General features: G+C 35.0%; 1 pseudogene; it reads right to left on the bottom strand.

Annotated features, from left to right (window-relative positions):
* Window positions 1-42,573: 42,573 nt before the first annotated feature.
* LOC101671708 lies at window positions 42,574-43,974 on the bottom strand (annotated as a pseudogene).
* Between the last annotated feature and the right edge of the window lie 28,115 nt (window positions 43,975-72,089).

The following is a 72,089-nucleotide window of genomic DNA, read 5'->3' as shown; positions in this document are numbered from 1 at the left end:
TGTGTCCACTACCACAGTTAAGGTACTGAATAGGTCAGTCATCACAAGGATCCTTGATATTGCCCCTTTAAAATCATAATTGTTTCTCCCTTCTTTCCCTATCTGGACCCTAACACCTGACAATCACTTATCTCTTATGCATTTCTAAAATTTGGTCATTTCAAAATGTTCTGTAAATGGAATCATACAGTATGACCTTTGATATGGCTTTTTTTTTTTTTTTTGGTAACTCAAAATTCCCTAAACATTTACTCAAATGGTTATATGTATGAATAGCTCATTCCTTTTTATTGCTTTGTAGTATTCCATGCTTTGTATGTGTCTATTGAAGACAATCTGGGTGCTTTTCAGTTTTGGTTTATTAAAAATAAAGCTGCTATGAACATTTGGGAACATAAGTTTTACTTATCTAGGGAAAATGGCCAAGAGTCTCATTGCTAAGTCATATGAGAGGCTCATGTTTATTTTTGTGAGAAACTGCCCAGCTGTTCTCCATAGTGGCTCTATAATTTTACATTCTCATCAGCAACGTATAAGTGATCCATTTTTTTTGGCATTCTGCCAGATGTGGTGTTGTCACTATTTTTTTTAATATTAAACATTCTGTTAGGTGTATGGTGATATCTCATTCTAGTATTAATTTGCATTTCCCTGATGGTGTTTATATTTTTCATGTGAGTCTGTGATCCATTCTGAGTTTAATTTTATGTAATTTTGTGGGGTTTAGGTCAAGATTCTTCTTTTTCCTGTCCATATTCAGTTGCCCCAGTACCAGTTCTTGAACACATTGTACTCTCTTCATCAAGCCGCTTTTGTATCCTTGTCAAAAATCATTGTGTGGATCTATTTCTGGGTTCCTTATTCCACAGATATTTTTTTTTTTTTAAAGATTTTATTCATTCACTCGACAGAGATCACGAGTAGGCAGAGAGGCAGGCAGAGAGAGAGAGAGAGAGGAGGAAGCAGGCTCCCGCCGAGCAGACAGCCCGATGCGGGACTCGATCCCAGGACCCCGAGACCATGACCTGAGCCAAAGGCAGCGGCCCAACCCACTGAGCCACCCAGGCGCCCCACAGATATTTTTTAATGGTATTCAAGATTATATAAGGTGTGCAGAGGCTACTGAGGTGAGTCAGTCATAATCTTTTCTTCAAAGTGCTGAAGGTGTTAGAAGAGTGGGGAATTTAATCAGATGTGCTACAATGTAAAAGAGACTGAGCTTGAAATGTGTATCAGTATATTTTTGGGTACAATGGAGGAAGGCCAAGTGTAAGTGGGAATTACCAGGAGGATACTAAAGATGAGGTTAAAAAGAATAATAAGTCAGAGGATAAAAAGAGAAATCATTTCAGGTACAAGAAGAAGCTAATGTGTATAGATACTTTAAGTATGCAAATTTTTAGAGGTTTGAAGTGGTCAGGACATTTGGAGAATGGCAGTTTGGTATGGCCTAAGCATAGGGTCCAGAAGGACCTGCTGAAAGATGAGTCTGGAACCATTAAGAAGACAGATTATGGAAGACATGTTTAACATTATAAAGGCTTTGGCCCAAATGAGATATTAAAAAAAAATTTAAGGTGGAGAGTGATGTGATCAGTAGAAAAGCAACTATTATGTGCTTCATATTCCTTTCTTAAAAATCAGTTATACCATATATTTGTGTGAGACCCTGCACTCTCTTTCAGTTTTTATAAATGGATTACTGAGGCCTTGTACTTTTTGATTCCCTTTATAGAAATGGAATTCTGTCCATAGCCATGAAAATAAAGGCATTGTAACTCCTAGGTAAGGGAAGAAAGGGATATTGATTCAGATGCAAAAGAACAAGAAATTTTAGAATTATAGTCATTTAAAAGAATATTTTACATAAAATCAGAATCTAAAAGCATTTACAAAAATGAAATCCTATTCTGTAATTAGCAACCATGAACCAATCCTTGTAAAGTTACTGAATGGTTCTATTTTGTGGTATATGGATTAAAGTGTCTCCTTTGTAATTTTGTTCTTTTTCTTGCCTAGTGTATTAATGGGTCTTATTGAATATAACTAATATTGATGCATGTAATTTTAGAAAATTTCTTTGTAAGGCTCTATTTTCATCCTTATTGTGCATGAAGTTACATTTACTTATTTGTGTTAGATCATTTACTATAAAATGCTCACAAAGGAGCTTTTTCTCAGGTTTCAATGAAATATTCAATTTGTCTAATTTAAAGTTATATTTTGGCTTTGTGGGGCATAAAAACAGGTAAATATAATAGGCGTACTGATCATGGCCAGAGCCTATTTAACAGAAACTACAACAACACATGCAAAAAGTTACAAGTATTATAAAAATATCATGCTATTCCTTAGACCTGAGTAAAATTAAAAGACTCTTAGAAAATTCCCACGATTAATAAGAGATAAATTAGCTTAGAGTAATTGTATGGTAGATGTGTGGATAACTACCCAGCACATGTTAGTTACTCTGAGGATGATATTTTGGTACAGTCGTCCATAAAACTATCTACAATATTGGGTAAAATTCATGCTGATAACATGACTGAAATATTTAGCATTTACTGACTACTGAATAAGTCATAACTTTGATTAGAATGAATTTTATATACCTGGTTTTTGGATTTCCATTCTCACATGTATTTTTAACTTTGTTATTACTGCCTCCTTTCTTTTAGATTTTAGACCTGCTCAAGAACAGCAGCTTTAAATATTGACTCTACATTTGCCTCATTTTAGGTGTTTGGTCTTTCCTCTGTTTTGATCCATCACCACTGGATTCTGACGACACATCGCTATACTTTACCTACACAGGTAGCTGGTCGTCCTCAATATTTTCTACTGGATCATCTTCCCCTCTCAGACCTTTTCAATCTTAATACTTCTCACAATTGTTGTATTCCTGGTCAATTTTTTGTCTCATTCTGGTTTCTCTCTCTTGGTTTCATCCATTTTCATTGTATTAACTATAATAAATATTTTGTTGTTATATTCCAGACCCTGAGCTTTAAGGCCATGTATATAATTGTTAATGAACAAATAAGAGATGATACTTTAAAACGTCGCCATTGGCAGCTTAAATAGAATTTTTCATTCACTAACTGCTGTGATGTTTTATGAATAAAATGGATCACAACAATTTCACAAGAATCAGTTTCTTCAAACAAAGATATAAACCTTAGGAGTACTTTTATTATCTCATTCTACACACCCAAATGAATTAGGCTGTGTTTGTTATTGTTTAATCAAGAGAAGATTGAGATGTAGGCATGATGGTAGCAGCTAAGAAATCCTCTGACAATTGGTTTCAACTTTATGAAACCATCATACAGACTGTCAAGTTTAAAAATTCTAGTATAGTTAATGTAGCATGTTATGTCAGTTTCATATTTGCAAAATAGTGATTCAACAACTCTATTCATTACTCAGTGTTCATGATAAGTGTAGTCTTAATGCCCATCACCTGTTTCACCCCCCACCCCCACTCCCCTTCACTTCCACCTTCCATTCTGGTATCCAGCAGTTTGTTCTCTATAGTTAAGAATCTATTTTGGGTTTTTTTTTCTTCCTTTCTTCATTTTTTTTTCTTAAATTCTACATGAGTGAAATCATGTGGTATTTGTCTTTCTCTGATTGGCTTTTTTAACTTAACATTATACCTTCTAGACCCATCCATGTTGTTGCAAATGGTAAGATTTCATGCTTTCTTATGCCTGAGTAATATTCCAATATACCACTTCTTTCTCCATTCATCTGTTGATGGACAACTTGGGTTGCTTCCATATCTTGGCTGCTATAAACAATTCTGCACTAAACATAGGTGTGCAAATATATTTTTCAATTAGTGTTTTCATTTTCTTTTTCAGATCCCACCAAAGTGGGATTACTGGATCATATGGTAATTTTTGATTTTTTGGCAAACCTCCATACTGATTTCACAGTGGCTACACCAATTTACTCTCCCACCAACATGCATGAGGGTTCCTTTTTTCTCCACATCTTAACCAACACTTATTTCTTGTGTTGTTGATTTTAGCCATTCTGACGCATATGAGTTGATATCTCATCGTGGTTTTGATTTACATTTCCCTGGTGATGACTGACCTTGAGCATCTTTTCCTGTATCTACTGACCATCTGTTTGTCTTCTTTGAAGAAATGACTGTTCATGTTTTCTGCCCACTTTAAAAATTAGATTACTTGCTTGTGCGTGTGTGAGAGAGAGACAGAACACAGAGATAGAGATAGAGATATGTATAAATTCTTTATATATTTTGGATAACCCTTTATCAGATGTATCATTTGCAAATATCTTCTCCCATTCTGTAGATTGGCTTTTACTTATGTTATTGATTCCTTCACTATGCAGGGAAGCCTTTTATTTTGATGTAGTCCCAATAGTTTATTTTATATTGTATTTCCCTTGCCTAAGGAGACATATCTAGAAAAATGTTGCTATGACCAACGTCAGAGAAATTGCTACCTGTGTTCCTTTTTAGGATTTTTGTGCTTTCAGGCCTCACATTTGGATCTTTATTCCATTTTGAGTTTACTTTTGAGTACGGTATAAGAAAGTATACCAGTTTAATTTGTTTGTGTGTAGCTGTCCAGTTTTTCCAACATCACTTGAAGAGACTATCCTTTTCCTACTGGATATTCTTGCCTCCTTTGTTGACGATAAGTTGACCATACAATCATGGTTTTTTTCTGGACTCTCTATCCTGTCCTATTGATCTATGTACATATTTTTTGTGCCACTAGCATACTGCTTTGATTACTATGACTTTGTAGTAATCTTGAAATATGGGATTATGATACTTCTAGCTTTGTACTTCTTTTTCAAGATTGCTTTCATTATTTGGGGTCTTTTTTCATTACATACAAATTTTAGGATTATTTGGTCTAGTTCTGTGAAAAATGCTTTTGGTATTTTGATAGGGATTGCATTACTTCTGTAGATTACTTTCAGTAGTGTAGACATTTTAACAATACTGGTTCTAATCCATGAGCATGGAATATCTTTCCATTTGTTTGTATCATCTTCAATTTCTTTCACCAGTGTTTTATAGTTTTCAGAGTATAGGTGTTTTACTTCCTTAATTAAGGTTATTTCTAGGTTTTTTATTGTTTTTGGTGCAATTATAAATGATATTGCTTTCTTAATTTCTCTTTCTACTACTTCATTAATTGTATATAGAAATGCAATGGATTTTTGTATATGATTTTGTATTCTGTGACCGTACTGAATTCATTGAAGAGTTCTAATAGTTTTTTGATGGAGTCTCTACAGTTTTCTCTATATAGCATCATGTCATTTGCAAATAGTAGAAGTTTTACATCTTATCAATATAGATGCCTTTTATGTCTTTTTGTTGTTTGACTGCTGTGGCTAGTACTGCCAGTTGTTGAATAAAAGTGGTTAGAATAGACATCCTTGTCTTGTTCCGGATCTTAGGGGGAAAGCTGTAAGTTTTTCCCTATCAAATATGAAGTTAGCTGTGGGTTTTTCATAATGGGCTTTATAATGTTGATGGATGTTCCTCTAAACCTCCTTAGTTGAGTGGGTTTTTTTTTTTAATCATGAATAGATGCTGCACTTCATCAGATGTTTTTTTCTTCATATGGAAATGATCATATGGTTTTTATCCTTTTTCTGTTGATTTGAGGTATGTTGATTTGCAAATATTGAACCATTCTTGCATCCCAGAAATAAATTTCACTTGGTTGTGGTGAATGATTTTTTAGATGTGTATTTTTGGATTTTTTTTTTTTTTGGCTGGTTTTTGTTTAGAATTTTTACATCCAAGTTAATCAGAGTTATTGGCCTATAGTTTGTTTTTTTTTTTTTTTGTCTCTTCCTTTATCATTTTGATATCAGCATAATGCTAGCCTTACAGAATGAATTTGGAAATAAGGAATAGTTTGAAAAGAATAGGTGTTAACTCTTTTTAAATGTTTGGTGGAATTCATCTGTAAATGATCTTTTCCTGGACTTTGTTGGGAGTTTTTTGATTACTAATTCAGTTCCATTGCTGGTAATCTGTTTGTTCAAATTTTTAATTTCTTCCTGATTTGGTTTTGGGAGGTTTTATATTTCTAGGAATTTACCCATTTCTTCTACGTTGTCCAATTTGTTGGTATATACTTTTTCACAATATTCTCTTATAATTCTTTGTATCTCTGTGGTGTCAGTTGTCATTTCTCTTTCATTTCTGATTTTATTTACTTGAGTCCTTTCTCTTTTATTTATTTTTATTGAATCTGGCTAAAGATTTATCAATTTTATCAATCTTTTCAAAGAATCTGGTTTTATTAGTCTATTGCTTTTTTAACTTTCTGTTTCTTTTATTTTTTCTCTAGTCTTTATTAATTCTTTCCATCTGCAGGCTGAGAATTTGCTTTCTTTTTCAACCTCTTTTAGATGTCAGTTTAGGTTGTTTATTTGAGATTTTTCTTGTTTCTTAGGATAGATCTGTGTTGTTATAAATTTTCCTCTTAGAATAGCATTTGTTGTATCCCAAAGATTTTATACAATTATGTTTTCATTTTCATTTGTCTCCATGTATTTTTTTTTATTTCCTCTTTATTACCTGGTTAACCCATTCATTGTTTAGTAGAATGTTATTTCACCTCCATGTATTTATGTTCTTCCCAGATCTTTTCTTGTGGTTGATTTCTGGTTTCATAGCATTGTGGTTGGAAAGATGCATGGTATGACTTCTTTCTTTGTGAATTTATTGAGACTTGTTTTGCAGTCTGTTATGTGATCTACTATGGAGAGTGTTCTGTGTGCACTGGAAAAGAATGTGTATTCTGCTCTTTGGGGTGGAATGTTCTGAATGTAACTATTAGATTCATCTGGTCCAATGTGCCTTTCAAAACCACTGTCTGTCTCCTTGTTGGGTTTCTGTTTGGTTGATCTATCCATTGATGTAAAGTCTGCTGCTGTTATTGTGTTACTATAGATTACTTTCTTTAAGTTTGTTAATAGGTGCTTTATGTATTAGTGTGTTCCCATTTGGGGTGCATATATATTTACAATTGTTGCATTTTCCTGTTCAATCGGTCCCTTTATAATTATATAGTATTCATCTTTGTTTCTGTTACAGTCTTTGTTTTAAAGTCAGGTTTTTTTCTGATAACTTTTGCTACCCTGGCTTTCTTTTCACTTCCATTTGTGTAATAAATTCCCTTCTATCCCTTCACTTTCAATCTGCACATATTTTTAGATCTGAAATAAGTCTCTCCTAGGTAATATATAGATGGGTCTTACTTTTTTTTATCCGTCCTGTCACCCTGTCTTTTGATTGAAATGTTTAGTCCATTTACATTCAAAGTAATACTGTTAAGTATGTACTTACACCATTTTGTTACTTTATGATTGTTTTTATAATTCTCTGTTCCTCTTTTCTCTTATGGTTACTGGCTTCCTTTGTAATATACTTGGCTTCCCTTTTCTTTTTCTTTTTTTTTTTTTTTGTATATGCCTTACAGTTTTGGTTTGTGGTTACCATTAGATTTATATATAACATCTCTTGCATATAATAGTTATATTCAGTTGATGGTTGCTTAAATCTGAAACTATTTTTTACTCCTCTTTCCTCCATGTTTCAGGTAAATGGTGTCATACTTAACATCTTTTTATTTTGTAAATTCCTTGGCTGGTTTTTATAGATATGCTTAATTTTATTGATTTTGTGCTTCCTACTTTTCTTACTCCTACTTGGGGGCAGTGCACTTTTAGTGAGTTAGGTATTTAATGTTGGCACTGCAGTGGTTCCAGCAGGTGTCCGGTGTCTAGGCTGGGCTGCTCTGGACTAAAATCTTTCCCACTAGCTCCTTTGCTCCTGGAGAAGTCTCCCAATGATCCCTGACCGTCCTGCACAGGCTTTGAGATTAGTAAATGGATTTCCCATATATCCCAAGCATTTTTTAAACTGCTGCATCTATGCTGTATCTCCGTGGGGCTGTTTGTTGTGCTGCCTATTTAAGTGTGAGAACTATGTTTCCTATCACCCTCCCAGTTCTTCTAGAGCCAAGCTTTCTGACTTAAATTTCCAGGTGTTAAGCCCTGCTGATTGTATGAACTCATGAAATTATGCCTTTCTGGTTTTCAAGGTGCAGTGTTATAGGGATTCATCATCTCTATGCATTTTCCTTGTGCCTGGAGCATTTAGTGCGAGGGTCCCACCTCCCCCAACTATGCCCTTGGCATCCATCCTTCCTGCAAATAGTCCCGTGGGTCTCTTTACCTTCTTCTCTCATCTCTGCCCTTCCTGCCCTCTTTGATGTGGCTTCTTCTCTACATTTAGCTGTGGAGAGTCTGTTCTGACAGTCATTGGGTCAATTTCTGGGTTATTTATATTGATGTTGGTATTGCCTGGTTGTCTACAGGGGACGAAATGAAGTTAGGATCCTCCTGCTTTGCCATCTTCCCAGATGATCATTTCTTTAAAAAACATTTTTTTTTTTTAAATTGGTGGTATCATACGTACAAAAAATTGCACAGCTCCTAAGCCACAATATGGACATGTATCTGTAACTTTATCTCATATAAGGAAATAAAATATTATCAGTCTCCCATTAACTCCCTTTTTGCCCCCTTACAATTACTAGACTTTCTTCCTGTTACTGTTTTTTAAAGTAGAAAAGAAATATGTAAACTTAAGGCAGCAGTTAGAAAATCCTCAGACAGCTGGCTTCAACTTTTTGTGCCCTGCACATAGGTCATCATTAATTTTGACGTGCTGATTGCACATCATTGTTGAAGGTTCAAGCTCATTGGAGACAAAAGTAACTTCAGAAACAGAGTTATAATTTGTCTTCATCAAAATATATGCGTGTTTTTCCTTGAGAAAGTATATGTAGAGCAAGGAAGTCTGAAATATATTACTAGGTCTCCATTAGATTTCTGTGTCAGCTAAGGAGTGTGAAGAAGTAGTTGTGGTTTTGGACATGCTGTTTCTAAGGAGAATGCTTAGGTTGTCTCATGAATTCTTATGCTGAAGTACACAGTTTAGTCTGCAAAGACCTCAAATAGGCAACTCATTAGAAAACTTAAGGTAAAATTTTGTTCTGGGGAATGATGCATTTTAAAACCAGAGTTTGTAGGTTGCAGTTAATTTTGAAATGGTTCTGTTGCTAAGAGTATATGCTCAAAATAAAAGGACAATATATGTGGTCTGGTTACCTGATTGTTCCATGTGATGCTTGTTTTGTCAAGATAATAAAATATATTTTAATATTTTCTAATGGGGGAAAAATAAACATTATGCTTACCCATGTAGGCCACTCCTTCCTACTATATATACTTAGTAACACATCATGTTTGTCAAGCAGAAGACAAAATCTGATCATGAAGTTCTGAAGGTGACAAATCTAACACTGGATCTCAAGTGGTATTTGAAGGTCTAGAGATCTGAGAGGTTTTACATGTTCCCAAATGCAATCAGAAAAGTCTGGGTTGAGTCTGCATAGAGAATACAGACAACGACATTGTAAGTAAGGGAAAGGTATAGGAGTGCAGGGCACATTTCAGTTTTATAACAGTCCAGACTCCTCAGTGTCTAAATAACACAAATCTTCATCATAGTAACAAAAGACTTTTCAAATTTTGAATGAAAATTTCTCTTCCTATCATAACTGCCACTGCACTCCCATGTTTAGGAAACACACTAAGCATAAGAAGCTGTACTTCCTGTACTCTCTACATTATGAATACGCTAGAGTAGTCCTTGGATGATTCTGAATAGATAGCTGTAGTGGCTAAACTTTATTCTTTAAGCATTAGAAAGTATTAACAGATTTCACATTTATAAACTATGCATTCATTTGTGTGTTTAAGGGAGTTTCATATGACCAACATTTGAAAATTAACCATATATTATTATCTATCTGACCTACTTTACAGAGAAACTTTCTTTAATGAGAAAATTGGGGGATTATTGTATATGCTTTGGTGATACATATATAATTTCTACAAGAGAGGCACATAATGTGTGAACCTGATAAAAGAAAATCTCCCTTATAATACTATAAGTACTTATGATTCTACAAGTATTACGAATCCTTATGTTTCTAGAAGTACTGTAAGTAGTTAAGTTTCTCTACAGGTACTCTGTTTCTGGAGAATATAATTCTGGCTTGGAGGGGGCAGAATAATGCTTCTATCACATGGCATCGTCAAACTGTGCAACATATCTATAACAGTCTATTTACTCCTTACAGACTTGTAAGACACATTTTCAAAAATATACAGCCATGAGTGGAGCCTCAAAACATGTTTTTAAAAAACTTTGTCTTCGGGAATAGTTGTGAACACTTCCAAAATCATTTATTTCATTATTTAAAATACTAAATACTATCATAGGAATTCATATTGTACATTTTACTTGCACATTTTTCCTATATGTTCATCAGAGAAGAGAAGTTAATGGTGAGTTCAACTATGAAAATATGTAGTTAGCTCTTTTATCTTGATGTAAATAGTTTGGAAAATACTAATTTGATAGCTAAGAGTGGGAAAGGATTAGGAGAGGTAAAGGATATAAACTTTCTTTATTAAAATGAACACTATGCAAATATTCTATTTGTCTTTTATTTTAGCCAGATTAGCTGATGGTTGATTGCTTTTTTTCCCAGCATCTTAATGAACAATTTTTAATATAATTCTCTATCATCCTCAGTATTTAAGGAAGAATTACTTTTTCAAAATCTTCTTATAGACCTAAATTATAGCTCTATAATAAACTGAAAGTAGAGTATAATTTATAGAAAAATAATTGTTTTTAATCTTTATTGTTTTTAATCTTCATTTTCCCATCTTTTATGTCTCATAAAGCAGTTGCCTAGTGCATGACTTTTAGTTATCCATTCAATCAGTTATTAATTATCAAACATTGCTCAGTTGCTCTTTAGCAGACTTTGCGCTGTTGTCTGCATTTAGTCTATGACATTTTGTTGGAACTATTCCTTGGGTACCACCTCACCTGTGATTGGTACTGGGTTGTCTATGTGCTGTTTTTCTGTCATACAGCATTCGGACCTACAAGTGATACCTCTGAGGAAACCAGGCTTTCCCCCTTGCTGTCTGGCCAAACAGCTACATAGTCAATTAAAGCTTTTCCCTCCCACATTTTCTGGATTTAGATGAAAGAGCACACCACAGAATGTGAGAGCAGACATTCTGAGGATCTCTAAATGGGCTGCATAGCAGAATTCAGAATAGAAAGGGAATCATCTCCTGTGGGTTAAAGTTTGACCAGTAGGAATGGGGAGATAAATTTCCCCTTCTCTAACTCTCATAGTCTACACCAAAGACTAGTTCATCCTCCTAGTCCAATCAGACAAATCCTCTTTGTAAAGTGTGTAAGTCATATGAGCAACCATATCTCTCATTGCTTATAGTTACCAAGTGATAGCAAGACTGATAATGCATCACTTTGTAATGTTTCCTATCTTTTTTTGCTTACATCCTATGCCTGTTTTTTTTTAACCACTAAAGTTTGAGTATTTAATGCATTGCCTAGTATACACTAAATACCCGTAACTGACAACTTTCTTAATACTGCCATGTTGTATTAATTATTTTGTATTTATATAGGGCCTTTCTTAATATTAAAATTCCATTGTTTCTATCTGTGTAGAGATCAGTGCTGCCAGAAAAAAATAAAAATAAAGTTAGCTCACACTGAATCATAATGAATATCGCTTACCATAAAACAGTGTTAGTCAAAATAATTTTGGAAAAAAGAAAAAAAAACAACAATCTGCAACTTGAAACTCTTGGGGGACATTTATTGATTTGATTTACAAAGGATGTACTAAAGCAAACCTAAGGGCTTAAGGAAGTTTTTTTTTTTTTTTCTCTCTCTTTTTTTTTCTTTTTTACTCTCCCACATCATAGGGCCCTGTTCCACAAGGCAAAACTCACAGTGGTAGCTGACCCATAGAGAGGTCAACGAATTTCATCTTCTGAATTATCAGCATCCCTCATTCTTTTAATGAACTGTAACAACTGTGCAATGAATCAATTGGCTGTGGGAAGAGGATGCCCTGGGGGTGAGCAGCAGAGCCCGTGAGACTGAAATCTCTTAAATGAAATGAAGTCTGTCTTCAAAGCCTATTAATAATTTGAAGAAATAGCAGTGCAAAAGAATCAGAAAATACCTTCGTGACTAAGGAAAGCTTTTTACAAGTAGTTCAGAAGCCATATATGAGATTTAAGTAAAGGGTAGGTTTTTATTATTTGTATGCTTATATATATTTAGCAATACAACACTTAAAAAGTATGAGTTGGAAAAATAAGTTCTTTATAAAATATTATGGAAGGAAAGAAGACTAACATTTTTTGAGTTCTATGCAAGGTACTTTGCCTGAGTGACTCTACCAAATCTACAGAATAATCGCATGAGATTAGTATATTTGGTCACTTAGGATAATTTCTACTTTCCTTACTTTAGAAGGGCTGAACCCTGGGTTCAGTACTGTATTTGTGTGAATCCAATATCTCATTGTTTTTCCATCATATTCCATAGCTTTAGCTTCCGGTTTTCTTCTTCCTTATTATACTATGTGTATTTGCTAAGATTAGACTGAATTTTAAATGAGATTTAATATTTTAAAAATTTCCTTAATGATCTTCTTTCATTATTGCTAAATAATTAAATTTTCATTGAAATAGTTATTTCCTCTAATAGAAGTTTTTTTTTTAAGGTTTTATTTATTTATTTGACAGACAGAGATCACAAATAGGCAGAGAGGCAGGCAGAGAGAGAGGGGGGAAGTCGGCTCCCTGCTGAGCAGAGAGCCCAACACGGGCTTGATCCCAGGACCCTGGGATCATGACCTGAGCTGAAGGCAGAGACTTTAACCCACTGAGCCACCCAGGCGCCCCTCCTCTAAGTAGAAGTTTAACAAAATTAAAGAAAAATAGAAATATTTAGAAATATATTTAGAAAACACTTAAAAACCTATTTAGAAAAGAAAAATATTTAGAAAAAATTTTTAGATCTAGAAATTTGCTGGATAGCTAATATTTCTGCAGTCAGAAAATACAGTCCTAGGGCACCGGAGTGGCTCAGTGGTTAAGTGCCTGCATTCAGCTCAGGGTCCTGGGATCAGCCCAGCATCTAGCTCCCTGCTCAGCTCGGAGCACCCTTCCCTCACTCTCTCTGCCTGACTCTCTGACTACTTGTGATATCTCTCTCTGTCAAAAATAAATAAATAAATAAATAAATAAAATCTTAAAAAAGAAAAGAAAATACAGTCCTAAATTACATCATTCGTTTCTATTTAATCCTTTTCTGAGATATACATATGGGTCTTCAGAACCACTGAGGTAAGAGCAGCATGCCTTCAAATATATCTTGGCTTCCAGTTTGTATCTCCATTCCTCACTCTTCCCGTTCAAATGGCTAGAAACTTGTGAGGCCACATACTTTTCCTAGTCATTCTTGGGTACCGGAAGTTGTGTAATTATTGTAAATTGCTAACATGATCTCAATTTAGTAATAAAAATGTTTTACTTATGTCATAAAAACGCTGAACTTGTCTGAACTTCTCAGCAAAGTTTTGCTGCAGGCTAGACTTCTTATTAATTGACAATATATGTTGTCAATTAGTAAGGGTATAATTAGTACCCTTCCTTACCAGTATATAATTCTCTCCTTCTTTACTATTTATGGGGAAAGGGGGAGGAAGTAGAGGTTAGAAGGGCAGGGGATTTCTTTATTAATATTGTCAAAAAATGCTTTCCTATCTCTGGGTTTAGAAGTTGTTTAAATTTCACCATTTCCTAAATGGGTAATCTTATTGGTACTTTTGAGAAGCTCCACCCTTTCCAACACACCGAGTATTCATGTTGGCAAATCCTGTCCAGTCTGGCAGTTGCTTGCTACTTTCTCAAAGCTATACACTGAATAGGTATCTTTTCCTTCTAATTACCATATCAGCCTTTAGGTAGTTCGCAGGGCATGAGTAGGAAGCTTTGGTCCTACATGCCCCACAGCTGTTCCACAAGATCCACTCAAGCATTCTTCTCCTGAAATATTGCTGCAAGTGGAGGTAGATTCCAAAGCACCAGCCACTCCCTTTTGTTCTGCCACCATAGCAGAGAGCCCATCTCTCATCCTGGAGATTTCCCAAGAAGACTTAAAATACCTGTTCAGAGTATATTTCCTAAAGGCGAGGCAAGATACCAAGCTCTCCAAATAATCCCATTAAATCTCTTTTAAAGAAGGGTGGAACTCACTGTACAACAGCACTTTTTTCACCAAATAGATCTCCTTCAACGACTTTCTCACTTTATAGCCATATAACAACGTAAATGCTCATGAAAATAAATAATCTAAATAAATCCTCCAATACTTTCTTGTGGTAGCCCCCATGAAAATCTGTCATTGAGTTGCTTTGCAGTTTGATATTGGCTAAATATTTGTATCTTATTCAAGTTTCAAATTTTAACATTCTATTATGATAACATAGATTTATCTAATGTCTGCATTTGGATGATGTTAGACATAGCCAAATTAATATGAAAACAGGTAATTTGCACTTCCTCTTTCTTCTGAGTATCAGTAAATGTTTACATGCCCATTTATCTAATTGTGAAGTAATGACTTCAGACACACTGTATTTTTCCTTCCTATAACCCACCCCATATGTAACCTATCAGCAATTCTTTTTTCTTTTAAGATTTTATTTATTTATTTGAGAGACAGAGAGAATGAGAGAGAGCATGAGAGGGAAGAAGGTCAGAGGGAGAAGCAGACTCCCATCGAGCAGGGAGCCAGATGTGGGACTCAATATTGGGACTCTGGGATCATGACCAAGCCAAACGCAGTCGCCCAACCAACTGAGCCACCCAGGTGCCCTATCACCAATTCTTATTCAGACTACCTTAAAAAGATGTAATGAAATCTGTCCATTTCTCCATCTCCAGTGCTTCTACCCTAACCCTCTTTCATTGCTTCATTAGATGACTATAATAAAATAAATATTTTAGAAAAATATTTATTTGAGAGAAGGAGAGAGAGAGAGCATGAGTGGGAGGGGCAGAGGAAGAGAGAGAAAGAATTTCAAGCAGGCTCTTCTCTGAGACCAGGGCCCCATGTGGGGCTTGATCTTATGACTGAGATCATGACCTGAACCAAAACCAAGAATTCAGTGCTTATTAACCAACTGTGCCCCTGAGGCACCATTGTATTAATCTCTATGCCTCCACTTTTGTCACAATCTTCCCGTCCTCTTAGAATTAACTTACATCATCCAGAATGACTTCTTTTTTCTTACCATAGCACATACCCTCCCCAATGTCCATCACACAGCCACTCCATCCCGCCCACCCTTCTCCCCTCCAACAACCCTCAGTTTGTTTCCTGAAATTAAGCGTCTCTTATTTTGTCTCCCTCTCTGGTTTCATTTTATTTCATTTTTCCCTCCTTTCCCCTATGACCCTCTGTCTGATATGCTAAGTGAAATAAGTCAATCAGAGAAAGACATTTTTCATATGACCCTACTGATATGAGGTATCTGAGAAACCAGAATGACTTTGAAAAGTAGCTCAGATTATATAATTTCTGTGTTTAAAAACTTTTGAGGTTTGCTCATCATCTTTGTGTGATAGCATAATAAAATCAAAGTTAAGAATACCTTCTATGACTAAACACATGAGCATCTACTCAGCTTCATTTTCTACTTCCAATCATACTACCTCATTTTCACTTCCGTAAAAATGCCAAATATTTCCTTTCTCAGGGCCTTTCACCTGCCATTCTATCATCCTGTGCATTTTCTTTCTGGATTGCTATTAATGCTGACTCCCATTTATTAAGTCTCAGTTAAAATGACATCACTTTTAAAAGACCTCTGATTATCTGAAACAAAACACCTTCTCAAAAAGCAATTACTCCCTACTATATCACTTTAAGTTTTCTTTCAAAAAAAAGCCTAATACACTTATAAGGAATTTTGTATATTTTTAGTTTACATTTGTTTTCTTTCCCTGTAAGTCAACATTAGGTCTTCAAAGAAAAGAACCAGTGCTCTCTTACCTACAATTGCCTTTCTAGTTATAAACATTTCCAGTTGCAAACATATAATTCATTCATATTATAAAGCCTTTCTTACTTTCCACGAATATTTCCTATGGATAGTTTTAAATACTTGTTTTTAAAAATGTTATTCAGTAAATTGTTTGTGCATTGACAGATCTGTAACGATCATGTACTGTTCAATATTATACTAGGCACTTTATGTACAAAGGTAAGTGCAATGAGAAAGACACACAGATGATCTGACAATAATAAGTACATATATGAATGGTAGCTGTGTGGCAGAAAGGATATAGCTAGGAGGTAGTTAACTAAAGCTGATTTCTTTAGAATAGGCGTCAAAACAAGTTTTGGTTAAGAGCTTTCAAGGCAAAAGAAACTCAATAAATCAAAGGCTTGGGGCTAAATAAAGGCATGTGGGTATATATATATATATAAAAGGAGTTAATATGATGGACAGTTATGGGAGAAAATGTATGTTAAGATATTGAACTTAAAATGACAAGGTAATAAATTATGGAATAATTAAATGCTAATTACATCTGATCACAGTTACCTTCTGAAAAAATTTAATTTTTTAAGAAGATTTTATTTATTTATTTGTCAGAGAGAGAGAGAGAGAGGGAGAGCACTCAAGCAGGGGGAATGGCAGACAGTGGGAGAAGCAGAATGACACTTAGTCGCAGGGCACTGGGGTCCATGACCTGAGCTGAAGGTAGATGGTTAACCAATTGAGCCACCCAGGCATCCCTGAAAAGATTTAATTTGAGGCTTACAGATCATCAATAATGATCCACATCTGAAGAGTATTTGAATAACCCAAGTAAGAAATGGTGAAGACACCAACTAAGGTATGAACATGGATATGGATAGATTCAGGATGGAATTCTAACAATAAAAAATTTCAAGTGAGGTGATTATTAGGCTACAGGAATGAGGGAGAAGTGAAGGGTGACTCATTAGTTTCTGATTAAAGGGTAAAAAGATCCATAATGAGAGGGGGAATGTGTTTAAATTTGATCAGGTTATTTTTTTACTGATTTTAGTATGGTTGACACATAAATTAATTTTGAAGTGTCTGAAAGACATCAAGATTGAGATGTGTAGCAGGTGAGGGGTAGCTATTGAAGGTAGAGATTTGAGAGTCATTGCTATTATTTTGAAGCCTTAGGTGAGTTGGATTGGGTAATCAAAGGAAGTGTGTTTGACTTCTATGTGGTAAATAACCAGTTTGAAATTTTGATGTTGAACTTTTAAGTCACCAAAAATGGTGATAGAATCTGAACTGAATGGAAAAACTATGAGCAATTTGACAAACTCTTTGATTAATGAGGAGTACCTACAAGTCCTAAATCAATAGATGACGCAGATGAGAACATTACAGTACAGGATAATTTCCAAAGAAAAAGCAGTATTGTTAGAAACATTTTGAAGATTAATAGTCTGAAATAAACTATGTTTTAAGCATTTTATCTCTAATTTAAAAACCTGCAATCTGCAGGGTTGAATTAGTGAGAAGTTTATTTTTTAGAGGATTGTCAAGAGGTTTCAGGAGAGGACTACTAGCTTTTTTGTGGCAATTTAGTATTTTCTAGGAACAGTTTGCGGTAGTAAGCATGCTGTTTATAATAAAAAGAGCCATGTAACATAGGGTCAAGAATATAACTTGATTAAGTAACTGACTCCAGGTTTTCAAATGCACCTGTTTTCATCATTTTGCATTCAGGTTAACTTAGGGTGAAGCCTGTGGTGGAGTGATGGTAAAGCTAGCAACTCTACCCATGTTTTAAAGCCAAATCTATAATCCTAATCTATAGATTTAGAAGTTTAGGAAACCCTCCCTCATAGATTTATTCTGTATTCTTTGCACAGAAATATATTTGGTGTAATGGCATATAAAAAGAATTATTTATTAATAAGAATCATAGAATTATAATACCAATAAAATTATCACTATCATAACACTTTTATTACAATGAAAAAAGTTTAGTAATTTCTGCATAATTTTGTCTCTCACATGACAATTAAAGTCCCTAATAAAAAGGCTTATTGTCCAAGTATTGTCATGTGACTACCCCCTTGGGCACAGGAGAAGAGGACATATTTTGTGTAATCTTATTTTTTTTAATTTGGGGTTAAATTTGCATCATTTAAAATTAACCAAACAATTCAGTGATATTTAGTACATTCACAATGTTGTACAATCACCATTTCTATTTCTAAAACATTTTCATTGCCCCAAAATAAAACCCCATACTTAGTAAGCTGTTACTCCTCATACTTCCTTTCCCATGGACCCTTATAACCATGCATTTGCTTTTTGTCGGTAAATCTTTAGAGACATCTCTGTTATAACATGTATCAGTAATTCATTCCTTTTTATGGAATTATATTTCTTTTTTTTTAAGGGGAGAGATGGGGTAGAGGGAGGGAGAGAATCTTAAGGAAGCTCCATGCCCAACACAGAGCCTGATATGGGGGCTCAATCTCACAGTCCTAACATCAGACCTGACCCCAAATCAAGAGTCAGATACTTAACTGATTGAGCTACCCAGACTCCCTGGAATAATATTTCAATATGGAATAAATTTATGGAATATTTTTCCATTGGATGTATATATTATAATTTCTTTATCCTCTCATCCATTGATGTACATGGGTTTTTTTTCTCCCCACCACTGGCTATTGTGAATAGTGCTGCTATTAATATCCATGTACAATTATCTGAGTTTGTATTTTCAAATCTTAGGATAATATATCTAGGAATGGAATAGCTGTGTCATGTGCTAATTCTGTGCTTAACTTTCTGAAGAATTACCAAACTGATTTCCACAGTGGTTGTGCCATTTTACATTTCCATCTGCAGTATGCAATGATTTCAATTTATCCACATACTTGCCAAGACCCATTGTTTTCTGTTTTTTTTGTTTTTGTTTTTCTTTTTTTAGCTGTGAACTAGTATCTAGTCATTTTAATTTGCATGTCCCTAAGGTCTAGTGAAGTTAAGAATCTTACCATGTGCTTATTGACCATTTTTTTCTGTATCTTCTTCAGAGAAATGTCTTCAGTGTTTGCCAGTATTTTGTTTTGTTGTTCTCGTTGTTGAGAACAGGACATCTTGCATGCTGCCAACAAAGGGGTACACGCAAAGGAAAATAAAATGTTCTTATCTAAATGAGAACATTGGATTTTGAACAACCAAATAAATGTGTGCCATAATATTTTTAGCTTTCCTGCCTCATTCAAGAGAGGATCTATTTTGGTATTTATTGCACTGAATTTTTTTCTTTGAATTTAAGGGGTGTTAAATGTGAGGGCCAGGTATGCTTCTTTGTTGTACTACATATAGTGTAATATTTATTGATTTGTTGATTTAACAATGACTTGTTAACTCAATTTGTTGGTCACTGAGTATACCTTTCATAAAATTATATTATCAAGTTGCTGAAGCTCAGAATGTATGTGTCCTCTTCTATAATATCTCTTTCTGTGTTGAAGTAGTGATTATGTAATAAATCAGAAGTAAGCTTCCAGAAGATCAGTGGTTACACTTTAACAACTAGTTATTGGCTATTCGTAGGATACACTTATTTGGAAGAATCTTGTTGGGAAAAAAATGAGGGGTCAAATCACGATATTTCATATAGTCCACATAATACAATTCAGGTAGACAGAGCATTGAGTTAGAAGGACTCCAACCACATCACTTACTGAGTTGTTCTTGAGCACTTAAAAGTGAATTATGAAGGCCTGTTTGGAATGAAGAATGTCTTAATAGTGTGCATTTATATTTGATCAGTAGGAAAGACTTTGAAATGTGCATATGTGGCAAGCACAGAAAATATAACACTTAAATGGACTTAAACATTTCTTCTCTTTTTTTTTTTTAAAGATTTTATTTATTTGTTTGACAGATAGAGAGTACAAGTAGGCAGAGCAGCAGGCAGAGGGAGAGGGAGAAGCAGACTCCCTGCTCACCAGGGATCCCAATATGAGGCTCAATCCCAGGACCCTGGGATCATGACCCAAGCTGAAGGCAGCTGCTTAACCAACTGAGTCACCCAGGTGCCCCGGACTTAAACATTTCTTACAGTGAATTTTGCAGCTTGTGAAACTACATTTTAGTCCCCCAGGAAGAGAATACTTAATCCATTAGTTGTTGTTTTTTTTTTTTTTTTTTTTTTTACACTATGTATGTATGTTCTCTCAGTGTACATGAGTGAATGAAATAGACTTGCGTGTTCCTTCTGTGGCTGTCATTATTAGCCTAAATAGAGCCAGGCTAATGAAAGCAATTTCATGTTTACTGTCAAGGTAAAATGCAACTGATGATGTAGTTTTAATATGCTTGTGGCTATTTAAAAATGAAGTATCTCTCAGTGAATCTTAGGATTACAGCCTCTGGTTGAGATAGAAACCATTTTTTTATTCCCAACTCCATGTCTGACCTTAAATATGTTACAAATAATTCCAGCAATTGGATAATGCCTATGAACAAGTGGCTAATGTCCCTTATCAGTTGGTAAATTAGCATAGTGTGCTTGTGTGAAAATTTTTGTTTTCCACCTACACATTTGTTTGTTCAAATAATTATTGAGAAATCTCTTACTCCCTAAATGGAGAAGCAGCAATGAAAGCATGGTTTTTTGAGTGTGAGAGGTCCACATTTTCTTTTTTTAAATTTTTTATTTTTTATAAACATATATTTTTATCCCCAGGGGTACAGGTCTTTGAATCACCAGGCTTACACACTTCACAGCACTCACCAAAGCACATACCCTCTCCAATGTCTGTAATCCAGCCACCCTATCCCTACCCCTCTACCCCAGCAACCCTCAGTTTGTTTCCCGAGATTAAGAGTCTCTTACAGGGGCGCCTGGATGGCTCAGTGGGTTAAGCCGCTGCCTTCAGTTCAGGTCATGATCTCAGGGTCCTGGGATCGAGTCCCGCATCGGGCTCTCTGCTCAGCAGGGAGCCTGCTTCCCTCTCTCTCTCTCTCTCTCTCTGCCTGCCTCTCCATCTACTGTCAAATAAATAAATAAAATCTTTAAAAAAAAATTAAAAAAAAAAGAGTCTCTTACAGTTTGTCAGTTTTGCATTTTCCAGCTTTTTACTATTGCAGAATCAAACTCTTGCTGGCTATTTCAGGTGATACGATTCTATCAATATCTACTTAAAAATTTTATAATATTTGGAAGTTTGCTTCTTGCCCATCTAGTCTGAATACAAGTATTGTTTAACCTAGAATATTCTTTTATGCAGTTTTTAAATATTTTTATTAAATTAATATAACATTGTAAAAATCAAGACTTTCCCAGTAAAGATCTGATCTTCTTCATTTCTTGGGAAAGTGATCAGAAGATTTGGAAACATTGGACCAGCATTCAGCTGGAGCTGAACTGTAATTACACAGTTTAGACAAAATAAACACTTTCTTGTACAACAAATTACCTATCAAATTTTTGCTTCCTTGATAGAGAAATTGAATATCAATTATAATTCATCATTAAATTTGTTATTTTTCTTGGATTAAGTAAATATTTCCCTATTTCTTTTTTTTAAAGATTTTATTTATTTATTTGACAGACAGAGATCACAAGTAGGCAGAGGCAGGCAGAGAGAGAGAGAGGAGGAAGCAGGCTCCCTGTGGAGCAGAGAGCCTGAAGCAGGGCTCGATCCCAAAACCCTGGGATCATGACCTGAGCTGAAGCAGAAGCTTTAACCCACTGAACCACCACCACCCTCCCTATTTCCCTATTTATATGTCCAACAAAGAAGTTTAAGTGAAAAATAAATTTAGAAGAGCTAATGATTTCAAAAAGTGGGAGAGTATTTATTTGGGAAATATGTATTTTTCTTATAATTTACTATGAAAACAAACTATTTAGCATTAAATATGTATCTTTTACCTTATACCCACTTTTACGTCTATAGGTAGTGGAATTTGTGACCTCTGGTTTGAGATATCCAACAATAGACATACTTCTGAATCTCAATTTCTATTATTTCAATTAGTTTTATTTCCATTTAACAGCAGAAATCGGGTTTATCAGTTTAACCCAGTTTTCAAGTTCGGAATGTCAGAGGAATGCATCAGCCATAGAAAATTAAGAAGTGGTCATTCAGTACTTAATGGCCTAAGAAACTTAATCTGTTTACCCAGTCACTTGACTTACTGTCTAGGCTTTTTCTTTTGTACTCTTTCTCTTTCTCTTTTCTTTCTCTTTCCCTTTTCCTTTTCCTTCTTTTCTTTTTCTTTTTCCCACTGAGGAATATCAAGTTGAATATCTTATCCCTGCAGACTTCAAATGAAATCAGGCTGTCTTTTCTTTCAAACATAAATCCAATAATTAATATCTAGTCATCAGTCTCTTATATGGCTTGTTTCTTGAAAACTGAAAACAATAATTGAGTTTAAAATGCTGTACCTAACATTTCAGGGTAATACATGGCAAATACAGTGGAGAATCTTTTCCCATCACTGTGAATTTTGTAATGAAAATTCACTTAAGTGAGGGTCTATCAATTTGTAGTATATTCTCTCACTCTAGTTAAGACCAAGCTTCATTGAGGACATGCCTACCCCCCTACTCAGAATAAATTGCATCTCGGCAGTGCAATTCTTTTAAATAAATATTTTCTCTCTTTTAATTTTAAATAAGCCTTTACCATCTCTTTTGTCCATTAGTTATAAATGCCAAAGTACATAACTTAATATTTTTTAAATCTTATTTTACTTTTTCAGTGATCCAAAATTCATTGTTTATGCACCATAACCAGTGCTCCATGCAATTCATGCCTTCCTTAATACCCACCACTGGCCTCACCCAACCTCCTACTCCTCTCCCCTCCAAAACACTCAGTTTGTACATAACTTACTATGATGCCATTTATAAACTGTAGACAGAGAAGTGGCTTAGTACTTGGTATGCTTTTGTTCTTAATTCTACAAAAAACTTGTTTTCTTTTTCTCATGTCTCAAATATAATGGAAGATATTATTCTGTACTGACATCTAGAAGTCTTTCCCAGCAAAAACAGAATGCAGGAAAGAAAGAATGATTAATCTGAAAGACTTAACCAAAGCATATCTGCAGAAATGTGATGTACCTAGAGGATTATAATCATATAGAGGACATGTTAAGCCTAACCGTATTAGGCAGATGCAATACAGATTGTGTTGTAGCTCAATTTGTCTTCTTTTTTTTTTAATTAATTTTTTATTTTTTATAAACATATATTTTTATCCCCAGGGGTACAGGTCTGTGAATCACCAGGTTTACACACTTCACAGCACTCACCAAAGCACATACCCTCCCCAATGTCCATAATCCCACCCCCTTCTCCCAAACCCCCCTCCCCCCAGCAACCCTCAGTTTGTTTTGTGAGATTAAGAGTCACTTATGGTTTGTCTCCCTCCCAATCCCATCTTGTTTCGTTTATTCTTCTCCTACCCACTTAAGCCCCCATGTTGCATCACCACTTCCTCGAATGTTCAATTTGTCTTCTAAGAGGGACAAGAGATTTTTCCAAAGAAACCAAGAATTAAAGATTGCGTTCATCCTGTCTACATCTTTGATAAGCTGTATATTCCAGGAGCTTAGCAAAAATTACCTATTCTTTTTCATTTCAAATTGAAGATCCTAGGAAAAGTCACGAAAGCATTCCTTTTACTTTCATCAAAATGTATCACCTGCCATATTTCTGATAGATTATCCATTGTTATAATAAGTTCTTTAGAAGGACCAACTCCGTATCCAGAACCACTTTTAATCTGTTATTTTTAAGAAGTATAGAAATATATGTAGTGACATAGTCATTTAAAGTCATGAAGTATGTGGATAACATATATTCCTCGTGGAAATCAAGCTTGATTTTTACCAACTGCCTACTTCATTCTGACTTATGAAATGAAAGTACTGGAGTAATATTTTTAATAATTCTTAAAGAAGAAAAGAAGGTAGGAAGGAAGGGATGAAAAATATTGCTATTTACTTAACCTCAACCCCATACTTTTCAATAAATACTAAACTTTTAGATAGGTGTTACTATTTATTGTCTATGTTTCTGTGTCATTATTATTTAAATTAGCATTGGAAGAGGAATCTAAGCAAGAAGACCTACTACAAGAAGATATGTAAAGAGAGTGAACGCAGAAATTCTGAAGGAGAATTAAAAGAAACACTATATTGACCTCCAATAAGCAAAATGAAGTTTCCTCTCTGTTAGAATCAGAAAATGATGATCCACAATCATGTAGGGAACATGACAAACAACCAGGCATGATAACAAGGTTTTATTATTTACCCCAAAATGGCAAGGAGATAATAATTATGTTAAATAAGTTCAAAAATGTTTTTAACTAAACTTAAATCATGTTCTGTGTTTATCCAGTAAAATGGATACTTCTCTTTATTAATAGGGTTGTAGATTAGCACAATCAAATGAAATTTTAGGCATCTTTGGGTTGAAAAAAAGTCACAAAATATATTCTAGATAGTCTAGTCTATTCTAGTCTACTAGACAACTAGTCTAGTCTAGTGTAGTAGACTAGCATAGTCTAGTCTATTCTAGATAACAAATGTTTACCTACGAGCAAATGAATTCTGAATACAGAAACATTGCAGGAATTTCTAGTTATGTTTGTTCATCCTACATATTTTCTATAGACTTTATGTATAACATGTGATGTTGATTAAATTCAGCATGACTCTGTAATGACCATGTATTTCATATATTCTCAGGAGCTCTGATAAATGGGAATATGACTTCCAGAAATATATCACATTACTGGTTACTTTTAAAATCATGCAATAAATTCTATGTTAGCATAAAATGAAAACATTTATAATTATTAATTTAATATTAAGAATATATTTTTCTTATATGAATTTTACTAATGATGTGAAATTAATGGTCATTATTACTTACAAACGTTTATTATCAGTTCTTCATTGTAAATATTCTTCCTTTTGTTTTCTATGTTAGCTTTTTCAGAAAATCCCGAATTTACCCTGCTGCTCTAAAACATTTTTTTCTCTCTGAGAATGTAAAGAAGTCTCTATTATAAGATCCTGCCATTTTGTTTCTAAGTGCTTGTCTCAGAGATTTAACCCTAAGTTCCGCTAAGAATACTGCTCCTTCCCTCTATCCATACTCACTTGCTTCTATGTGGTCCTTAGACCAACCAGGTCTTTTAGAATCCTTTCCCAAGATTTTAAACCAGGAACTAGGAAAAATAATCTTCTCTCAGATAGGTAGCCGCATTTGTGAAACTAAAGAGCCCATAGTAACCGTGTAGAAAAGTGTACAATGACTAAAGAGAAAGCCAAGCCACTTCATAGAAAGAGCAAGCTGTGAGACTGAGAAAGAGCATTCTTAGAGTTTAAGTACTTTACCATGTTTCCTTATATTTAATCAATATTTGCATCATGAAAGTTCCAATTCAAATTTATCTTTTCTAATCCTAAACACAAAACATTTCTCTCCTCTGTCCTCTAAAAGAGAATATTACATGGTGTTTAAGACCTTGAATGGAGACATTAGACAAATATTGTCTTTGGGAATACCAATGATAATCCTGCTTACACAAATGACATTATATGTCATGGATTGAGGGTATCATCAGTATATTTACTTGCTCAAAAATATTTCTTCAATGCTGTCTTTGGAACATTGGGTCCTGGTTTCTGAGATGGCTTAATAGATTTGTCTAAAAGTTACTTTTCTATCTGTTAATCCTGCTAACTTCATACTGCCATTGCCAAGGCAAAGAATATTTACTTAACCAGATTAGATCCTCTCTGATGCAAAAGCCTACAGAGAAATATGTAGCACTAACTATGAAAGATGAAACTGTAAAAAAAAAAGCATATTACTTAAATAAATCGAAGACATGTAGTGTAAAAAACTTTTCCACTTATTTTTTTCCTTAAAATTTGTTTTTGTTATATAAAAAAAAGAAATTATGGAAATAAGAAGGACGAGTGAAAGGTTCTGAATTGAAGGATGAGACATGTGGTTTTTTTTTTCGTATTAACACAGTAATTTAATATCTGAGTGTCAGGTAAATGGAAACAGTAATTTGCTCTACCAAAAAACATGGTTTTGTTTGTAAAATCTAATGAGAACAAATTTGGTGAAAGAATTTGGTAAGCTATAAAAGATCATAATGGAATCTAATTTTCCTTGTTTTGTTATATTATGGAATATATTATGACATAAAACCGTATCTCCCTTAGCACTTTTAATTCATATTGAAATGTTATGTAGCCCTGCCTGAAAATCATGAATAAAAATAACTGACTAGTACAGTTGCTGTTATTACAGTTTTCAACAGAAAGATTATGCATATTCAGAATTTATTTTTTATTCCAATTAAAAAAATGATTTCTAATGTCCATATTTTTTTATTTGCTTTGCTATGAAAATTTCAAACCCAGCTGTTTAGGCTATTAAAGGAACTAATTGCTCTTTCAGTCCTTCATCTCTCATTTCTGCTCCTTTGTAGCAATTCTTAGGTTTTTATTATTACATTTATGGTCTCTTCTTAGCAACTGGGAAGGTTCCCAAAGATTACTGAACCATGGCATGTAAGAGTATTTTAAGAATCTACGTATCTTAGGACTTTTTGAAATTGTTCATTTTATGGATTGTGAAAGGTAATTCAACAAAACATTATGAATCCATTTAATTTTACGTTTCTCAGAAGTTCTTGGATTATGAGTCATGCAGGAAATCAAAACAACTCAAAAGCTTGCCTTAAGTGTTAATTATTTCCCACATTTATCCTTTGAATGTGCAAAGCACTGCAGAATATCTGAAGCCAACCTGGGAGCAAAGAATTATCATTTTTGCTTTGTTATATTTTGTTTTTCCTGATAGCAGAAGTTCAGTTCCTTAGTTCCTGTGATTTGTCATGCTGGTTCTTGAACGTGCTGTCTAGAAACTATTCACTTTCACCACTACTTCATGGTACCTCAGGCTTTATTCATCTTCTTTCACTGGTTAGGTGACTTATATTGTGTGAATCCAGATTCCAATTCTTTGTATATTGCTGACCAGTGTGACCTCTAGCACTTATCACAATCTATAGTTCAAAGAAGGTCCTCAAATAATATTTGTCAGAAAGATAAATTTGAACATAATTCTGATTAAAAAGGAAAAAAATGTAATCTAGGAAAAAATTGTCAAAGGTGACCTAAGGAAAAGATAGTGTCTAGAAAACCATAAATAATATTTTTCAAAAGTATACAATAACTAAAAGAGTAAATGAATACATAGTAGGCTTAAAATAAAGCAACCATTTTAGGTTTGGGGTTTTTTTTTTTTTTTGATTTTATTTATTTATTTAGCAGAGATCACAAGTAGGCAGAGAGGCAGGCAGAGAGAGAGAGCAGGGGAAGCAGGCTCCCTGCTGAGCAGAGAGCCCAACTCGGGGCTCAATCCCAGGACTCCGGGATCATGACCTGAGCTGAAGGCAGAGGCCTTAACCCACTGAGCCACCCAGGCGCCCCCACCACTTTAGGTTTTAAAGTGGAAACTGACAAACTGGATTACAAGTAAATTTGGTAACATGGGTATCAGGAAAATTGGAAGTTTTCTCACAGTTTATTTTCTGTTTCCTGCAGAAGAAATAAATATTTTACCAGTAGTGTAAGGCTAACCCAGAGCAGTAACTTTTAAGCAGATGTCTTGATATATTACTGTGCTGGTAATCAAAGGAAAGAAAGTGGTGGGAAAACAGTACCTTTCTAGAAATATCACATAAGCTTGAAGTCTGACTGATTTGTGCAGCAGTATGTAAGGAGCAGCTGTTACAGATTGGAGTATATTATACAACTCAGTGTAATATCCAGGAATTGCAAGGTGGTACAAATAATTTTTTGAAAAGAAGACTAAAAACTTCATACCCAAACTGCTTAAAATCCAGCTTAATTCTCAAGTAATATACCCTATTGAGCATCAGAATTTGGGAATATTATTTTTATTCTGCAGCAAGCTGAGAATGTTATGCAAATGCAGCAAGTATGGTCTCAGAGAAAGCTCTTTAGAGACTCACTAAGAATGATTCAATGGTAAAGACCACAGAGTGGTCTTTACAATGTAGTCTATAAGTAAGAAAATAAACATTTGAAAAAGAATACCTAATTGTTCATATTTCTATCAAAAATACTGACCAAAACCCAGCTATCGTACATCCAAAAGTCTTTTCATTTGTATTCTTAGATAAAGAAAGGTCATTGTCTTGTTCATTAATCCCATTAGTGTGGGAAATCATAGTCAGGAACTCACAGGATATTAGAGAGGCAGGGAAAACATGCAATATTGCATGCATAGCCTTTAGAACTGAATATGGCATACTAAGCCTGAGGGCATATCAACTAGTAGTAGATGTAGTAGTGATACAAATGTTAGGCATAGCTAAAAAATGTAATCAATTTGTATCATAAACCTGCTTTCCAATGAAAACAGAAAGAAATTTTATCTATCTATCTATCTATCTATCTATATATGAAAATTGTTAGAGAATAAAGCCTAATTAATAGAAATCCTTTTCTCACAGAAAAGAAGTATTGGTGAGGACACCATCATTGAATGTATGCCTTATGGACTATTTCTGATAATATATTTTTCTGATTTTAATAGCTTGCTGCAGTTCTTTATATTTGTATCACTTTCCATTTTTTATTCAAAGAAGTCCCCTCAAATAATCTGTGTGCCATGGGAAGTATTTTGTCGTTAAGCTAAAACCAATAATGCAAATCTGATGCACTTTTACACTATATTAACTAAGTATAGATATTTTAATACCCTTTAATATTCTGTTTCTAAAGTGTGATACAACTTAAAACCATAGGAAGTTAGTTATTTAAGTTACTAGGGTTGAAAGAAGTACAGCTTATAAACTGCAAGTAGGAATAGAATTCACATGATGGGCAGTATGTTTTGGGACTCCATCACAGTATGAGTCTCTCCCAGTGCAGGGATCTTCTACAGCCTAGAACACTCTATTGCCAAAGCTAAAAAGGCCAGATACAACATGCATGTGGTCAGGTAACCTAAGCTTGATCAATTTGATTCCGCCTCCCAAATTTGATAAATCAGTGCAACAATAGACAAATACCTTAAAATTCATTCTTCTGCTGGTAATAGTGATGTTTCAATAAGTATGCCATTCTTACTCTCCAGTGGTGGAGTCATAGAATCAAGTTGTTCCTGAGTTATGTTCTTGGAATTCATGAAATTCATGAATTCATTTGTCTGCATATTCTTGATTTTTGCTAGTTTTCTTAGATGAATTTTCTAGCACTTTCTTGTTTCTGTGAGCCATTTCATAGCTTTCTAAAAAATTCCATTTCAGGCAGTTATTACGGACATCCAGAAGTTTGCAATAGATAATGACACCCAGAATGAAGGAATTTGAGTGCTTTGGTTATCTCGCATATTTGAAGCTACAGGTAGCACAAATTTAATAATCAGAGTAAATAAAAGGATACATAATACATGATAGAGGAATATCCAAATAATCATCTATGTATTTATTTGGAAATAATTTCCCAGTAAAAATAAGTGGTTAGGGCACATTGGTGGCTCAGTGGGTTAAAGCCTCTGCCTTCGGCTTAGGTCATGATCCCAGGGTCTGGGATCCAGCCCTGCATTGGACTCTCTGCTCAGCAGGGAGCCTGCTTTCCTCTTTCTATCTCTCTCTGCCTGCCTCTCTGTCTTCTTGTGATCTCTGTCAAATAAATAAAATCTTAAGAAAAAAAAGTGGTTAGAGAGAGAATTGCCAATTCCATACAATATTACGATAAGCAAAAGGAGTATCAGAGTGAGATAGCCACAAAAATTGGAGTTGGATAGCTTAAAAAGCAAAAACAGACAGACAGACACACATACACACTAAAAAAACCAAAACAAAACAAAGAAGTTCAGACAATTAATAAACTGAGGCACCAAATGAATGCTTCAAGCTTTCTATTTCTATCCAAAATTCATCTCTTGTACTCTGATGTTGCAAGTGGAAGTAAGTTATGAGACTGATTTTTCTCTCTATTAAAAAGATGTAATGTCCTGAATGTAGGGAATAATAAGATAGATAAGTTAAATTCTCCTCTTGTTGTGGCATTATATTTATTCTTCTTTATCTCTGCAACTGTATCTAGAATTAAATTCAGACATGTTGTTGGGAGTGGAGGAGCAATTCTAAAATATAAAAGAATACATAAAAAGTATCTGGAAGATTTTAAAATTTATGTATATAAAATATATTTAGAACATGTGTGGAGATAGATTTTGATGGTGCTTGACTAAGAGGAGAAGAATAACATTTTGAATCAAGCTGGTTTTGTTAATGGAAGTACATTTATCAGAATTTCTGAATTAGTTTTGCCTACTCAAGCAATGAGTTATTGTAATTTTTGTGCACTTACTGGTTGAATATTGGATGAAGTGGCAAGTAAGGTTGAGGTACCAGAATTTTCTTTATTTTATATTGGGAAGTGACTCCAGTGAGTTAGGGAAATAGAAATGATGTATGGACTTTAAATATGTAACTCACCTATTTGCCTCTCTCATCCTAGAGAACTCCATAAACAATTCCTCTAACAAAGTCTGAAGAAATGTATTGGTGTGTAGGGAATGCCCAATATCATTCCCAGATTCAGTGATTCACTGTGAGGACTCTCAGGATTCATGATGTTTAGTTGTCATGGCTATGATTTATTAGAGAGAAGGGATTAAAAAAAAAAATCAGCATAGGGAAAATGTGCATGGGAGGAAAGTCCAGAGGAAACCAACCTCAAGTTTCCAAGAATCTTATCTTGGTGGAGGCCCATAGGGCATGTTTAATTCCTTTAGCAAGGTGTTATGACAGCATGGAGAAAGGTTGTCCATCAGGGAAGCTCATTAGAAAGTCACTACTCAATGTTTTTATTGGGACCTGGTCATATAGGCACCCTCTTCTTAGCAAGTCCCAACATTCAGAATTCAGAAGTAAAGCAGGTGTTCAGCATAAACCATATCATTTATACAAACCATTTATGCAGAGTGAGGCATTTTTATCAGTACTAGGATTGCCCTTCTAAAATCCAAGTCCTGGAATCTAACCAAATTCCAACCGTACATGTAGGTCTTTCTAAGGAAGGCAGTCTCAGGCCTGCTATGTTAACTTTTTGCAGCCCAGTTAATGAGAGAACAGCATTCAAAAAATGTTTGAATGTCTCTGTTCTGTAGTTTTGCCTTCTGATGTAAGATTCTATAGTTGAGAAAGGACCTCTGATTTCAGTGAGGGTGAGAGAATAGCAGGGTGCCAGATGGAAAGTAGAGGCACTTAATTTCTACTTGTTCAGAGGCCATATGAATATGGGTTTGGTTACACCAAATGATAAACATGGTAAACAAAACAGTCTAACCCTAGCAGATCTTTCTTCATTACAATTGTTTACAGTGTCCTTAGGAATAAAGGAGATAAACAGATAAGGTGCTACTTGGAATTCATAATCAAAAAAGGCCAAGAAATATTTTCAGTTGCAGTGAATCTGATTATTGAATCATCAAAATAGCAAGTTTCAAATTTTCAGTAGTTACTAATTCTAGGCATTTGTAAATAAAGGGAGACTGGGTTCACCTAAGGAACCATAATATAATCAAATCATAGATGCTCTGATTCTCCCTCTTATCATGCCCTAAAGTGATCTGTATCTCTTTATCCAGGTAACAATGTACACCATATAGGAACATATAAAATTTGGGGAATTTTGGACAGTTGCTATGGTAGATTGCAACCTGCACATCCCCACTTACTCTCTTATTCATATATATTTTTAAATTCCTTATTAAAGTCTGTAATCTTGTAATCCTTGTAGTAGTGTGTGTGTGTGTGCGTGCATGCGCACACGCATGCTATTTTAATTGAACTCTGAGTAATAAACTTGTTCCAAGATAATAATGGTTTTGGTACAAGTTTGTCACTGAAACACACCAGGAAATGTGGAAGGGGCTTATGATAGGTAAAGGAATATAGTTTTTAAACTTGTCAATCATGCATTAGGCCCAGTGGATTCTGTCCATTAAAATGCCTTCCATTTATGAGTAAATAGTAAGGATACATCTTAACTAACAACATCCTCATATTTCTTGTTGTTATGGAAACTAATGACTTTAAGAAAGACCAAATGGAAGTTTCTGGAATAATTCTGTGTGTCGGTATTGAGTAAGAAACAACACTACATTGTTGTGGGAATCACACATCATAAAACTAGCAAATTTCAGAAGTGATAATCCCTATTATATTACCATTTAACTCTTCAGTTTGGCTGAGACAAAAGATAAATTTGTCCTTAAGAATTACTCAGCTTTATCATGAACTTAATTAGGTGGTTTTCCAATTGCTACTACTATCCCAAATGTGCTTTCCTTACTAAAGCAAATCAATACAGCCCCTGGCATCTGTTATGCTGTTATTGATCCAGAGATAACTTTTTCCCCCCAACCAGTAAACAGCAAACATAAAAAGCTTTCTGCCTTCACCTGGCAGGGACGGCAGCTCAGTAAGTTACTTCTGAATCTTAAGCCACCAACTAGTTTTAAAAAAATCTTGGAAGACAGGAAAAAGAAGTTCTCTTTATTAAAGAAAAGTTCTATCCAAGAATATGTGACAAAGTCAATGAAAATACAGATTTTCTTCCTTGCTAAACTTTCTACAAGTCCAGTGATTTGCAGTATACCGGGGTATCCCCTTCAAAGGTATAGATAAATGCATCATAGAACCAGTCTTACTAAGAATGAGTTAAAATACCTAGTGAGTTTAATAAAAATTTGGGTGTAATGGGGATGCAATGTACAGCATGACAACTATAGTTGAATTTTGGAACTCTGAAAACAAATTCTATAAAATACAATTAAAAAAATACTGTATCACATATTTGAAACTTGTTAGGAGTAAATCTTAAAAGTTCTCATCACAGAAAAAAATGTGCAACTATGTATGGTAAGGTATGTTAACTAGACTTACTGCTTGGATCATTTACAGCATATGCAAATATCAATTTGTGTTATATACACAAAGCTAATATAACACTGCATTGTCTGGGATACCTCTGTAAAACAAATTAAAAATGAAAAAAAAATTGATGAATTCAAATTACTTTTGAGTATGCTACCCCAGTTCATTTAGTTGTTACTGAAAGGTTTTTCCATTTAAATCCTTTACCTAGCAGTTAGGTTTCAGTTTGAGCAATCTGATATTCAGCTTTATGACTCAGCAGATCCACTGACGCACACAATTTCGTAGCAGAAAGGAGTGGTTTATTTAGACTATGGCAAAACCTAATAAGAGAATCACTGTAAAGGCCTCAGTTCTTTCCCTTTGTTCTTCCTTCTTCCCTCCCATCCTCCGTCTTTCCCTCCCTTCCTCCTTCCTCCCTTCCTCTCTTTCTTCCCTCCCTTGCTCTTGCCCACTCCATTCCCCTTCCTCCCTCCCTCCCTCCCTTCCTTCCTTCCTTCCTTGCTTCCATTAAAGTCATTCCCTCTTTAATAAGTAGTGATTCTCCTTTTAAGAAAGGCCATTTATGGACACCCATGTGACTCAGTTGATTAAGCATCTGTCTTAGTCTCAGGTCATGATCCCAGGGTCCTGGGAGGGAGTCTCACAGCAGGCCCTCTGCTCACAAGAGCCTGCCTCTCCCTCTTCCTCTGCTGTGCCCTCTGCTTGTGTTTGCTTTCTCTCCCTCTCTCTTTCTCAAATAAATGAATAAAATCTTAAAAAAAAAAAAAAGGCTTTTTTTCTGTTGCTAAGCCCTCATGAAGTTTGAACGTCTGACCATGGGACAAGTGAACATGCCTTTGTACCTAACAAGCTGTGCATTACCAGCTAGGTGGTATCTGTCCATTTAGCCTTCAGGCAGCTGTGCCTTACAGCACTCTTTTTGTCGAGTTAATATACTTTTTATGACACTAGACCCAAGGATGTTCTGAAAGCTTAAATTATTTGTGGGTAAAAATCTTACTATCCCCAGCACTTTGGTTTCACTTCTCCTCTGTCCTCAACTCACACTTACGGATTCATGTGGATGACTTATAAATAATTGAACAAGTTGGAAAATGAGAGGCTGATTTACAAATGACTTTATTGGTTGTAACAGCCAAAAGTTCACTGCTATGCCATTAGATCCTCATTCAGAATTATCCTAAACATATACAGAGAAGTTCTTTTATTGTGAAAAAATCTTTAATCAGGAAATAGCATTGCCTCTGCTTGGAAGATGAGATGGCTTGAAATAAGAATCTTCAGGGATTCAAGGACAGTCAGCAGTTTTTTGGGCTGATGATCAGAGATTTGGGAGGAAGAAAGTTGAAGAATTAGTGATAAAGATGTTTCAAAAAGAAGTAAATGGCTGGATCTCACAAAAGTGGTAAAACAAGTATTTTATATACATATTCATTAGATGTCCCACTCTGAAGTTGGTTCTTGTTAGATGATAAGAACATCTATTTGTATAAATATCAGTGATCTCTGAGTAGGTTAAAACAGACATTGCTACATATAAGAGGAAAAAATAAAAGACAGTAATATAAAAAATTAGAATTATATTTCTCTAATGAAGACACCTTGAGCTATGTAGACCATGACTCTTATGGGAGCTTCATTTTCATGAATAAGCTATTTCCCTTTTATTTTTCTGTGTCACTGTCTTATTAAAGTTCCTTCCACTTTCACGTTCAGCTCATGGCAAGGCATTGTTACTAGAGCTCTAGGCATCAATTTTGCATGCCAAGGGACAGGAGTGAGGGAAAGCTGTAGTACAAAAGGACCCAAATATCAGCTAAGCCATGTTTTGGAAATCTTTCACAGTACTTTTATTTTTGTTGCCCTGATCAGAGCTTAGCCATGTGCTTTCACCTGTATGAGGGGCAAAGAAAGTTTTTAGCTTTTAGATAAAATTTGGATTCTCTTATTTTTTTTTTAAAGATTTTATTTTTATTTATTTGACAGAGAGAAATCACAAGTAAGATGGAGAGGCAGGCAGAGAGAGAGAGAGAGGGAAGCAGGCTCTCTGCTGAGCAGAAAGCCCGATGCGGGACTCGATCCCAGGACCCTGAGATCATGACCTGAGCCGAAGGCAGCGGCCCAACCCACTGAGCCACCCAGGCGCCCTGGATTCTCTTATTAAGGATGAAAAAGCAAAGGTATAGTCAGTGGAGAACAACAGCCCTGTGACAGGCTGTTTTATTTGCCATCCCTTGGCAAATCAGTGTCTTGATTTGAAAAGAAAAGCTATTTTGGCCGAGACAGATATATGTATAGAATCAACAACATGGATATACCCACTGCAAAGACTTGCTTATCCTATAACTTATCTATGCCTTACAGAAGTTTACAAGAATAAAGTGATTAGGGTAGTATCGGTATTAAGGTATATGCTCTTATTCATCTTTTCATATATGGTTAATTTCTTCCTTAGCCAAAGCACTCAGGTCTGGGAACCATGAGGTTAGAAGTCTTGGATGACTTCTGTTAACATCATATCCAATCACTTATACATAAGTTTCTAATCTTTACTTTCTGGAGTCTATTGATTTAACTTACCAGGAGAAATAATTCTACCAAAGGATACAGAAAACGTTTCTAATAAATTAGAGATGTTACCTCTATATATCAAATTGTGTGACTGGGCTTCATAGTGGGCCAAGGGAGGAGTATAGATGGAACTAAGAAAACCATTTCATGGTTTTCTTCTAGTACTACCAAAACCAGTGTAAATGTTAACAGAAACCATTAAAACTATTTTAAAATACAGGGACAAAAGATTCCTAGGTCTGTATAGAGGAATGAAAATTTGGTTTAATCATATGGTAGGTAGAATAATGGTCCCCAAAAGGTGTCACATCATAATTCTCAGACTTCTGTAACATAATTGAAACATAATTTTTAAATTGTAACATAATTATGTTACCTCCAAAAAGTACATTGCAGATGCTGTTAAGTTAAGGAATGCCTACGTGGTCCCAAGATAATCAAATGTTTTTGATTTAAGAGGGAGATAGGAGAGTAAGAGAGATCTGAAGATTTTATACACCTAGCTTCAATGTTGGAGAAATGAAACATAAGCCATGGAATCAAGAGTCCTCTAGAAGACAGAAAACCAGAAATAGTTTTTTTCCTAAAGCTTACAGAAGAAATGCAGCCCTGCTAATACCTTGATTTTATTACCATAAGATGTGTTTCAAAACTATAAAATAATATTAACTTATGTTGTTTTAAGCAAATAGTTATATCACCAATAGGAAAGTAAAGCATACTGTTTGGTCAAAAACTTTAAAACTAATGTTGGTTGAATGGAAAGGAAACTTGGAATGCTAACAAAGAAAGAAACTTTTGGAGGTGATAGGTGTGTTTATGGCATAGATTGTGGTTATGGTTTCATGGATGTATATGTACCTCCAAAGTCAGCAACCTGTATACATTAAATATGAACAGCTTTTTATATTTCAAAAAGAGACCATTCACAGAGTTGGGTTTAAAAAAAAAAGAAATTTAAAATACAAATTATAACCATGTAGCTAGTTGTAGAAATGAATACTGTGGCCTCTATTTACCTTTTTTTCTTTGGGGAATCATACATGTATTTATTTTAACTGATTTTGTATTGTTTCCTATTCTTTTGCTTCTTTTTTAAATAGAGGACTTTGGTGGTGGTGAAATGTGTGTGTGTGTGTGTGTGTGTGTGTGTGTGTGTGTGTGTCTATATATGTTATGAGATATAGAAGCAAAAGGATGCCTGAACTATTTATTTTACCTGGAGGTCTTGGTTTGGAACTGATTGGTGTAGTTGCCTAAGGAGATTTTGGGTGAGGTCTTTGGGAATGTGGAGGATTCCAACATCTGTTGTTTGAGGAAGGGTTGCATTATGTTGATTGAGAACAGATTAAATCAATAGAGCCAAATATCCAAAGGGGACATGTATATATAAATTAAACTTGATCAGTCTGAAACTTCCACTTGGAATTTCTGTTTGGAGTGAAGGACACAAAAGAGCAGGGGTATCTTAGGAATTACTCATGCAGGAGAAGAAAGTTAACATTATCAGAGGCCGAATACATTCTTCTGTGACAATAGTAACTTAACCCTATGGTTGAGCTCATGATACCGACTGTATTTTTGGCAACATAACTTCCCTTTTGGATTTTATATTTATGTGAGTATTTTTTCCCCAGGCTTTCCATAGATGCTGTAAATTATTTGGTATTCTTTCTAGTCCATCGCCTTAACCACTCGGCCACGACTACTGCTATTTGGTATTCTTTCAATAAAATGTGGGGTTCTTTTTTGTTTTGTTGTTGTTTTGTTTGTTGTTGTTTTTGTCTTTTTTGTTGTTGCTTGCTTATACTATGCAGTGTCAACTTTTATATTGAGAGAGATAAGTTTAATTTAGATAAGGTGACTATTATTAGGTCATGTCATATATCTTTCCCTGGGTCAATGATATTTCCAAAAGTTTTACCATGTGTTAATTGAAATACAACATAATATATCTCAGATCCTTTGCTCTTAACCCTATGGATTTTGAATGAATAGAATGGCTAAGATCATCTTTCAGGTTCTGAAAGTAGAGAAAGAAACTCTTTAGATATATGGCATAGTTCATTGACAAGGGTGGACATCATAGTTTACATAAGAATTGACATTTTGATTTATTTTGTTTTATCAACATTTCTGCATAGGTACATTTGTCTGATAAACACTGTTAAGCTCTGTATCTACTGAAAACAGTCACTTTCTATAAAAGTAAGACTGAGGTCCAGATTTAGGCTGTGCTGGTTCAACATAATAATGCTTTCTAGGAAACTTTTGAAGTAGCCAGGCTTGGTCTTTTCAAAATACTTGTTTTCCTTTTTCTTTTTCTTTTTTCCTTTTCTCTTTCTTTTTCTTTTTTTTTTTTTTTTAAGATTTTAGTTATTTATTTGAGAGAGAGTGATAGCATGAGCAGGGAGAGGGCCAGAGCAGGAAGGGAAGCCAGAAGGAGAAAATCTCAAGCAGATTCTGTGCTGAACATGGAGCCTGTGGTGGCTGGCTCTTAGGATTCTGAGATCATGACCTGAGCTGAAACCAAGAGTCAGGTACTTAACTGACTGATCCACCTTGAAATGTTTGTTTTCAAACTTTGAGGGTAGGGATATTAAAATATTCTGGCATTTTCTTTTTCTGAGATAATTATGGTCTAAAATACTGTGGAACTAAGAGGTACCTGGGTGGCTCAGTCATTAAGTGTCTGCCTTCAGACAGATATGACTTAGGTCATGATCCCAGGGTCTTGGGATCAAGCCCTGCATTGGGCTCCCTGCTCAGTGGGAAGCCTGCTTTTCCTCTCCCACTCCCTCTGCTTGTGTTCCCTCTCTTGCTGTGCCTCTGTCAAATAAATAAAATCTTTAAAAAGTACTCTGGCACTTAGTATCTCCAGGCCAGCATTTCTCAAATTTTGATTCAGGACACTTACAAATTATTGAGGAATACATGATTTATTGTATGTCTGGGTAATCTATCTATCTGTATATATCTATATCTCTATCTATCTATATAAAAATATATATGTTTATCATATTAGTTAAATCTGATAAATATTTAAAATATAATAATATACAAATAAACATTCCATTAGTTTCCATAGTGATAATGCTACATATCATGTAACCTTTGGAAGTCTCTTTAGTACATGTATGAGAGAAAAAGAGTAGAAAAGGAAAACCATGCCTTAGTATTATTATGAAGATAGTTAAATTTCATGAACTCCCTTGTCTCAGAGACTCATTAAGAGTCTACAGACCACATCCTGAGAAACATTACTGTAGGCATTTGTAAATACAAGTCTGCATGTTTCCAGGATTTTACAGAAGCTCAGATATTTTATTTAGGCATTAACACACATCTGAGTGCATTTGCTATGCCTCGATCTTGTAATAAATGCTTTTTGTATAAAATTTACCCTTATTTTATGGATAAAGAAATTGGAGCTCAGAAAGGCAAGCAGTTTGTCTAGAGTGATAGTATTGGTGTATTTCAAACTTAGTCTCTCTAATTCCTTCTAACAGAGGTGTTGCTATTTTCACTGTATCATCGTTTAGCATTCCAAAAGGAATAAAGTTCAATAATGTGTATTGGATTATAGTTTACAAGGAATTAATATTAAATTTGAAAATATATATTAACTTAGAATGTAGATTATTTTTGTTACAATTCACTATACCCTCATGGGGTTACAATCTACAATGTAGATTATTTTTGTACAATTCACTGTACCCACAAGGGCATTTTTTCTATTCGTGTTTGAGAATTTTGACTAATGTCCTAAAAATTCCAGTGGCAAATTTTTGTATTTGTATTGGTAGAATGGTATTTCCATGAATGATAGAATGAAATAAGCTTTCCAGTTTTGATTTTCATTTTCTTATTTTATAATGAAATGTGAGGTTTATCTTTTTTATTTATTTATTTATTTATTTGTTTGTTTTTTAAGATTATTTATTTATTTATTTGACAGATAGAGTACACAAGTAGGCAGAGAGGCAGGCAGAGAGAGAAGGGGAAGCAGGCTTCCGGCTGAGCAGAGAGCCCAATGCGGGGCTCGATCCCAGGACTCTGGGATCATGACCTGAGCTGAAGGCAGAGGCTTTAACCCAGGGAGCCACCCAGGCGCCTCAAGGTTTATCTTTTTTAAAAGGACCATCTTTGGTAAAAAGAAGAGAAAAGCTATTTTGTCCTTTATGTTTTTTGTAGACTTAGAGTTATGTAATCACCAAGGGTTTCTGTCAGGAAAGAAAGTTTCAAGCAATTGGCCATTTTGATAAGTTTCTACTTTCTCTGGAATTTTGAGATGGCTGTGACCCTCCAAGAAAATGGAAATATTATTGTCACCTGATATTTCCACCGTTAGGGATCAAATCACTAAAACATTGATCACACTGTATGCTCACAGTGTGGGCAGCTTCTTGCTAAAAAAAGTCACTTTAGTTGCCTTTCTTTTTTGTTAGACCAATAAATAAATTCACATTGGAAATATCTTGAACTCAGTCAGCCACCTGGGTGGCTCAGTAAGTTACAAATCTGCCTTCAGCTCAGGTCATCATCTCAGTGTCCTGGGATGGAACCCTGCTTCAGGTTCCCAACTCAGCAGGTAGTCTGCTTCTCCATCTTCTTATGCTCCTCCCCACCCCCACCCCTGCTTGTACTTTCTCTTTTGCTCCCACTCTCTCTCTCAAAAAATAGAAATGGAGTTAGAATTCCAGTTCTAATGCTTGATGGCTAGGTTATCTCGGTTGCATTAGTCCTTGTAAAATTCAGGTCAGTTCAGAAAACACCATCTGGAGTGTTATGTACATTATCATGACATTATTATAAGCACTGGAGATAGAGACATGAGATGAGACAGTTTCTTTCTTTGTTATTATTTTGGTTTCAGTATTACTGTAGTGGATTCAAAGAAAGGACATACATAGGAAGCTTTGCACCATAATTGTCTCATTTTTTAAAATTAACATGTAATGTTTTATTTACTTCAGAGGTACAGGTCTGTGAATCATTAGTCTTACACAATTCACAGCACTCACCATAACACATACCCTCCCCAATGTCCATAACCCAGCCACCCTACCCTACCTCCCCAGCCCTCAGCAATTCTCAGTTTCCTGAGATTGAGTCTCTTATGATTTATTTCCCTCCCCAGTCATATCTTGTTTCATTTTTTCCTCTCTACCCCCCATAATTGTTTTACCATTTTTAATTAATCATATATAATAGTTAATTACATTTTCCTTTAGTGGCTAATATTTTTTAGTGGTTAATACATTGTTTTTCAGAATGTTAAGAAACCTCTAAGTTTCACTTTAATTTTACTATTTACTATTTAAAATTATCAAATGAAAATTCAAGATAAAAATCGGCACTATGTGCATATACCAGGGTGATTCTGTACATCTATTAGCAAACTTTTAAAATGCGCAGAAAACATGAGTGACTCATTCCAGGTAAACCAGTTAGAAACATTTGTCTTTTTGTATTTTGCTTTGTGATAATTGTAAACAACCCTTACAAGTTATCTCTAATTTCTGTTTTATAACTTCTGTCGTAAGATGTGTTTAACTCCTATGCCACAGTCATTTTAGAAAAAAAAAATGCTTTATTGTTTTATATGGTGTTCATAGAATGATAATAATAATTCTAATATAGGAAATCCAATAATTCAGACCCTAGGTAAAAAATTATATATCCTAGTTATATATCTATAAACATTTATATCTATCCATTATCTATCTGTTAATTTATATATTTAGAAAAAAAACATACACTCATATTTACATGTTCTTCTGTTACTGTGTTTTCAACCTGGGAACCATGTCTGCTTGTTTACCAATGTATATCTTATCCTTAGAACTAACACATAGTAAGCATTCAATATATATTCATTGAAAAAAATGGATAGATGGATTAATAAATGAATGTAGTTAAGAGAAAAAGAGTGTTATGGAGAGGACAGAAAAGAAAATTTTTACTGGGGAGTTTTTTTTTTTTTTTTTTTGAATAGGTGTTATTTGAACTGATTCTTAAAGAAAGAATGGGAATGCATACATTAGGAAAAGATGAAAGAGAAATTGTTCTGGGTAGAGAAAATAGAGCAATCAGACTATAAAATAGAACACATAGATTTGGGGGCATAGCCTGGAGCCAGTTGGGAAAGAAATCACAAAAGGGAAGAATGACAGATATGTTCATAAAACTATGATTGGGGCATATATTAGCTTATTTTTTAATGTTTTCACAGAATGAGATTTTTTTCCATAAGTGATAAAATATTAGTCATTAGCTGAAGACAAATATGAAGTTCAATATTCTTTTTTTCTCATTAAACTTGTTTTAATGGGTCTCAAAATCCTGTGACAGATTTTTGGTCAAGTTATTTCCATTAAAAAGTACTAAAATCAGTATTTCTGGAAACAATTTGACCAAAATGATTTCACTGTATGTGAAATTGAAGAAATGAAACAGATGAACATAGTGGGGAAAAAAAGAGAGAGGGAGGCAAACCATAAAACAAACTCTTAACTCTAGAGAACAAACTGAGGGTTGCTGGGGGTGGTGTTGGGTGGGCGGAAGGGTTAAATGGGTGATGGGTATTAAGAAGGATACTTGTGATGAGCTCTGCATGTTGTATAGAGGAAATGTATCAGTAAATTCTATTTCTGAAACTAATATTATAATATATGTTAAGTAACTGGAATTTAAATAAAAACTTGAAACTACACAAAAAAGTACTGATTATAGAACTGCTAACTTAAAATTGCCACATATGCACAAAAAAAGCCCAAATGGTCCACGGAATATTTTCCTTTCCTTCTGAATGTTTTACAATGCGTTTTTATCATTAACCAGTCATTTACTCTTAAAATTAAATGGCCAATTGACACAAACAGTTCTGACACTGTTCTTCCACTACTGATTAAGACTGGGGTGGCAGGTATTGGAGATAAAATTCATTTAGGCTTCTGAGCTTTCTGGGCAGACCTGATGATCTTGCCAGCTCCAGCTGCATTCTTATCTACTGCTTTGGTGACACGCAGAGCAACTGTCTGTCTCATGTCACTAACAGCAAAACATTCTGGAACAAGATAGTCAGAGATGCTCTCAACATACATAGGCTTGCCAGGAATCATATTAGTGATGGCAACATCACCAGATTTCAAGAATTTGGAGCCATTCCAGCTTTTTTCCAAAATAACAGTCACCTCCTTGAGCTCAGCAAGCTTGCAGGCAGAGTGAGCTGTGACAGTACAGTACAGGTGTGTATCTAGCACTGATTTGGCTTCAATGGTTCAGGGTAATCACTTGAGCTGTGAAGCCAGCTGCTTTCACTGGTGGGTCATTTATGCTGTCACCAGTCATATTACCATGATGAACATCTTTGACCGATACATTCTTGAAATTGAAGAGCACATTGTCCCCAGGGAGGGCCTCACTCAAAGCTTCATGGTACATTTCAATAGACTTTACTTCAGTTGTAACACTGGAGCAAAGGTGATCAAAATGCTAGATTTAGGAACACTTGTCTTCACTCAGTCCACAGGGGCAGTATCTGTGCCACCAATTTTTGTAGATGTGCTTAGCAGGCAGAATCAATGGCTTGTCAATTGGATGAGTTGGTGGCAGAAATGCAATCAAGAGTTTCAAGCAGCATGATTGCTTCAAGTAGCACTGGCATTGCCATCCTTATGGGTGACTTCCCATTCCTTGAACCAAGGCATATTAGCATTTGGTTCCAGTACATTGTCACCATTCTCACCAAGAAATTGGCATAATTGCTACTGTGTCAGGAAGATAGCCAATTTTCTTAATGTAGGTACTAACTTCCTTAACGAGGTCCTTGTATCTCTTCTGGCTGTCGTACAACTCAATGGAATCCATGTTGTTAACACCAACAGTTAATTGTTTCACACCCAGTGTGTTACTCAGAAGAGCATGCTTAGGGGTCTGACCATTCCTGGAGATACCTGCTTTTAATTCACCAACACCAGCAGCAGCAATCAGGACAAAGCACTCAGCCTGAGCCCAAGGTGTGCCTGTATTCAATTTTTGATAAAGCCTCTGTGTCCTGGGACATCAATAATGGTCACATAATACTTAATGGTTTCAGATTTCCACAGGAAGAAATCAACAGTGATATCATGTTCATTTTCATGTTTAGATTTCAGTTTATTCAAGACCCAGGCATACCTGAAGGAGCTCTGACCTGTCTCAGCAGCCTCCTTCTCAAATTTTTCAGTAGTTCTTTTGTCAGTCCCACAACATTTGTAGATCAGATGACCAGTATTGATAGACTTGCCAGAATCTACATGTCCAATGATAACAATGTGAATATGAGTCTTTTCCTTTCCCATTTTGGTTTAGGTTTAGTGGTGGTTTTCACAAACCTATGTTCTTGTGGCAAATCAGTTGTGAAAAAATGAAGTTCAGTAGTTTAAGAGAGAACCCCCTAACTAGCTTTTGTTTCTTCACTTAAAGAGTAAAAGGACTGGTCTGGCTATGGCCATTTCAGCTTTAAAATAGTATTAATATATCATTATTATTGGACCCAAAACCATATGATCTAAAATGATAAATTCATTCTTTAAATGGCTACTTGTATCTACTAAGTGGTTTTCTACAATATTTTTTATAATCATTAGTATATGACCCAAGTTAGCTTGTTAGTCAGTTATTAAGTAATATTTCTATAAATAATTCAATTTTATCTTTCCTTTATCTAAGAAGTTTCCTCAGATCTATGGGAAGATTATGAAAAATAATTTTTCTGGTCATTATTACTAATAGGTATATTAGGGTATATTTATTTTAAATCCTTTTTAGAAAAAGGCAGATCATAAATAAAAGCATAACAGGGCACCTGGGTGGCTCAGTCAGTTAAGCCCGACTCATGGTTTTGGCTCAGGTCATGACTTCAGGGTCCTATGATCAAGCCCCATGTTGGGCTTGATGCTCAGTGTGGAGTCTACTAGTCCCTCTCCTTCTGTTCTTCCCCCTACCCTCTCTCTCTCAAATAAATAAATAAAATCTTTTGAAAAATAATGAAAACATAAGATTAGATACATAACTTATATTTTAGCACATAATATTTATGCACTATTCATAAATTAATGGTTTCCAAAACCATATGTAACTTATCTAATTAAATAGCTTTAGACTGCTTTAATATTTGAAAAAACATTTATATTTTAATAGTATTAACTTCTTCCTAACTGAAACGTTTATATCTTCATTGATAGTTGCATGACTAAGTACAGCACAGAGTTTGTATCAGATTCCACAAAATTTTAGGAGCAATTTTGTTATTCGGATTTCTTATCAAGATTGAAGACAGTTTCAAAATTTAATACCTAATTTTACCAAATATCAGTGACAAGTTGGGGTCTTTTCTTAGCCTCATATCAATTTTTCCCTAAAGTAAAACCAAGCTCTTAGATACATCTTATCCAGCCTCAGAGTTAATATCATATGTAGTCATGATACTATTCTCAAAATTAAGATAATTGAGATAATATTATTAACATTGATAAAATACTATTAACCAAATACAAAATTTATTTTGCCTTCACTATTTTTCTTTTTTTCTTTTTTTTTTTAAATTTGGTCTTCCATGATCTAATCCAAAAGCTTGCATTGCATTTTGTTGTCCTGTCTTCTTAGTTGCCTCTGGTTTGTGACAGTTTCTCAGTCTTTAATCATCTCTCATGACATTGACATTTCTGAAGAGCATTTGACACTTTGGGAAGTATTTTGTAGATTGCCATCCAGTTTGGGTTGGATGTCTGTCTGATGTTTTCTCATGACTATGTTGAATTTCTGAATTTTGGGAACAAATAGAAGAGATGGACTCTGCTGATATGAATGGATCACATCAGCAGTTACATGACTTTCTGGCTTATTATGCTGATATTAACCTTGTTTAAGGTCGTGTCTTCCTGGTTTCTTCACTGAATAGTTATAATTTTCCCTCAGGTAATTAGCAATACCTGAAGGAAAATAATTTGAGGTTATACAAAGTTCTACCTCTCTTTATAATTTTACGTACTAATTTTGACCTACAACAATTATCACTGTGAGGTTCTAATCTTCCTTATTCCATTTATTAAAAGAATTCTTCTGTAATTATATATCTTTTCTTTATATTCCTATGAACTCAGGCTTATTTGTTTTAATCTCAGGGTTACTATGCAAAACTATCATTGTTTCTCAAACTGTGTTAGCTTTAGCCACTTGGAGCTCTTTCACATTGCTTCTGTGCCCCTTTGACATGGCATCATCATTGTCATTGTTTTCTTCCTTTATTAGTTCTTTATCTCTTGGCATGTAAAGACCTTTCTGGTTTATGTTGTATTTTTCTTTATCTCTTCCTTGGAATCAGCTACTTATCCAAGGGTACCTGGTCTTTTTTACTGGGGCTGGTATTTAGAAACAAGATCTAACAAGATCTAGTGCACTAGTTCGCTAGTTTAACTAGCTGCTATCTGGGTATCACTGCTCTAGGTCCTCTCATTGGATAGAGTCAGGAAATGTTTCTCCCTATTGTATTTCTTTTATATACACACATATTTTTAAAACCTGTGAAATCATACCAAATTCAAAATAACTAATAAGTCCAAATACCTAATAACTCCAAATTGAATGCAAAATTTCAAGATTTATTATATCATTCTCTCTTTGTTCATTTATAACTTCTTCCATTAGCAAGAAACCTGGCTTTGGTTTTCTACAATATATGTATTTTTTTAAATTTTATTTATTTTTTTCAGTGTTTCAGGATTCATTGTTTATGCACCACACCCAATGCTATGTGCAATACACACCCTCCTTAATACCCACCACCATGTTTGCCATCCCCCCACCTCCCTCCCTTCCAAAACCCTCAGGTTGTTTCTCAGAGTCCACAGTCTCTCATGCTTCATCTCCCCCATCGATCTCCCTCAATTCAATTTTCCTTTCCTTTTCCTAATGTCCTCCATGTTACTCCTTATGTTCCACAAGTAAGTAAAACCATATGGTAATTGACTTACTCTGCTTGACTTATTTCACTCTGTGTAATCTCCTCCACTTCCATCCATGTTGATACAAAAGTTGGGTATTCATCCTTTCTGATGGCTGTGTAATATTCCATTGCATATATGGGCTACATCTTTATCCATTCATCTGTTGAACGACATCTTGGCTTTTTCCACAGTTTGTCAGTTGTGGACATTGCTTCTATGAGCATTAGGGAACATACGACATTTCTTTTCACTACATCTTTATCTTTGGTGTAAATACCCACTAGTGCAATTGAGGGTCATAAGGTAGCTCTATTTTTAATGTCTTAAGGAATCTTCACTCTGTTTTCCAAAGTAGCTGCACCAACTTGCATTCCCACCAACAGTGTAAGAGAGTTCCCCTTTCTCCACATCCTCTTCAACACTTATTTCCTGTTTTGTTAATTTTGGCCATCCTAACTGGTATTAGGTGATATCTCAGTGTGATTTTGATTTGAATTTCCCTGATGGCTGTTGATGATGAACACTTTTTCATGTCACTGTTAGCCATTTGTATGTCTTCTTTGGAGAAGTGTCTTTTCATATCTTCTGCACCTTTTTTGACATGATTATCTGTTCTGTGTGTATTGAGTTTGAGGTATTCTTTACAGATCTTGGATATCAACCCTTTGTGGTGTCATTTGCAAATATCTTCTCCCATTCCATGGGTTGCCTCTTTGTTTTGTTGACTGTTTCCTTTGCTGTGTGGAAGCTTTTGATTTTGATGAAGTCCCAAAAGTTCATTTTCGTTTTTGTTTCCTTTGCCTTTGGAGACATGTCTTGAAAGAAGTTGCTGTGGCCGATGTCGAAGAGGTTACTGCCTATGTTCTCCTCTAGGATTCTGATAGATTCCTGTCTCATGTTGAGGTCTTTTATCCATTTCAAGTTTATCTTTGTGTACAGTATAAGAGAATGGTCGAGTTTCATTCTTCTACACATAGCTGCCCAATTTTCACAGGACCATTTATTGAAGAGAATTTTTTCCACTGTGTATATTTTCCTGTTTTGTCAAAAATTATTTGAACATAGAGCTGAGGGTCCATATCTGGGCTCTCTACTCTGTTCCCCTGATATATGTATCTGTTTTTGTGCCAGTACCATGCTGCCTTGGTGATCACAGCTTTGTAGTAAAGCTTGATATCAGGCAACATGATGCCCCCAGTTTTGTTTTTGTTTTTCAACATTTTCTTAGCAATTCAGGGTCTCTTCTGGTTCCATACAAATTTTAGGATTGATTGTTCCAGCTCTTTGAAAAATGCTAGTGGAATTTTGATCATGATGGCATTGAAAGTGTAGATTGCTCTGGGCAGTATAGACATTTTAATAATGTTTATTCTTTTGATCCATGAGCATGAATGTCTTCCATCTTTTTGTGTCTTCTTCAATTTCTTTCATAAGTGTTCTGTAGTTCCTCAAGTACAGATCCTTTACCTCTTTGGTTAGGTATATTCCCAGGTATTTTATTATTCTTGGTGTTATAGTAAATGGAATCGATTCTCTAATTTCCCTTTCTATATTTTCATTGTTAGTGTATAAGAAAGCAACTGAGGGGGCGCCTGGGTGGCTCAGTCAGTTAAGAAAGCAACTGATTTCTGTACATTAATTTTGTATCCTGCCACATTACTGAATTGCTGTATGAGTTCTAGTAGTTTGGGGAGTGGAGTCTGGATTTCCATATAAAGTATCATGTCATCTGTGAAGAGAGGTAGTTTGACTTCTTCTTTGACAATTCGAATACCTTTTTATTTCTTTTCATTGTCTGATTATTGTTTCTAGGACTTCTAGTACTCTGTTGAACAACAAAGGCATGAGTGGGCATCCTTGTCGTGTTCCTGATCTCAAAGGAAAGGCTGTCAGCTTTTCCCCATTGAGATTGACATTCACTGTGGGTTTTTCATAGATTGAATTTATGAAGTTGTGAAATGTTCCCTCTGTCCCTATACTGTGAACAGATGCTGTGTCTTGTCAAATGCTTTTTTCTGCATCAGTTGAGAGAACCATGTGGTTCTTTTGTCTTCTCTTACTGATTTGTTCTGTCACATTGATTGACTTGTGAATGTTGAAGCACCCTTGCATCCCATGGATAAATCCCACCTGATCATGGTGGATAATCTTTGTAAAGTACTGTTAGATTGTATTAGCTAGGGTCTGGTTGAGAATCTTGGCATCCATATTCTTCAGGGATATTGGTCAGAAGTTCTCCTTTTTGGTGGGGTCTTTGCCTGGTTTGGGGATCAGGGTAATGCTGGCTTCATAAAAAGATTCTATAAGGGGCACCTGGGTGGCTCAGTGGGTTAAGCCTCTGCCTTCGGCTCAGATCATGATCCCAGGGTCCTGGGATCGAGCCCCGCATTGGGCTCTCTGCTAAGCAGGGAGCCTGCTTCCTCCTCTCTCTGCCTGCTTCTCTGCCTACTTGTGATCTCTGTCTGTCCAATGAATAAATAAAATATTTTAAAAAATTATAAAAAAAAGATGTTTTCCTTTTGTCTCTCTCTCTCTCTCTCTCTTTTTTTTAAACAGCTTCAGAAGAGTAGGTATTACTTCTTCTTTGAGTATTTCATAGAATTCCTCAGGGAATCTGTTAGGTTCTGGGCTCTTGTTTTTGGGAGGTTTTTGATCAGTACTTCAACCTCATTACTAGCTATTGGTTTATTCATGTTGTCAATTTCTTCCTGTTTCAGTCTTGAACCTTATAGGCTTCCAGGAATGCATCCATTTCTTCTAAGTTGCTTAACTTATTGGTATATAGCTGTTGATAATAGTTTCGGATGATTATTTCTATTTCCTTGATGTTAGTTGTGATCTCTTCTCTTTCATTCATAATTTTATTAATTTGAGTTCTCTATCTTTTCTTTTGGATTAGTTTGGCCATGGGTTATTAATCTTAGTAATTCTTTCAGGGAACGAGCTTCTAGTTTCATTGATGTTTCTACTGTATCTCTAGTTTCTATCTCACTGATCTCTGCTCTAATCTTGATTATTTCCCTTGTATGTGGGGCTGGCTTAATTTGCTGTTGATTCTCCAGTTCTTTAAGGTGTAAAGATGTATTCTGGATTTTTCAGTACACCAGGGAGGGAGGTTTGGATGGTTATGTATTACCCCCTTAGGACTGCCTTTGCTGTATCCCATAGGTTTTGGACTGAAGTGTCTTCATTCTCATTGGTTTCCATGAATTGTTTTAAGTTCTTGTTTGATTTCCTGGTTCATTCAAACATTCTTGAGCAGGATGGTCTTTAGGTTCCAAGTGTTTGTATTCCTTTCAAACTTTTTCTTGTGGTTGAGTTCCAGTTTCAAATCATTGTGGTCTGAGAATATGCAGGAAATAATCTTTTGGTATTGGCTGAGCCCTGATTTGTGACCCAGTGTGTGGTCTATTCTGGAGAAAGTTCCATGTGTGCTCGAGAAGAATGAGTATTCTGTTGTTTTAGGCTGTAATGTTCTGAATATATCTATGAGATCTATCAGTCCAATGTGTCATTCAAAGCTCTTGTTTCTTTCTTGATTCTTTGCTTAGATGATCTGTCTGTTGCTGAGAGTGGCATTTTAAGATCCCCTACAATTAATGTGTTCATATCAGTATGACTCTTTATTTTGATTAACAGTTAGCTTATGTAGTTGGCTGATCCCATATTAGGGGCATAAATATTTATAATTGTTAGATCTTCTTGGTGGATAGACACTTTAAGAATGTTGTAGAGTCCTACTGTATCTCTGACTAGAGTCTTTAGCTTAAAATCTAATTTATCTCATATGAAAATCGCTACTCCAGCTTTCTTTAGAGGCCCACTGGCATGAAGAAGTTGCTCCATCCCTTCAGTTCCAGTCTGGATATAGCTTAAGGTTCCAAATGTGTCTCTTGTAGACAGTGTATGGATGAGTCCTGTTGTTTTATCAAGTCCACAACCCTGTGCAGAATGGGATCAATCAGGCCATTCACATTGAGAGCGATTATTGAAAGATAAGTTTTTATTGACATCATGTTGTCTGAGAAGCCCTTCTTTCTATAATTGTCTCTGTAAATTTCTGTTCTATGTCACTCTTGGGTTCTTTCTTCTTTCCTAGAACCTCCCCCCTTAATATTTCTTGTAGTACTGGCTTGGTGGTCACATACTGTTTTAAACCTTGCCAGTCTTAGAAGCTCTTTATCTCTCCATCCATTTTGAATGTCAGCCTTGCTGGATAAAGTATTGCTGGTTGCATGTTCTTCTCATTTAGTGCCCTGAATATGTCTTGCCAGCCCTTTCTGGCTTGCCAGGTTTCTGTGGACAGGTCTGACGTTATTCTGATGGACCTTTCTCTGTACATAAGGGGTCTCTTCTCTCTACCTGCTCTCAAAAGCTCTTGTCTAAAATTATGATTTGTCAGTCTCACAATCAAGTGCCTTGAGGTTTTTCTAGATTCTTTGATCTTGTGGGGGGGGAGGTTCTCTCTACAACTAGGACACAAGTGCTGGTTCCCTTACCCAGAGTGGGAAAATTTTCAGACAGAATATGTTCTACTATATCTTCTAGTGTTCTTTCTTTCTCTACCCCACTCAGGGATCCCAATAATTCTGAAGTTGGAACCTTTCATGAAGCCATTTATTTCCCTAATTCTGTTTTCATGGCTTCTAAACTGTTTTTTCCAAGCCTCCTCCTGACCTTTTTTCTCTATCAGTTTGTCCTCTAGATCACTAATTCTGTCTTCTGCCTCAGTTACCCTAGCTTTTAGAGTATTTAGATTGATTGGATCTCATTGATATCGTTTTTAACTACTTCCTGGAAGGCTTTCACTTCTGCCCTTAGAGAGTCTATGTTGTCACGAATCGGTTTTTGTTTTTTTTTCCCCAACCTAGCCATTGTCTGGATAATTGTTACCCTGAATTCCCTTTCCGACATACTGTTTATGTCCATATCCAATAGTTCTGATAGAGAGGGAACAGTTTCTGAATTTTTCCTCTGTTGGATGTTCCTCCTCCTAGTCTAGTTGGTGAGAGGTGGTTGAGGGGATGTATAGCTGAATATATCAACTATGTCTAGGCAATGTGCACCCTGGAAAGTTTCAGAGCCATTGAAGTCACCACCAAAAAGAGCAAAAAAAGAATAAAAGAGAGAAAAAAAGGGAAAAAAAAGAGAAAACCTAGGCAAAATTAGCCCCCTAAATAAGATTTATAAGGTACATAAACAAAAATGAATAAATAAAATGATCAACAAAAGTAAAAGACAAGACTAGAAAAGAAAATACCAACCAAAATGAACCCCACGAATAAGATTTATATGGTAGTAAAACAAATATACAGAAACACTAACAGAAGAATAAGATAGAAAGATGGTTTTAAACCCTCATAATGGGTGAGGAAGTTTATGTTGGTTCTTCCTGGGTGAGTCTAGTTTGGTTTTTGTTTGTTCCTTTGTTTTTTCCATTTTATTCCATTTTTATTTTATTTCTTTTCAGTGTTTCAGCATCTGGGTTAATCTTGTTATCTTTGTTAAAGGACTCTACTTTCCAGAGATACAGGGAAATTAAAACTGTGTGCGTATGTGTGTGTGTGTAGTATTGAGTAGGGAAAAAGGATTACCATGAAGCTTATATCTATATGTATTGAAAAAAGAAAAAGAAACATTGTTATATGTATGAAAAAAGTTAAAATTCAAGTTAAAAATGTATTATGGAATATGTTGTGTAAAATCTCTAGTTGTAATGGCAAGTAGGTTAAAAAATTAAAAGAACAACAATTGTGAGAATAAATTTAAAAAAAAAGAAAAGAAAAACGTTGTATCTATGAAATATACAGGTTTGGGGGCAATACTGAGAGCTTAATATATTGTTTTCCCCTGATGTTGGGGTTTTACATTTTATGAGGACCCTGTGGTGGTTGTCCTCTTGTTCTTTTGGCTTGTCTTCTGGGGGCAGGGCCTGCTGCATTGTTTTTCAGTCAGTCCTGCTAGGATTGAGTTGCTCTGCACCTTATCAAGGGGCTTGGCTCTGTGGAATCTGGTTTTTCAGGCTTTTGTTCTCTGGCAGTTTTTGTTCTTTGGCAGTGTTTTGCAACTTTTCAGAGGTTTAGTGGAAAGCAAACCCTTGCACCTAGACCTCTGCCTCAGAGTGAAGCCTCTGTCTGCTCACCTCTGAGTGGTCCAGAACACACAAACTCCCCTTCTTTTTTTTTTTTTTTACAAACTCCCCTTCTGCAAACTCTGCTGAACCCCGTAGCCTCCCACAGGCAGTGCGCACCCCCAGCCACCATCTCTGTGGTTACCCAAGACCCTCACTTGTCTCTGCACCCCCATGCCACTAAAACCATGAGTGATATTGGTCTGGGTGAGCCCGAACCCGGGTGGCTGCTGTTGCCAGCACTGCTCTCTGGGCTTCATGCCCATGCTCAGTGCACTGCACTTGGTGGATGTGCAGGTCATGGAAGGCTTGGGCTGGGTATCAGGTCTTGAGACCACGCAGTGTTCTCTCAGTTGTGGGATGGGTGCGCTCAGACCCCAGGGTTGTGGAAGGCTGCAGGCCCAGAGACTGCATGTGGGCATCCACACTAGGCTCTCTCAGGCATCTGAGAAGTGGTATAAGCACTAGGGCTCAGGGACCACAGATTGCCCCCCCAACTGGGGTTCTCTCTGGCATGCATGGTTGCCAGCAGTGACTGTCCTGGGACAGTGGGCTTAGGCCTGTGCCTGTAGCTGCCCAATTCTACCAGTTGCCCCTTAAGATTCTTCTTTTGCTCTTTTTGAGTGCTTTTAATGGGTCTCTAAGTTAATGCTTGTCCCCAATCACAGGGCACTTTCGTATTGAGGTATTATTACTTTCCAATGGGTTGCTTCTGGTGGCTCCCTCCCCCTCTTGTTTATCCTCTGATATCAGTCCGAGCATTCCCATGCCTCATTACCACTTCATTGATGTCTTCTGCCCCTGTAGAGGTTCAGAAGTGTTTAATATTACATTTCAGGCTGATTTCATGCGTGTTCAGAGTATTCTGGTAGATATTTAGTTCACTTTAGGAGACTGGATGAAACAGGGTCTCCTACTTCTCTGCCATCTTGCCCCTCCTCCCTACAGTATATGTGTTTATTTGTTGTATATGTAAGGTGCAGTTGACCCTTGAACAATGCAGGGGTTAGGGGTACTGACCCTCCCACTCAGTCAAATATCTTTGTATAACTTTTGACCATCCCCCCAGAACTTAGAGCCTATTATTGAACAACTTACTGTTACGACCATCAGTCAATCAGCACATATTTTATATATGTACTGTATACTATGTTCTTATAATAAAGTAAGCTAGAGAAAAATATTAAGAAATCCATAAAGACACTTTTTTTTTACAGTACTGTGCTTTATTGAAAAAAAAATGGTGTATAAGTGGACCCATACAGATCAAACCAGTGTTGTTCAAGGGTCAACTGTGTATTTGTATATGTTCATTGTGTTCAGTTATGGCAGAAATGAGGGCAATGACTGGTCGCTGGTAGCTGTATAACAGATGTCAACAGTAATAGGTGCTAAGTACATTGGGATTCTATGTTAAACCAGTGGGTTCAATTAAAAGATTATTTGACTTCTTGACTTCTTAGCTGTTTCTTAGCTCAGTAATTAAACAGCACCTAATGGCTTTAAGATTTTTCAAAGTCCAATAAAAATGGAAACATGTATCATTTGTAACCAAATTCTAATAATTAGTATTAGTATAAGTATACCTCTAATAAAGTTTGCATTTGAAAGCATGCTTTTCTTATTCACCAGGCAATATTTAATAATAATGTTGATAATAATAATAGCAAATTTGTGTAATACCTCACAACTTTTCAAAGCACTCTAACATATTCAGTCAGTATGTTGGCAATGGAAAGAGACAGAATAATTATGTTAAAAAACACCAGGTTCCAACATTGGCCAAACCCTAAGCTGATATTCACCAATAAGCACCAGTGTGACTCAGGGATTGACATCTACTTTGATCATTGTGTTTCTGGATTAGTCAGGGTTGTATCAGAAAAGCACAACCAGGGGTGCCTGGGTGGCTCATTAAGCGTCTGTCTTTGGCTCAGGTCATGATCCCAGGGTCCTGGGATGGAGCCCCACATTGGGCTCCCTACTTAACAGGAAGCCTGCTTCTCCCTCTCCCACACCTTCTGCTTGTGTTCCCTCTCTCACTGTGTCTGTCTCTGTCAAATAAATAAAATCCTAAAAAAAAAAAAAAAAAAGAAAAGAAAAAGAAAAAGAAAAAATAAAAGCACAACCAGAAGAGTCTGGACCTACATACACATGCTGGAGTCCATGACTGTGAATAGAAACTCATGTCACTTCTTGTTTCCTCTGACCTTGATGGTATGGTTGTCTTGTAGGAGGGATCTTCCTTTTGGATCTAAACCCATAGACCTGGTCCTAGAGTCAGAGAAGAGAAGGAGAGCCCAGAGGAAAGCTCTGCAACTACCTCTGGCCAAAAGGAGAAGCAAGCAGGTACGTGACAATGTGTGTGAGCTATTAAATGGCTGCTGCTTCACTTCTGCCTTTCATAGAAACCTCCCATAGATAGAAACATATAAGAAAAGGTATTTTAGGAAATGCAGTTCAGTCTAGTCAGCCTAGTGCTTTACAAAGCCCCCACATAGTACCTATTTGTCCTTCTGCAAATTTTAAGATTTTTTTTAGTTTATACAAAATTTAAAGCTAATAAAATTGGAATGCCATGATAAGCATTAAGTTTATGAAGTATGTAAAGCATATACCAAGTATTTATGTAGTTGTTTTAGTAATAATAAATCTTTTCCTTAAATCTGTAGTTGACATCAGTCATTTCTTTCACTGCCTTTTGTAAAAGTCAAGAAAATTATAACAATTAAAAGCTTTTAATTTCTATCAAAAATAGATATATACAATAAGTATATTTTAAAGATGAAGTTGAGAAAAACCTCTATGAAAATTATTAAGAATGAGAAAGAGGAAAGTTGATACTTCTATTTTCTATACATAATTACATAATTTCTCAAACATAAATTATTTGTGTATATATGAGTATACATTTACAAATATTTAATTCTTAATTTTAGGTTATGTGCATTATGAGATTGAAGATTAAAATATGTAATATCTACCCTGAATACTAGTTGGAAACCAGATAATATCCTCCATTTCTTCCCTCTTCCTCCTCCTCCTTTCTCCATCCCATAGAAACTCGATATTACTTCTAGATGTGAATGGGTATAATAAATGAAGTTGCTAACTAGTTCAGTTGCTTCAGTTTTGCACCAGAGTTATTCTGAGTTAAGATAATGCTAAATAATAAAAATGTATGCACTTTTGCTTTACATATGCACCTGCTTTTATTTAACTGGCATTTTTATTTAAAATGAAAAATCAGTCTACGGCCATACCACCCTGAATGCGCCCGATCACATCTAAAATGAAAAATCAACAGTTATCTGATTATCATAACATTTAAGTATCTGTGTGGTTTATTGTCTTTTTTTTTTTTTTCTTTTGAAATAATATCAAAATATACCCTACAAAATTAATCTTTTATATTGAAATATTGAGCATTACCTGGTTATGTTTTACTACTCTTGTTTGTTCATCAAATTATTATGTCAAAAAGTTAATATTCTTATATGCAAAGCTCATATAAAATGGTAAGAACACTACTTTGGCAATGTCAGAAAAACGAACTTCAGTAGAAAATTCATAGGGGATTTTAAAATATTAAAAATGGAAAAAATATTTCAACCTTATTTATAATAACTTAAACCATCTCAAATTGCTAGTCTTGTATATCAAAATCAGGCTATATTGATAATTTAATGTTTTATCCTAATAGTTTAAGATGTTAAAATGAAATGGAGAGGAATTTTATTTGATTGTTATAATACCAACTATAAGAAGTAACATGACTAATGCTGAAAATGACAGGGAGTGGTATTGCATTGACTGTAGTGAACACAAACAATACTACTTTTCTGAAAGGAAATTTGTTACCTTGTTCCAACAAATTAAAAATAATTATTTAGTCAGAGAACAAGGCAGAATATGGTATGTATTGGGAGATAGCCTGGATTCAAAGCTTTGGTTGGCCATTTATTTTCTATTTATCTTGTATGGATTTCTTAACTTCCATGTGTTTCCACTTTCTCATCTGTAAAGAAGAAAGAATTGTGAGAATTAAATATGAGCGTAAATATGAAAAAAGTAGCACAGTACCTCACATATAAGTGATAAATTATTGGCCACACTCTAAATGAGCAGCAATGAAAGAATGTTTAACTAAATCTGAGTTTGTATACTAAATGAAGTAATAAGCAGCCCGCTGTACTTAGATCATACCGTATTTCTAAAGAAACAGAATAATCCTTTATATGAAGCACAGTAAAAGCATGAAATAATATTGTATATATAATATGATTTCAATATGGAAATTTTATTCTAAAGATTAATAGATTTAAAAGTTTCGATTTGATTCAGACCACTTTGAATGCTACAAAAAATTCATACACCAAAATTTTGTAAATGTACTAAAAAGATAAATATAAAAAAATGAAGTCATAACTAGAAGAAACTCTAGTAAATATTTCTATTAGAGTGATGTATTAGTCTGGATTCCTCAGAGAAACAGAACCAATAAGAGGCAGTATGTCCTGTTACATATGTAGAATTATTATAAGGAATTGACTCACATGATTATGGAGGCCAAAAATTCCCAAGAGCTGATGTCAGCAAGCTGGAGAACCAGAAGACCAAACGTTAGTTACCAGTCTGAGTCTGAAAGCCTGAGGAAAGGAAAATTGATGGTATAAGACTTATTCCCAAGTTATATTAGAGATTAACAAAGCTGCAAGAGAAAGGGAAAAGCTGTACTCTTGGTATGTGCTATACTTGTTTTTTCCATAGGGATAGCATGGGCTAAAATATTTTTAAAACCTTAGATCTCTGGATCTTATTAATTAGTGTGTATATTTCACTTGGGAAAAATACCTAACTATCTATCTGTGATAATTTATAGGGAAGTATGATCTAAAAATCTCTTGTATTTAGATTATCTGGCATTTCAATTTGTTTCTTACCCTGTTCTCAAGGTAACCATATTTAGTTTGTGGTTATAAATCAGATTCATAAGGCAGTCTGTCATTCTTATTACATAGTGGGACACCATTTTTTTCTTACATTATTTCAATAAAGAAGTATACACTCAAGTAATTTATTAGCAAAACCACCTTACATTACACAGGGTTGGTTTATCATATTAAAAGTTTAACATTATTTATTAACATAATTGCTTATTTTATAGATAAAATGAATGACTAGTATTAATGTATTAATAGTGGTTTCTTAGGGCCATTAGGGCTGTGGTGACAACAACCCTATAATACTAGAGACTGGGTGGCTTTTACATAGCAGAAGTACATTGCTTACCATTCAGGAGATGGGAAGTCCAAGATCAGGATGCTTGCATGGTCTGGTTCTAAGAAGGACTCTCTTCCAGACTGCAGATTACTGATTTCTTTTTGTATCCTCCCATCGTAGAAGTTGGTGAAAGGTCTTTCAAACCTCTTTTATAAGGCTACTTTCTCATTTATGAGGTTTCTGCCTTCATGACTTAATTGCCTTCCAAAGGCTCCATCCTCTAATACCATCAGTTTGGGGATTAGGATTTCAACATATAAATTTGGGAGGAACACAGATATTCAGTATAGCAGCAAGTACGTTGATGTGTTCTTACATGACTAACTATATAAGTTGTTCTTGAACATATAGCCATGCATAAAGGTGGCCACAAAATCATCTATTTTGGTATGCAAGTTTGAAACATTCAAAAAATGTGATATTTTTGTAGATACATTTTTTTAAACATTTAAAATATTTTTAATTTAAAATAATGAAATCATTGGCTTACTACTAAGGCTGAACCTACCTTAGATAATATACCTTGTGGATATTTAATTTGATTTGTGGTAAAAATGTATATTAAAAATATAATTTTGCAATATAGAATATACTAATCTGTATAAACCAATAGTGTATAAATGAATTTAGTGGGGGTAATTTAACCAGTCTTTCTTTTTTTAAAATATTTTGTTTAGTTATTTGACACAGAGAGAAAGAGAGATGACAAGAAGGCAGAGAGGCAGGCAGAGAGAGAGGGGGAAACGGGCTCCATGCTGAGCAGAGAGCCCAGTGCGGGGCTCATTCCCAGGACTGTAAGATCATGACCTGAGCTGAATGAAGGCAGAGGCTTAACCCACTGAGCCACCCAGGCAACCCTAACCAGTCTTAAAAGTCAATTTAGAATGTTATGAAACTAGATGCTACGTACAAGAACATAGTAGGGAGTTAACCTTTGCTTTGTAGAAATGTCCACATTGTCACATGCATTTAAATATATAGAATGCATAAAACAGTTTGACTTAATATATAGTAGTATTTCTTAAAATAAAATAATTGAGGAGGATTTGGATCTCCTTGGCTCCAGCTATTCCCAGGAATACCTGATTGATCATTGTGGTAGAACTGACTGACCACCAGAAGGCTGGGCACCCTGTTATTACAGGATGGGAACTCATGTTCTGTCTCTTCTGTGCTTTTTCATGTGACTGAGTTTATAATGAGTAGAATCTGAACTGCAGTGATGTGCATCAATTACAGTCCTTGAACAATAAGGTTCCTTTTCATTCTCCCATGGTCTTTTTCTTTCTGGCTAATCTTGGTGTGCACTCTGAGACTGATCTTGAAATCTGTGCATTGAAGATGGTAGTCTGTCAACCTAGATGCCTGAATGAAAGCATGGATATAGGTAGTCCAAAAACCTGGTTATTTTCTCAGGGAGGTTTTGGTACAGGAAATTATTTTCTGTGATTGTATATGTATGGGATGTTAAGCCATTAAAATTCAGTGACTACACAGATCCTGCTTGTATTTATTTTGTAGGCATCAATTAGACAATATTTATTGCTGTTAATTGTTTCAGATGTTGAAAGGACTACACACAAAGGAGTTGTGCATTATAACTACTAATGGTTTGTGGTTGCATGTGTACACATCTACACGTGGACACTTGAAGTTATTTTGAATCCCACCAAATCTGACTGATAAAGTTCTAAACGCTGGATAAATCTGTTGTAGAAGCAAACCCCAGAGCTTTAGGGAGAGTCAGTCTATGTCGCCTTGTAGCCAGATAATTAAGCAGATGACTACCTAGAATTTTAATTGTTATGTTATAATATGCTGTATTATACTGTAATAAGCTCTGGAGATACAAGTAAAAACTCATCTCCCCATATCACTCGGCATCAGGGAAATACAAATCAAAACCACAATGAGATATCACCTCACACCAGTCAGAATGGCTAAAATCAACAAGTCAGGAAATGACAGATGCTGGCGAGGATGCGGAGAAAGGGGAACCCTCCTACACTGTTGGTGGGAATGCAAGCTGGTGCAGCCACTCTGGAAAACAGCATGGAGGTTCCTCAAAATGTTGAAAATAGAACTGCCCTATGACCCAGCAATTGCACTATTGGGTATTTACCCTAAAGATACAAATGTAGTGATCCAAAGGGACACATGCACCCGAATGTTTATAGCAGCAATGTCCACAATAGCCAAACTATGGAAAGAACCTAGATGTCCATCAACAGATGAATGGATCAAGAAGATGTGGTATATATACACAATGGAATACTATGCAGCCATCAAAAGAAATGAAATCTTGCCATTTGCAACAACATGGATGGAACTAGAGCGTATCATGCTTAGCGAAATAAGTCAAGCAGAGAAAGACAACTATCATATGATCTCCCTGATATGAGGAAGTGGTGATGCAACATGGAGGCTTAAGTGGGTAGAAGAATAAATGAAACAAGATGGGATTGGGAGGGAGACAAACCATAAGTGACTCTTAATCTCACAAAACAAACTGAGGGTTGCCGGGGGGAGGGGGTTTGGGAGAAGGGGGTGGGATTATGGACATTGGGGAGGGTATGTGATTTGGTGAGTGCTGTGAAGTGTGTAAACCTGGTGATTCACAGACCTGTACCCCTGGGGATAAAAATATATGTTTATAAAAAATACAAAATTAAAAAACAAGAACTCAAACAGAAAAAAAAAAAAAAAAAACTCATCTCTGTTCTGCACATGAGAAGAATGAGTACTCTGTGGGAAAGTCTAACATGGGAACCAAAATATTGTGAATAGTATTCTCAATAGTAGAGATAAAGTGAAAGACTTCCATAAAGGGAGATTAGAACAAGTACCGATTAAGGAGACAACTGTGTCTTCTGTTTAGGGAACACTACTTAGATGCCTTTGCAAATGTAAGGAAGTTGGGTAAGGTCAAGTTTGAAAGGATAATTCAAGTGAGGATATAGAGAACTTTCTTTAAAAAAATCTTTCATTAGGTTTCAGCTTTTAAACATGCAAATTATCCTTTGGGAAACAGCCTTTAAAGTAAGGTATACCAATTCTTGAAAGGTAAAGGTGATTGTAATTTAAGAGTAGGAATTTCTGGGAAGCAAAAAGAAATTTATAAAGGTAACCAGCAAACAAGATAGTCCCTGTGATTCACAAAGATTTGAAGGTATCTGGTTTAAAGATACACATATTTTTGCAGATTCTTTTCTAAGTTGACAATGTACAGAACAGTTAAAATTAACATTTTAGTTAATTATGTAAGGTATGTGACTGTAGTCCCTTCTTAATTGTCAAATAAATCCTAGATCGAAATATGAGTTAAAGGGAAGAGGAAATACAGAGGTGAGAGATTGTATTTTTCAAAAATGGCTATAAAGGGATGCCTGGGTTTCTCAGTGAGTTAAAGCCTTTGCCTTTGGCTCAGGTCATGATCTCAGGGTTCTGGGATGGAGCCGTGCATCAGGCTCTCTGCTCAGCAGGGACCCTGCTTTCTCCTCTCTCTGTCTGCCTCTCTGCCTACTTGTGATCTCTGTCTCTGTCAAATAAACAAATAAAAAAATGGCTATAGAAATATTTATGGTCACACTTGCTCTTCTGAAATAATGCCAGTCGTCTATCAATAGATTGAGTCTACTTTTCCTTCCCTGTGAATTGGGTAGGCTTGTGATTCTTCCACACAATGGACTGTGGTGGACATTAGGTTAACATGATTTACAAGCCTACACTTTAAAAAGAAAACAGCATTTTTTTCATGCTTTCAAACCACACTCTCTTGATATTTACACTTGGAACCTAGTCATCACATCCTGAAGAAGTCCATACCATAACATGTGGAGAGATAAGATGAAAAAGTCTGTTTAGAAATGAGGCACTCATCAGATATCCAACATCATCATCCAGTTGTATAAGGGAGTTCTCTTCACACAAATCTGTCTCCTACTCTTTGAGTCTTTTTTTTTTTTTTTTTTTGAGTCTCCAGTCATTCTAAAGCAGAATCAAGTCATCTCTGCTGTACACCTGTAGAATTCATAAATGTAACAAGTGGTTGTTTTACTTCATTGAGGTTCAGTCTCATTTTCTTCACTTGTTACATGACCTGGAAATCAGAAGTCAGACTGTCCTTTTTCTTTCCTTCTTTCATCTGACTTTTATATTCAGTAGAGGATTTGGGGAATCCACAATGACATTCACAAAATGAGGCTTTCATTTTTTAACTTAATGTATTCATCTATACATTTTATAAATACATAAAGCTTTTATAATTTGATAGAATTTGAAATCTTTAAAATTACTTTTAAAATTTTCTTATTTTTCTCAATCTTGCCTTCTTCATTTTATTTATTTATTTGGTACATTAGTTATCTATGTCTATGTAAAAAGTAACCACAAACTTATGAGCTTGAAATTACACCCATTTATTATCTCACAATTTCTACAGGTTAGTGGTTTGGTACAGACTTATGTGGGTTTTCGACTAAGGGTATATCACAAGACTGAAACCAGGCTACATACTCATCTGGAAGCTTAAGTAGCAAAGAATCTACTTCCACGCATCCTGATGTAACAGACAAAATCCATTTCTTTGCAGTTGTCTGATGCATTGCAACTTGTATATTCTAAGTCAGCAACAAAGAAAACAAGGATTTATCTCTGCTGATTTAAATATCTGATCTCTATACTCTGTTTTAAAGGGCTTCTTTAATTAGGTCAGGCCCACCAAGGACAATCTCCCTTTTGAATAACTTGAAGCTACATGTCTACCCAAATCAAGAAAAAGAAATTACAGAAAGGCATGGATACTAGGGTGTGAGAATCATGGGGCCCAACCTAGTGTGTGTCTTCCATAGCAGGCAAATAAATTCTCACCAACATTTCATTCTCAGTCAAGACAAATATCTTTGTTTCTTTGACAGATTATGTAAAACTTTATTTTGCCCAAAGACCCCATATTCCTTAACATTATATCATCATCATGAGTAATACTAGTCTAAATTTCATGAATACCAAATAGTCTTCCATTCAAACTTTATAAAAATGAATAATAATTTAATAAATATAATTGAAAGTAGAAACTTCTTTGTCATTAGGTGCTAAAAATCTGAACTTAAAGTCTAGCTTGGATCTACCCACTGTGTGTCTTTGTAGAAAATGTTTTACCTCTTAGAACCCCAGATTTCTTAGCTGTAATTAGCAGATTTTATTTCTGTGTTTGAGTAGAAGGATTCAAAGCAATCTTAATTACAATTTTAGGCTTTTTGAAATCTGGTGTGTGAAATACAGTTATATGTATATATAATGTATGAATATATTTTATTCATATATGTACATGCATGTGTATATGTATAAATATATATATATTTTTCTATCTCCAGGAAAAGCTTCTAACCTAATATATCTTTATTTCATTGAGTAGTTTCTCATTATTATATTCTGCCAAAATGACATCACATTCTGTCTTCTATTTTATCACCATTTCATGCTGAAAAGTATAAACATAGACAATAAATCTTGTCTATGTTTCAGGCATAACAAAATTACCTTTCTTTTAACAAGTCCTACTCTAAGATCAAAGCATTTAGAGATTTTACAATTTCTGTAAGTCCCTTGTGTACTTAATTATAATATGAAGATTGAGAAATTTTATATTCAGTGACTAAGCCAATTATATTCAGTATAAATAAAGAGTATATTTTGAAATGCATTTATACAATGCACAGAATCTATAATTTGTGTTAAGAAAAACATGAACTTTTTAGTAGTGTTAATAGCCTGTAATTACAAAGGAAGCTACTTTGTTACTCCAAGAAGCAATCAGAGAGAAATGATAGGAAATGAACTTTGAACAGAGAGACATAGTACCTTAGAAAAACAATAGGAATTATTAAGTGAAAACAAAAGTTTCTTTCTTTTCATGGAAACTACTGTAACAGAAAACTCTACCAGGACAATGTGACTGAATCGAAGATGAGAAAGATGACTGAACAGAGGTAATAATTCTTTATTTCATAATGTTCTCATCAGTAATGAAGATGTTAACAATGGCTTGATCTACAATTCTGAGTTCAATCCACTGTTACTTAGTTAGCCTGTATCAGTAGGGATAGCACAGCTAGGTGGAGGGTTGACATCTTCATCCTCAGGACTTGACTTCTTGAATAGGAAGATCAACCCACAGCAGAAATATATATCCTCATAAAAATACCCCAGGATTGTACAGCATTAGGCTTAGGATGCATGTGGTAAACTTAATTAGGAGTCAGGAAACTTACATAAGGAGCTGTGTGAGAAATAATTGTATATGTAGAGTTGAGTGAACTATTCTTTACTGTATATGCCTTCTACTAGAGCCAGGATCTGTATAAGTGTCTCCAAAACTCTCTTACCCTTTAATATCAAAGGAATAGAAATTGTATTCAATAATCATATGACACAGATGCCATCAAGATGGAAGCAGTTTCTATAGTATATTTCAATCCTTGGTTGTATCCCCAAAATATGTCTCAGTATACTGACCATAATTCCAGCAAGTAAAATAACATGACCTCCCCATAGTTGAACTCAGTAAACAAATACAATTTGACTCAACAGTGGAAGGGTGTTTTCAAAAGAAGAAGAAGAAGAAAGAAGGATAGAGAGAGAAAGAGAGAGAGAGAGAGAGGAAGGAAGGACAGAAGGAAAAAAAATCCCTTTGTTCACCAATAGGAATTACAATATGGGGCTTAGGACTCTAGACTGAGTCTTTTCTCTATATCAGAGCCTGAAAAGAGTTGAAGTGGAGCTGTTGTGACCCAGCCTGTGGCTGAGGCTCAAATTTGCTTCACTAAAGTATTTTCGTATGTTGTCATATGTTTGGAAAACTATTTGTTTTATGAGAGTACATGATAGAGCTAAAAACAAAATAAAAAACAAAAAGAGGCACAACTATAAGGCACTTCTCCAACCAGTGTGGAAAGATTGAAACTGATTTAACCATTTTTTTATACTAAACTAATGGTAGTCATTACTTTGCAGTTGTATTGCTTTTCAGTTTATAAAAGAAATCTGCTAATGTGAAACTATTTTAAATTCTTCACTGTCACAATTAGCTCATTTTAAAGAGGACTATAATGTTTCTTATCTGAGATTTGGACATTTGGTCACGTGTTTATAAAGAAGTAGGAATTTTATATTCATTTTGTTTGCCCTTTTACTGAGTATTAATATAGGTTTCATAGTCATCATGAAGATAGATAATAATAATCATATTCTTCTTAAGTTATGAAATAAAACTTGCAGAGGTTAAACCATCTACCTATAGTTTTACAGCAAAGTGCTTATAGGCAGGACATATTTGTTGAATCAATGAACAAATATTTATGAGCTGAAGTCATGGTTTAATGCAAGGCCTGGCTATGTGATTCATGTTCTTCAACTATAACTCACAGTTGACATTTTATACATATTTTAAATAACTGCTTATATTCCCTTAAGATCAATAACTACCATTAAGAATGTTCTTCCATTTTAAAAAAAGCAGTATCATCAACAAATGGTATTGGGAAAATTAGATAGCCACATTCAGAAGAATGAAACTGGACCATTTCCTTACACCATACACAAAAATAGACTCAAAATGGATGAAAGACCTCAGTGTGAGACAGGAATCCTTGAGGAGGATTTTGACCTCAGCCACAGCAACTTCTTCCTAGAAACATCACCAAAGGAAAGGGAAGCAAGACCAAATTACTGGGACTTCATCAAGATCAAAAGCTTTTGCACAGCCAAGGATGTTTCAGAATCACTGGCCTAGATATAGACACCTGTCCTCTATGTGGTACTCCCCAAAATACCTTAAGAGTGATACTCCCAGAGGAGTTTCTTTTTTGTACCTTTTTTCTGATTTGTACCTACTATAATCAGCTTGATTAAGTGACTACAAGGGCATAAAAGACTCCATGGAAAAGTACTTTTGTGTTGAGTGCTCCTGAAGCCAAGATTTGTTTCATAGATCTTGATGGTTCATCCTGGAGAAAGAAGAAAAAAGATACAAAGAGGGGGGTTTATAGAAGAAAAGAGCAAAAATAAATGTTATTGTAGCATAGTGTATCCAAACCAATAGACTAAGAGTGCACCTATTTTCTGGTTTGGAAAACCAGTAGTGGTAGTAGCAGCAGCAGCAATAGCAGCAGCAGTTAGAATAATAATAGCTTACTTTTATGTATTCTCTTAATATTCCAAGTACTTGTTTAAATATTTATATATAAAATATAATTTATTCCTTACAACAATCTTATTATATAGATGAGGTAACTGGTGTTAAAAGAGATTAAAATGTTTACCCAAATTGCAGGAAGAATCCAACACAATCAAATTCCAGAGAGGATTAACTGAAAAAATGGCTATAGCCTCAGGTTCTAGGCACATGCATGAGTCATCATTTGGGAGATAGAGAGTAAAGAAAAGGTAGAATATAATACCAAACACTTTCTTGTTTGTGTTGAACTTAGGTTACTTGACTGTATTACTTATATAAGCATGCAACTGATATGCAATAGACTAAATAATAGCTACCTTGGATTTTAGCAAGCATATATCTAAAACTTTGGGATTTCTTGACATATTAAGATGAAACATCTAATGGGAGGGATGGGTTGGGTAAAAGTTTGGTATCAGAAAATCAGTGCAATAAAATCCTTGCTAATTCCGGTAACTAACAGTTTTTCCAAATCTCTCAAAATGTCTTAAAATCAAATTTCATGTATTTCTTTAGAAGCTTTTTAGTGCCTTTGACATTCCCTGTACTGCTGTGCTCCTTATACCTTATGCTGTGAGGATGGTGCTTTTACTGTATGAAATGAAGTCCCTAAACTCCTTCCATTGAAGGAGCCAATTTCAACACAAATAACTACCATCCAGAAACAGAGGCAGCATAAATTTGAAAGTGCAACATAAGAATTTTTTAAAAATTATGAATTTTTATCCTCTGAACTAGAAGGATTGCCATGCATTTCTTCCAGGTGAATGTGATATTTATTCCGTTCAAGTTGTACAGTTGTATTTTATGCAGAAGGCAGGTACATGAGGACAAGGAGCAATATGAACTTGCATGCCCTCTGCCTTTAATAAATATATTTTCAACACTCTTTAAATATATTTGCTTCTCATTTAAATGTCTCTAGGACATAGATGTGGGACTGTGATATTACAAGATTTAATTACAAGATTAAAATTTTAAGATTTAATTCCCTACAAGAAAAAGAAAACTGTTCTCCTATAATATATCAGCACCAAAGTCCTCATTTAACCTTTCCTGGCTTCTATTTTGTCAGTGTCCTGATTTTTCTTTTCCTTGTAGTTTCTCCCCTTTTACCACCTCTACCACTCCAAAAATAAGTAAATGAACAATGTATAGACGTCACCCACAGGAGCAAGCTTGTAACATTGGTATTTTCTTTGAGAGTTTCAAATCATTTCTTCTTACTTGGGTGACAGCTGGTTCTCAAGGATTTCTGGCTTTCTCTTTTTATCATTGTGCTTATCTGTGTACCAGCATCTCTCTGTAGTTTTAGATGTAAGAAGAGTGCTGTGGTCCTGCTTTGGCCTGCACAGATAAAAAGCTTTTGTGAAAGTTTCTCTACTTTTATTGTTATATATAGGATCTTTCCTAGAGCTTTGAGTATTTTTCCTTGAAATTACTTTTGCTACAATGGTCACATCTTACAATTAAGTATCCAGTTCATGCTTCAGAAAGGTGTTGTAAGTGGGTAATTGTTAAGGCTTCTTCCAACTCCAACGTTATTTAATTCTGTATGATATTATCTGAAAAGGGGGAGCTCCATGGGATGGAACAGTCAGTGGGTGGACAGGAAAGCTTTTACATTTAATTCTCCTTAATTTTCTCTGGGTAAGTGCAATGTCAAAAAATGATGATTGAATTAATCTGTATCCTAAAGGAAGGAAAAATAAGTAATGCTTTGACACCTTGGTGAAAAATTATGACCCAATTTTAAAATGGGTATAATAGTATGTTACTGAGATAATTACAGTATTTATAATCAAAGTATCTCTCTAAATATCTTATTTGCATTTACAGGTTTTTTTCCCAAGATTGTTAGCTAATGTTAACTATTGACATGTTTTTTTGAATGCCATCTAAACCTTGGGGAAAGTGCAACAATTTAGTATTTGACCTGCTTTTAATGTAAAAAGCATTATTATTGATAGTAGTATTGGTTCATTTGTTTCTGAGATCGGAGGAAAGTTGTGTTTTCCCACCCATACCTTCCTTCTTCAATTTCCTATTCTTTAAAAAACAAACAAAAACAGGTAATAATTAGAACCTATAATACTCAGAAATTTTTGAAGGTTACAAGCTGTGTGTCCTTTTACATTCCAAACACATAGTTAGACACATACCTATCCACCTTTAAAATAGTATTTTGGGGGGCAATTTTAAAAATTGCTTTAAAACATCAAAGAAATAAGGTACATTAAAATCTGAGGTTCTTTTCTTAAATCCTTTCAGCTGAGAAAATTTTGAGGAACAGGTGTGTTTTAAGGTGTGTTGGTAATTCTTAATAAGTCCATGTATATTCTTGTGCATTGCTACAGTGGACCAGCAGCATAGGATGTAAATGCAGATAATATATTCTATGTGCATATTTATATCAGTTTCTCCTATTTTAACTTTAATTCTGATCAAGCTCTAGGAAACAAGTTATCCTTCATACTGTTGTTGAGAATTATTGCTGTAATGTTTTATTTTTGGCCTCACAGACTGTCCTCAGAAGTTTAAGAGGAGACCTGCTAGTATGTTTTCCTATGGACTATAACTTTTGTGATATTCTCAAGTCATCTTGAAACTTCCTAAATATTTAAAAATAATTTCTCTAGTGAAAATTATATGGGCTTGGAGATCAAACTTAGCTGGATTTGTTTCCTGAACCTGCCAGGTACTGCCTGTGTGGGCTTAGGAAATTTATTTAACTTACTTGGACTCTTTTTCATTAGACTATGGTATAAACTAGATGCCTATGTAAAACCTACCTATAGCACCTTCCTTGTTGGTCATTTACCCCATTTCAAGTCTGTTTTTCTGCTATAGTTAAAAAATTTGTCTTTCACCTGGACATGTACTTGCTTTGAGTGAAGACTTTATTTCCCAGTTTTCTTAGTTGTGGTGATAGAAAAATGGAAGTGTTATATATAGGATATGGAAGTTTTATAAATTACATTACTGTAAAATTTATTTGGTCAAACAGGTACAGAATGTCTCAAGCCTTCAAGTATATAGAAACACTCTTATGAAACAGAATAATTCAAGTGCTCAGAGATTATCTCTTAGGATTGGCCAAAGGATAGTTTAGCTTTTAAATATTCAAAGACTGGGTAACTTAGGCCTACTGAGTCAACTTTCCTATTCACCTGTGTATCTCCTTCCTTATGGTATAAGTGGAAGTGTGCTGGAACTGTTACTTAATTCTCCATCTGTATTCTCTTTTGCTTTCATCTCATTGCACACTTCATTTGTCCATGATGTTTCTGTTCCTTCAACTTCTCTTTCTTTTCTTTTCTTTTTTCTCTTTCTCTTTTGTAGCAAGTACAATTCAGGGAAAAAAAAATCTCTATTTTCTTCCTTCAGTCACAATCCTATTTCCATCCTCCTTTATATGGTCAAATTGCTTGAAATATGTTTTTATGCTGGTCTCTCTGTATTTCTTCATTTCTCATTAATTCCTACTCAGCTATTACTGAATTGATGATACTCTATAGAAATCACCAGGGAGGGGTGCCTGGGTGGCTTTCCTTATGCATCTGCCTTCAACCCAGGTCATGATCCCAGCATCCTGGGATCCAGTCCCACATCAGGCTCCCTGGTCAATGAGAAGCCTGCTTCTCCCTCCCCGACTCCCCCTGCTTGTGTTCCTTTCACTGCGCCTGTCTCTGTCAAATAAATAAAGTAAAATCTTTAAAAAAAGAAAGGAAGAAAGGAAGGAAGAAGGAAGAAGCACTGGTGACTTTTCACTGGGCCTGTCTCTGTCAAATAAATAAAGTAAAATCTTTAAAAAAAGAAAGGAAGGAAGGAAGGAAGGAAGGAAGAAGGAAGAAGCACTGGTGACTTTTTTTGTTTCTTAACCCCAAAAATAATATTTCAGGATTGTTCTTACATGGGTACAATTAAAAGTCATGGCCTTGCTCTGTACCAAAAATAAAAAGTACTATGTTTTCCCTTCATTCAAGACATTTTAGAAATGCTATGTCTGAATAAAGGTCCCACAGAATCAGAAAATTTGGGGAGAGGGGATCCAACGCTTTGAAGGCATCAGAGGAAGAGTCCTAAGTAAGCACATATTTTAGTTGTTCTGAAAAATGGGTAGATTAACATTTATGAAGTGAGGGAATGAATACCAGGAAGAAGCAGCATGCAGAAGTGGAAATTTTTACCTTATGGTTCAAGAATTCCAGGCACAGTCTATATGAGTTGTGGAGAAATAAATACCAGCTGATATAATTTATGGAGGAGAATTAGGTTGGAATCAAATAATGCAAGATTAGTATAGATATTGTAGTATTTTGACCTTTTTAATTTGAGGAAGTTTAGGGTATTGAAGGAAAATAATTATATCTGCCAGACTGAGTGCAAGGAGAGCCTGAAGCAGGTAGATCAATTGGGAGGCTCTTTAACAATAATCTTAATAAAAATGGCAGTAGTTAGAATTAAGATGACCAGGTGGTTTGAAGAACTTTCACAGAATTTTAGAATGAAATGGAGAGAATAATTTTCCAAAAGTTTGGCAATGAATGCTAGGTCCTGATTTTATATTGTTTTATCAAGCATACCTTCACAAAAATTTTAATTCCAACTCTAGCGTGATAGACAAGACTCTTACTTAAAGAATAATTTCAACCTTCTTATTTTGAAGGTTCAAAATATTTATGAGAGCTAACACTAGACATTGAAATGATCCCTCTCAAATCCTATTTTGGCATCTTATTGAGATTTTAGAAAATAATAAACTACACTTCCCAGATTCCCTTACAACCACTAATCTGAATATTCATATAATAGAAGAACTTTTCTGAGAAAAAATGAGAAGAAAATAATTTTTCTGTTTCCTGGCTATTATTACTGTTCAAAAATATTTTAGCAATGTCTTCTAGCGTTTCTTGGTAGCCAGGGATGGTAGTAACATTACTCCTATATCATGGTAGATCCATCGTTTGCCCCAGAGTTAGTAGCTTCCCCAAATTTCAGGATCTGTTTGTTATGGGAGTCATATGAAAAGCCCAGACCATGATTTAGTTTTATAATCATTCCACTGATTTTGTTTAAAATATCTAGGATGATGTACCTGTTGTTTGCCCTGATCTATTTCCCACAATTAGGTTTACATTAGAGAAGATACAACTACTTTCAACTTCACATTCTTGAAAAATTACAATATACAACCCCTCTAAGTAGTGTGGAGATTTTAAACACTGTAATTGAGATATAATTAATATGCCATCAAATCATGTTAACATATTAGTGCATGTTAACATGTACAGTGTAGATTTTTTAGTGTGTTCTCAAAGTTGCACATCCATCACCACTAATTCCAGAATATAGTCATCACGACAAAAAAAACCCCTGTATCCATTAAAAGTCACTTCCCATTTCCCCCTTTCTTCATATATTGCTAAGAACCTCTAATCTACTTTCCGTCTCAATGAATTTACATATTTTGAAGATTTCATATGATTGGAATCATATAATAAGTGACCTGGCTTATTTACTTAGCATGTTTTCAAAGTTCATTCATGTTTAACATATATCAGTATTTTACTCCTTTTTATGTCTAATATATATATCTATATATCTATATCTATCTATCTATATATATATATATATATATAATATTTATCCATTCATGAGAAAATGAACATTTGGGTTATTTCCACATTTTGGCTACTATGAACCATGCTGCAATGAACATGTTTTTTGGAGGACATATGTTTTCTATTCTTCTGGTAATATACCTAGGAGTAGAATTACTGGGTCCTATGGTAACTCTGTTGTTTAAGATTTGAAGAG

The sequence above is a fragment of the Mustela putorius genome, unplaced genomic scaffold, assembly GCF_011764305.1.
Source record: "Mustela putorius furo isolate JIRA1106 unplaced genomic scaffold, ASM1176430v1.1 tig00000580_pilon_pilon_pilon, whole genome shotgun sequence".
Lineage (NCBI taxonomy): Eukaryota > Metazoa > Chordata > Mammalia > Carnivora > Mustelidae > Mustela > Mustela putorius.
Note: the sequence above shows the minus strand (reverse complement) of the source record. Positions and strands in the feature narration are given on the sequence as shown.